Source organism: Perissodus microlepis, chromosome 4 (assembly GCF_051167445.1).
Source record: "Perissodus microlepis isolate ML-2025 ecotype Zambia chromosome 4, ASM5116744v1, whole genome shotgun sequence".
Taxonomy (NCBI): domain Eukaryota; kingdom Metazoa; phylum Chordata; class Actinopteri; order Cichliformes; family Cichlidae; genus Perissodus; species Perissodus microlepis.
The window spans coordinates 26,344,688-26,408,173 of NC_140464.1; the positions used below are offsets into that span (position 1 = coordinate 26,344,688).

At 39.9% G+C, this 63,486-nt stretch overlaps 2 protein-coding genes across 6 annotated transcripts; both read right to left on the reverse strand.

Moving 5' to 3' along the window:
- Nucleotides 1–21,355: 21,355 nt before the first annotated feature.
- On the reverse strand, nucleotides 21,356–30,348 carry LOC146389118 (uncharacterized). Of its 4 annotated transcripts, XM_084926805.1 has the most exons (5): nucleotides 30,234–30,322; nucleotides 28,758–28,820; nucleotides 25,890–28,338; nucleotides 24,152–24,237; nucleotides 21,361–23,792 (listed from the first exon to the last, which is right to left on the reverse strand). In XM_084926805.1, the coding sequence occupies exons 3-5, from the start codon at nucleotides 28,291–28,293 to the stop codon at nucleotides 23,691–23,693; spliced, it is 2,592 nt and encodes an 863-aa protein (XP_084782931.1). In that variant the 5' UTR covers nucleotides 28,294–28,338; nucleotides 28,758–28,820; nucleotides 30,234–30,322; the 3' UTR covers nucleotides 21,361–23,690. The 4 variants fall into 4 exon arrangements, with proteins under 4 accessions (XP_084782930.1, XP_084782929.1, XP_084782931.1 ...); XM_084926804.1 differs by lacking the exon at nucleotides 28,758–28,820 and having other exon boundaries at nucleotides 21,356–23,789; nucleotides 30,234–30,348; XM_084926803.1 differs by lacking the exon at nucleotides 28,758–28,820 and having other exon boundaries at nucleotides 21,360–23,792; nucleotides 30,234–30,348.
- Nucleotides 30,349–30,465: 117 nt separating this feature from the next.
- On the reverse strand, nucleotides 30,466–45,683 carry LOC146389119 (uncharacterized). Of its 2 annotated transcripts, XM_084926808.1 has the most exons (4): nucleotides 45,564–45,683; nucleotides 39,073–39,097; nucleotides 36,399–36,479; nucleotides 30,466–35,777 (listed from the first exon to the last, which is right to left on the reverse strand). In XM_084926808.1, exons 3-4 carry the CDS (start codon nucleotides 36,442–36,444, stop codon nucleotides 34,915–34,917), a joined length of 909 nt encoding a protein of 302 aa, XP_084782934.1. In that variant the 5' UTR covers nucleotides 36,445–36,479; nucleotides 39,073–39,097; nucleotides 45,564–45,683; the 3' UTR covers nucleotides 30,466–34,914. The 2 variants fall into 2 exon arrangements, with proteins under 2 accessions (XP_084782934.1, XP_084782933.1); XM_084926807.1 differs by lacking the exons at nucleotides 39,073–39,097; nucleotides 45,564–45,683 and having other exon boundaries at nucleotides 36,399–39,062.
- Between the last annotated feature and the right edge of the window lie 17,803 nt (nucleotides 45,684–63,486).

The window sequence follows — 63,486 nt, forward strand, 5'->3', positions numbered from 1 at the left end:
TGCATCCAACTTTTGGAAGTGGGTTTGCATGCAGGTGGTTAGCTTATCACAAAGCTAAAAAGGCAGGAAGGAGGAGAGCAGGCCTTTAAAAGTGACGGGCCCTTGAAAGTGGTCAAGTGAACTGAATAAACTTAAAAGTTACAGTGTCTAAAATCTTACCTGTAGACGTCAATAATTTGCATTCAGTTAAGTTTTGTTTTCTTACCCCTCTAAATGTATATTCGTAGCTACAGTGGCTCCTGTAGGACAAACAACTCTGACCGCTGTTCCCCAGTAGTGAGTGTTGGCTGTAGATCTGCTGTTTATCTCAGCTGCCAATATGTGTCCATGTCTATTTACTCTGCAGGAGGCTGTAAAACTTTGTGAATGGAGTCTTATGCGAGTCAATAAATCAGTGAAGTTCACTTCTGTCTGATGCCAGCGATACTGAGGTGAGTTGCTGAGGATATCCTAAAGTTTTCTGTCAGTAAGTGCTGTTATTAGCTGCTGGTAGCCGCTTTGAAATGGATCTAACACTGTTTGGATCTTTAGGACCTTTAGTAAACTCTCATACGATGTGAGAATTTAAACTGTTGATCAGCGAGAAAGTGTAATTTTTAGGAAACTCAAGCCCAACATTAGCTGGCATAATGTTAGCTTGTAGTGGGCCTGTTGTCAGCTGTCTGGAGACGGGAGGATGGTGTATCTAATCTGCTGACAATAAGTAATTGCGACAGTATTGGGAATGAAAAAAGCATGTTTATGCATCTTTTCTTGTGTTAGAGCCTTGACTTCAGTTCAGGAGATGAGACTTGAGGTGAGGAGGAAGAAGATGAGGTGGTAGAGGAGGAGGTAGACACAATGAAGAATAGATGATGAGAATATACATGTTTATAAGGCTTACTATGTATCCCTTACAAACATGTGGTCATTAGATAAAGAAAACACCATCAGGTGGAATGTCGATGTCCATCTTGGCCTCTGTATTTAAGACACCACAGTAACATGGTGGCTTCCATAAAGGCTTCTATATATTTGTAATGGTTTCATTCTAAGTTTATGAGAACGCATCAGTTTGTTGGAAGATGTAATTACACGCTATTCGGTGTATGTTTATGAGTAGAACATTTTTGGATTCTGATAAATAACCTAAAAAAAATTACCTACTGTACCTTTAAGGAACAATGACAGAGCAAGGTAACAAAGACAACATAGTGAACTAAGTGCTCAAACAAAACAAAACTATCCAAACAAACAGAGAACAAAGAGGAACCAGAGCCACATACAGGAAATCAAGTATCAGCAAATAACTATGCAAAAACAAGAGCAACAATGAGTCAAATCAAGTAAACATATATTCAACTATTAATTGAAGTGACAGCTATAATATGTCAGACACATAACACACTCTGGTTGGAACTATGATTACGTGGCCATCACACAGGAATGCACAGATACTATATCGGTGGTACACTGGTGTCAGCCTTTCAGCAAACACCAGTGTTGTGTCAGCACTGGTTTAACATGATGAAGAGTTAAAAGGCGTTACAGCAGTTTATGTGTTTATTTTTCAATATAATGAAACTTTCTAATGAAAAATGCAAAATAAGTAACCACATGAACCAACAGCATTACTGTGAGTTTAAACATCACATCAGTAACAGCATTGCTTGGTAGTAGGGGTTCAGTGTTGGCTCATCGTAGTGTTTTTTTTTTTTTTTAACTAAAACAAACAGCAAAGATACATTAAGTTCCTTAGATGTGTGATCTTACATTAAAGAATTGAGCAAGTAGCCCTGCTTAAGCATTAACCGGTCAGTTTGATCTCAGTTCAGTCAGAGTAAAGCTTTTTTTTGTTCTGGTTTTTCGTGTGACATCAGTTTGGGTAAACAACATAGATCATCGCCACTTATGGTTAACAACAGTGCGTTCATGCAATGGCAGCTTAGAAACATGACTGAGTGTAACACTAGCCTGATTCTGCTTTTACAATATGCATTGTGGATACTTTGCAACAGTGTTGCTTACTCCTTAAACTTTATAAAATTGCACAATAGTTGGCACAAGCAAGAAAAAAACACCGTGTTCATGGCTGTGTTTATTGGAGCACGCCATTTAGGTACATTTGGAAATAATTGACAGGGGAAATTACAGTAGCAGCGAGCAGGCTTTATGAGCTGCTAACACCCGTGGGTCTCATAATTCAGAGTGTCGGGAAGGTTCTTAGGTAGAAAAAGTCAATTATAAAGGCAGGTGATGCAGGTTATGATTATTATTCAACTTGAATGTCAAAAAAGTCTGTAAGTGCATAAATGGAGCCTTTGGTCAGAAGGCCGTCCTACATTTAACGTATAAACTGGAAATGATCTTTCACCAGTGACTTTGTCGTAGCCATTTTTTAAAAAGATCATTATTTTAAATGATCGGTTTGCACACAGTTTGAAATATTTAGAATCGTTGGAGAGATTTAATTCAGTTTTATTTTTTTATTTAAAAATAGCACTAATTCAATAAAAGGTCATTCTCACATTCGTGTTTGATCTGTGCAACAGGAAGTGAGTTGTGCCATGCACAGTTCACAGTTAAGCTTTTGAAATATGTCAACACATTTTCTCGAGAAGGTTGTCTGCTTTAGGTTTCTGTGGAAGTGAACAAAAAAAAGAAACAAAAAAACACGTAACCACAGTGTGACCCCTAGCAACAGCAAATTTGACAAAAATATGTTACAAAATGACTTCCCCATGATAATTCATTTGGTAAGCTGTTCGCACAAGATGCAAGACATTTTATACAAACAGTTGACTGTTTTAATTATCTTTCATTTCCTCAAAATGATCCGACTGGCAAGTCAGAACCCTTGCAGTCGGTGTTGAAAGAAAACAATGTTAAGAGAGGTGGAGGCACATGAGTTCAACCAGTTCGTGCTGAATTCTTAACATGCTATTAAAGGCTCTTATGGAACAGCTCACCTTGTAGCTTTGACCTGCAGGGGAAAGAGGGCAGATAACTGTGCAAACAGAGCATGCTGTCTCAACTGGAAAACATCTCATGTCTCGGGGGGAACGTGAATATTTCCAGGGCTTTATTTGACGGAGTGAAAATTATGTGCCGTATTATAAGAATAGAAGAAAAATAACGAGAGCTTAATTCTAATCCCAGATTGCACAGAGGAAGGACAAGAATAATAAATGTGAAGTTTAGAAATTACTAAAGTTTCTCCAGGTTGTGTTTTTATATAAACTCAGTGGCCACTCTGTTAGGTGCACCTTGATAATAGTGGTTTGGACCCCGTTTTGCTTTCATTATTGCTTTATTTATTTGTAGCATGGACTCAACAAAATGCTGGAAACATTCCTCAGATATTTTGCTCCTTAACGACAAAATAGCATCAAATAGTTGCTGCAGATGATCTTTCTTCTCCATGTTGATGGATGCTTGGTTTGAATTTCAGAAGGTCATCTTGACCATATATACATGCCTAAGCTCACTAGCATGCTGCTCCTGACTGATTAGATAACAAGCAGCTGAACTTTACAAAGTGACTGGTGTGTGTAAATATCATATGGTGATGAGATGCGTAGCAGCTGGCACTGATAACTGACAGCTTCTGAAAAATCCCAGTCAAAACGTTCTTTCTCGGTTTTAATTAGCATGCTTCTCATTTAACAGTCACACTCTTCAAACTTACAGTGAAGCATCCAAGTAACTGATGAGTAATGCAGTCGGTGTATTGTATTAATGTAGCTTCTCTGTTTATAATAAGACCTTTCTGGAAAACCAACAGTGATAGATAAGCAACAGTAACTAAGCTGTGCTGTGTTGCCAGATGTAAGACATTTTTACAATAATTATTGCATTCGTATGATTATTTTTATCTTAATTTTATCTTAATTTAGCCTTCTTAGATATTTATGATCATTAGCATCAAATAATAAAACTCCATATTGCACAGCAATTTGAGCATTTTGTAACCTTTAGCATCACTTATCTCCCAATGCTATCTGCTGCGTTTTAAGATTGTAATATGTGCATATGTGATTACGTGTTTCACTTTTAGTGTGACATCTTTACAGCCCTCATAGCAGGAGGCTGAAGTGCTCTGTTATTCCTCCATTACAATGCTTCGTTAGCTTGTCAACATGTGGAAACATGCTGAGAAGCTAACATGTGTGCTCAACATCTGTTCCTGTGTGTACCTGTGGTTTTAAGAAGAGCAAAAAGAATTAAATTCTCATTGTTTCAAAGTTACAAAGAATCTCTAATTATAGTTATTATTTATACTGCATGGACAAAATGTGGAAAAACAATTGCACTATATGGACAAGAGTACTGGGTCACCTACACATTACACCGAGAGGAGTTGCTCTGGAAACTCATACCATCTGAACAGTCTTTTTACTGGTACAGCAGGTCGGTGGAACGTGCATAAACGTGAACTTTTTCTACAGACCAGCAAGTTTGCATTAATAAATCTTTATAGTGCAATTTCTTGATTGCGTTTGGCAGTCAGTTTCCATTTTTCCACGCATAAACACTTGTTATGATTGTCAGTTGTTATTGGATATCTTTGAGTTTTAAACAATGTGTGTGACAAAAACAAGACACTTTTCTGAGAAATATTCACACTTTTATGACTTTTTTACTTAGTGGCTCGATAGATACACGAAAAAAGTAGCATCTAGTTGAACTTTTTTTGTGTGATTTTCTGCCTCTTTGGAGCTAAAAGAGGCCACCCAGGCACATGAGATATCACTGGGAAGGCCAGGACGTCCTCTATTTAGCACATCAGGACTTAGTAGGGTAGCTCAAATAATTCAAAAGATATAGACCAAAACCAAATGTCCATTACAGAGGATGAGGTCTCAGGAGAATATTGTAAATACAGATTATTTGCAACTCTTCTTGAAAATGTACTTCAGTTTAAATTTATCTCCGACATTCAAGTCAAGTCATCCATGAGTTTATTTCACAGAAATTTTTCTTGAATAAAGGAACTGCTTTCACCCTCTGTTTCCCCTGTATTTAGTGTGACAAAAAGCCCCTCACAGTGTGTAATTATTAAGAAATTACGCAACACGTACAGTAGCAGAACATTGCTAAGTGTTAACAGCAGAACAAAAGTTTGAAGAAGAAGCTGGTAGACAAAACACAAACTCTGAAACTGTGTTTGAGTCATATTTCACTGGATTTCCTCATAATTCGCTCGCTCTGGGTTGGAATCTATCTGCAGCGGTGGGAAGCAGGAAGGACATAAATATCTGTTCCCTGTTCTTTCAAAGTGGGTGGCACAGATGAGACTCACAGCAAGGTTGTTTACACCAGCTGACCGGCTTCACAAAAACAGCCACTGGGAGTCAGACAGATGAGCCGGGAGGCGATAGTCAAAGATGACGGCTGAAGGCTGAGGGTTATGTAAGGTGCACTGCTGGAAGTGCTCGGGACGAGCTTTAAATACACTCTGCATGTAACCTCGGGGATAGTCCAGCGAGGAGGACAGGAATGGGAGGAGGCCGTCACTCCGCTGGCACACTTAGCTGTTACAGCGAGAAGGTCATTTTGAAAGCCATCTCGCCGCTGACCACGTTCAGCGAGCGTCACCTGTCAGAGGCCCTTTATCTGATCCCTTCTCCTGTTTAGCATGCTCATTTTGTCCCCACACACATCTTCTGTTTCCGTGTCCTCTCTGATCTTTAAGAACAACCTTTGTTCATGTTTGCTTTATTATGGCTTTGCACAACATCGCTTTGCAGCGCCACAGTATCACCTGATGACACGAACTTGGCTTCATTTCACCTGCTGTATAATGTTATCTAATGTGACACACAGTGTGCTTGTCACTTGGTATTATGAAAGATAAAAACAGCCTACATTGCTGTAATATTGAATATTAACAAATATGCCTGCTGCTTAAATGGAGTTTTATAATCGACTTCCAGCTTTGCTGATTCCCCTCTCTCGTTTTCTCACTAACTTTAGGCTCTTCCTAGAATTGCACACACACTGTTATATACTTGCTCCTCTTCTGACACATCCTGTGCCTCCTTTTACGATGACTGCCAAACCGAAAGTGTCTGGAACACTGCCCTCAGAGAAATTACTCTTTGAGAAAAATGTGAAGCAGGATAAGATTGGTAGCAAGCAGCAGCCAGTTATCTTAGACTGGAGGAATTCTGAGCAAATTAAACAAACATGAATATTTGTGGATATTTGTACTAGCAAACAGTACAAGAAGTCTGCACTCCGGTGTTTTTGGCAAGTGAAATTCTCATGATATATGTATTATAATACATATAATACAGACCACGGACTGAGCCGCGAGAGTTGAGGCTTGGGTGTGAAATGTATGGTTTTCAGTGGTTTTATTGTTATTTTTTTTAATCGTTTTTATCATTAACTCGGTTTCTCTGGGTCTTTTCCCGTGTGTTATGAAAAGATCTTCGTCTTTTTGGTACCAGTACTGGTTTTATTTTGTTGTATTTATCCGCAACACCTTAAAGGCCAGTCCGTGAAAATATTGTCAGACATAAACCGGTCCGTGGCGCCAAAAATGTTGGGGACCGCTGTAATAAGTAATTATTTATTTATATGTTTCCAAATCTGTGTCTGCAGATGCACCTTGTTAAGACCTTAGTGATACAGGTCTAGAGACCAGTCAGAAACCCCTGGCAACATCTGGTTGTTAATTAGAGATGTATATTTCCTGTCTAGCAACCTGGTTGCTGGAGATTGCTGCATATAGTTTGCTGGCAAGTTGTGTCTATTGTGCAAACCACTGGGAGCCTACTAATGATCAAATCAATGCAGGGAGGTTTTCGGCACACTCCTGTATACTTCCTTTGGACCAATTTCATGCTAGTGATTGCCAGGAAACACTCACAACTGGTCGGGCAAAACACATTCCTCTCTCATTGCCAGTCGTTGTCAGATGGTCGCAGGTCTCTAGGCCAGTGCGACTGAGGCCTAACAAAGGTAACTAGGCTTAGCCGAGTGTGATGCACTCCACTCTCTTCCAAATGTAGTCACTTGCTGATAAAAACAGAAAGAAAAAACAAAAACAAAAAACCCTGAGGTGTCAATAGTAGTCCACAAACAAAAGAGTGAAGTCACAGAGCCCACACCCATCTTTTATATACAGTTTGTGCTTCATTAATATCAGTATGAATATGTTAGTTTGGTTCTCAAAATGTTCGGTTTTTGCTGAAAGAACATTTTCTTCAGCTTTATATAAAGACGAGTGAGTAAAACAATTCCTACATTCTACCTCCAAATTTAGCCTTGCTGGTAATTATTTATGGTTCGGCTGATGACTAAGAAAAATGCAGTTAAAACGAGAGCCATGTTCATGTTGTGAATCATCAATCCCTCGAGACATGTATGCAGAAACATGTTTATGTAACAGCTTGTCTATACCACGACACGTAGCCTCCATCCAAGGCTCATACACATGAGAGATGTATCGCAGCGGCTATAAATAGGCTGTGACTCATTTTGTTTGACTTGGGGGGCTGTTTCATAACAAGCAGAGCGTGTGCCCATGCGGGTATATGTTTATTGATAAGTTGTTGTCAGTGCCTCTGTTTGTATGCTGCCCATCCAAATGCTTCAGTCGGATTACTGCATCAATCGATGACCTTAGTGTACTCAACCAGCCAGGTGGGGTGTTTATTTGTTTTTTTCTCACCAGGGAAACCACCAGCAGGTAACCTCACCAACGACGGTGTCGGCACAGAACTTCCCGTAATCACACAAAAATGTCAGCATCATTTAAATGTTGGCCTTTGACACAAATTAGAGGGAAACATTTGGAATGGCATTCAGACTTATTGTGAGGCTGGAGCCAAGAGCCTCAGACCTGCTTTCCTCCTCATGTTTCTATTCTTGGGCTCTTAAATACGTCACGCTGTTACCAAAGCAACCACTTCTGACCGTTTGGGGAGGGGTAGGGGAGTGGGGGGTTAGGACTTGGGGAGAAGTGGGGGTGGAGACTTATGAAATGCTCATAAAACAAATTACATTTATTAGCGGGGACATGTCTTGGGAGAATGTGAGGGGATTAATCAAAAAGGCAGCTGCAGAAGTAATGACAAACCGAGCCAGCGTTTATTTTTAAAAGGATGTTTCGAAATGTAATCAAGCAAACAGAACAGTTACCAGAAGGCCTCTTTCCTATGACCTGCCATCGACCAAAGCGATGCAGGGAGAGTGCAAAAATGTCCTCCCAGATCTGAGTGTTGAGCCGTAGTGCCAAAGAGGTGTGAAGAGTCAGACTCCATGTGATAGAATAATGACAAATGACTGCTTTCCTTGATTGACCCACCATCCAGAGGAGCCACTGCACTGTATAAACCAGTGCTCTCCCATTTTCACTGAAATACAAACAAGCAACAGGACCAGAGTCTTTTCCCAGATAGCATCCTCCCCCAACATCCTCCACCAAGTCATTCTGAAATAAAAAGGGTGGTAAGTAAACAGCAATTAATGACAGTCACGGTGTTTAGCTGCCGACGGATTGCTGTGAGATCTGTTAGCAGGCAAATCAATAACACGATGCTTATTTGGAGACATTTAGACACAGCTTTCAAAGAGAGTTGTTGGGTCTGTGTTTCCACAAGCCCCGCTAGTTTAGAAACTTATTCTCGTTAACAACATAAACAAGACGAACATCTTTTACTTGCTAGCAAGGGAAGTCTTTGGTCAAGAACCAGCTCTTGGAGCTCCTAACCTGTCTCCAACCCAAAGTCATAAAAGCAGGAAGCAACATCACAAGAAACAAATCTTTCAGATAGGATGTTTCTGCAATAAAACCTCCCCCAGCACAGAGTGGCTGGAGAGGTGCTCAGGATCAAAGGAATGTCTTGATCCTACTGCTTGAACCAAGACTGTGCAAATTTAAGAACATAATGACAACATTCAACAATTAGACTTAACAAGAGTTCTTAGCTGAATAGCTAGCTTTGTGATGCAACTGCATGACCTTTAAGCACAATTTTTTAAACATTAAACCTTAAATGGCAGAAATGAATCTGGCAAGAGAAAAAGAGAAGGACGTAAACGTTCAGCAATATGAATCATCCAAAACTTTCATCCCCTCCCCTTGTTTGATCCTCTTTTGTTCCCCTGGAGTGTGGACGGAGCGGTAAAACTTTTTTAAAACGTTTGCACACAGTATTACGGAGAGATTTGGAGAGTCACATGGTGTTTTTACCAGACATTTGCTTTTCCATGTAATTGTAAATGAATTGTAAGTGTCCTTTTCTCTCAGCTACCCATCTGCATCACAGTCGCAACGTGGCTGAAAGTTAATGTGGTTGAAGGAAATAGGTGTTAGAAGTGAATGACATATTTGTTTAGATGTCACGGGGGCAGGTGACTTGGGTGAATAATTATTCCTTTTCGGGAGCAAAGACTATATGAGTGCTATAACCAGTTATGTAAAGCATGCTGTGCGGTTGCATAATCTCTTCATAATCAGAGGGTAGTCCAGATATAGATGGCCCAGTTTCCACCTAGCTCATTGCAGAATGACAGTGGCACAGTGTCCTTAGTGCTCAGGTTCACTCAAGGCTGCCTTGGCAAAGCTTTGGTATTCTTGAACTTCAGTCATCAAAACAACCCTCGATAGCCCCATCCAAATGAATGCTGCCTGTATTAACCGCATGTATATGAGCAGATGGCAGATGAAGCTGTTTGTGGTGAGTCACTATTTGTTAATTTGCTAACCTTTCCACCCTCCAAAAACTCTTCTCAATGACATTACATGCTAGAAATAATAGAATCTAAACCCTTTAAGCCACATGACAAATGGGTGTTGATTTCACAGATTAGAAGCCAAGTAGACATGCAACACAGTGTTGCAACATCTGTTTATACTGGCCAGGCTCTCATGTATCTGCCCAGTGTTTGTTTTTAATCACTCCTTATGATTGGAATTAGATTACGCAATATTTAAATCTGTACCTTCATAGATATTTTCAGTTATTAAACGATAATTTTGTGCTTTGATTGGAACCATTAAAGTGGCATTTTTACTTTTTACCTATTATTTGCATTTGCATTTGTTCTAAGTCTTAATTCATCAATAGTAGTCCCACACAGTGTGCCAGTCACTTACCTCTGTGTAATCTGGAAATGTAGAGTCAGTGATGAGGTTATTCAAAAGAACAGAAAAAAATAGTGTGTAATTACATCTTCAAACAAACTGATCCATTCTCGTAAACTTATAATTAGTGCGTTAAATTCACACAGGAGTAGGTTTTCGGTTTGTGGAAGCCGCCATGTTGCCCCACCATATTTAAATATAGTGGCTGGGATGGAGCTCTCCCTTCCAAGTAATTGCGTTTTACATATGTACATATGTATCTCTGGAATGCCAGGACTGCCAAAATGAATTAATTAAATACACCATTAAATAATTAATTAAATGTGTCAATAATTAATTAAAATGTGAAATAAATAAATAATGAATTAAATGTGTCAATAATTAATCAATTAAATATGTATTTAATTAATTAATTCCAATTCGATAAAATGTCATCGTCTTCCTTCTTGCCGCAAGCCTCATCTCCCGAACTGAAGTCAGGGCTTTAACACATAAAAATGCTTATTTATTCCCAATATTGTTGCAATTACTTAGTGTCAGCAGACTTGACATGTGACCCTCATGTCTCTGGACAGCTGACAAGAGCCAGCTAAACAATAGGAGCTGGTTATAAACCATATTACCATAATACATAACATCAGCTAACAGTGGCAAAAAGAGCAGCACTACTGACAGTTCTGATTATCTTCAACAACTTACCTCTGTGTGGCTGTAGCATTAGAGCTTTAATTTAGCAGAGAAGTGAGCTTCTCTGACTCATTGACTCGTATCAAACTCCCTTCACAGAGTTTTGCAGTCTCTTCAGGAGTAAGTAAAGCTGGACGCTTCTCACCCAACATTGGCAGCAGAGGTAAACAGTAGACTGACAGCCTGCCACATATAGGACAAAAACTCTGGGGCAGATTCTGATCAAACAGTAGTAGAAACATGCCGGCCGGCCGCAGTTATTATGGGATAACTGTTTGTCGTACAGTAGCCACTATAGCTAGGATTATGGAGTTGAATTGGGAGCGGTAATAAAACAAAACTCAATTAACTGCAGTGGGCAGTTAATTGACTTTTCACCACTAGTGACACCTAGTGGCGAAAAGTTTTTAGGTTAACCCTCTGAGGTCTAAGTCATCACTGGTGATGACCCAAACCCTGGCTCCTGTCGCTAACCCGAACTCTGGTTTGGAAAGAAGAACATTTAGATTTAGGTTTAAATCATTTTATTTGCCAAGAATTTGGAGAATCATCTAAATAATTAGAGAAATGACACATTCTCACAGTGTTAGGATTAAGGTCATCACAGATGATGGTTAGGGTTGACTTAGATCTAAGAGGAGTAATTAAACTTTAGAACTGCTCTTCTCTGGTTCTCATATTTTGACTTTTTAAAAAACTTTTATTTATAGGACAAGGCTCATTCAAAGTCTGATGTAAAAACATACTTTTAGAATGATGTCATTTTCTAAGGACCTTTGAAAAGGAGCTGTTATCTGTCTCCCAAGAGTTTGCAAGAGTCCGTGTTCATAGATTTGTGTACAAATGAAGGGAAGAGACTGTTACCCTCCCCAGATGTGGCTGACCAACAAATATCCAATAGCAAGAGTTGTTACAGTCATACAAAGATCCCACGGTAACTTCTAAGCAGCTAAGGCCTCTCCAAACCGGTTCCAGCTGATGAGCCAAGGACTTGAGGTGAGTAGTTCATGTAAGAAAACCTAAACATCCAAACCTCCAAATCAAGTCATTCTTAGCATGATAAATCAGGGCCAATGATAGTCAGTTTTATTGCAGCAGATCACATTTAATGCAGGAGATCAAATCAGTAACGACTTTTATTGATTCTTTACCTCACAAATGTGTATTATTCAGTCTTTTTCCTGGATAAAACAACAACCAAAGAGATTTTTTTTTGTTTTATTACTTTAATTGGACTTTTAAGAAATCCCCCCCCAAATAGATGAGTATAGAGACAGACCAGAGAATAGGCAGTAAACAGCCTCAGGGTAGATTTGAACCTCTGCTCTGTGTTAGTTGTGTGGGTTGCCTGCTCAACCCAGTGAACTAAACCAGCTCCACAACAAGTTTTTAGATCATTTTTATGAAGAAATATAGACACAGACTTTTCCAGTAACTCTAGGTGAACTGATTGTTCAGTGCATCATTATGCCATCAGTAACCTCAAGCACTGCTGTGAAAAAAACTCTTTCACATCAAATAAACAGCTCATCTACATCAAACCTTATACTGAGCTGGATGTTGGGTGCTTTATTTAATCAAATGATTACATCAGGCAGACTGTAGCATATCTAGACTGAAAGTGTACATTAAACGGTTACTTATTACATGGAAAAGGATTGTAGGACTAACTGATATGTTCTGCAAACAAATTGCTATCTAGGGTAGCTTTGAAATTGCTGGAGTGCAAACCTTGTTAGCCCAGCCTAACCTGATAGTTTCACAAAGCACAAAAAAAAGAAAAAAGGTTCGGCACATTCAGAAATGAATGATTTTTAATGTCAAACATGACAACTGGTCATTTTTTACTCTTTTCAGGTAAGCACGCTATGATACGGAAGCTTTGACCACATTAAGACAAGAGGAGTTTTCGAGCCTTCGTCCTGATTGCTTTAACCTCTGATATTGTTTTAAAGAAGAAACAGAATACATTACATGAGAAAATCATTACCTTTCATAACAAGAAGTGGATCTTGCACAGTCTCATCCTCCTGTAACCAACCAAGGCTATGTTTTGTGAAATCCCTTTTGCGCCACTCTTATATCTCATTTTCAGTGCTTGTAAATATTACAGTGTGACACACAAAAAAGAAGCCGTGGTTTTCAGCTGAAAACAGGTGCCCAGCTCGGGGAGGGTGTTGGTGACAAGTGATGGGAACTGGGCAGGAGAAAGACGGGTGAATTGGCACAGTGTTTGCAGTGCTATACACATCGGGAGGAAAAAGGTCTGGGAAGTTCCTACTTCCACAACTTCCACAACCTGGACCTTGACAAGCAGTAGAAAATGGATGGATCCTTATACTTGAAATATGCTGGATACACTTTATAAATTAATATAATTTAACAGGTTATTAATTTGTTTATTAAATAATGAGGTTTATGTATGTGAAAGTAATCAACAGATGTCATTAAAACAAACTAAATACAGGCACTCACTAACTATCTATGTCTACATCTATCTATATATCTATTTATATATGTATTGACACACATCCGTCCTTTCCAACTATAACTACCGTGACGTACACTTATTAGTGAGTGCCCCTATTTTGTTTGTTTTCTAATTTGTCAAGACTAAACCCCTGATACATGTTTAACATTTGGAGTTGAGTGCACTGCTGCTTTCTATTACACTTGCTGTAAATAATCAGAGTAAATTGTTTTTCTTGGATCTGTTTGAAGTGAGACGAGATCATTAATTTGGGCATCTCCAGCACACAGCGCTGGCTGGGAGCACAGCCGCCCCTCCCGCCTGCTCTTCAAACCTTCTGTTTACGAGCAGCTTGGCTTGTTTTAGACAGAGGGGGGATGTTTTTTTTTCATTCATTTTTAAGAGGCAAAGGAGGGAATTTGTTAAAAATCTTTTTGCAGGCTGCATGTGTCTGACTTCTATTCAGTTTACAAATCCTGTTGAACTCGGAAAGTATTTTTGTTATGATCCTAGTATCCACAACAGCCTGTACCACAGTACTATTGTTGTCTCACGGGAGGACCCCTTTTTGGGTTTAACATTGACCAAGGATGTAATCTTCACTTTTATGTAATACAGACCGAATCCTAATCCCATACAGGGGGTGGATTTTCTTGATAGTCGAACGAGAGGATCGGGATTTCTATAAATACTAAAATGGAATAGGAGGCAGTTCAGCAGGAGAAGCGGCTAGTCAGGCAAACCGTGCAAAAAGGGCTTTGAACAGTTGGCTGAAAAGGCTTAACCCAGACTCAATTGCTCCCTTGATGCTCAAAGCCAACAAACCCAGGCAGCGGCTCAGAGATGGAAGGAATAGTTCAAAGATGAAAACCTAGCTGTGTGAAAGGATTTGCTTCCCAGTAATTGCTGAAATCTCTGCAGCCTTAGGGAGGCTGTCCATTTACTTATGAACACTCACAGTAAAGAACGTGTGTCTTTCTCACACTAAGCCACGCTCATTGCACAAGCAGCCATATAATTACATGTAATAATTGTCCTTGTCACTGGTCGAACACTTTCTGAAACCATCAATTATACTTTCATCTAAAAGGATAAGTGCTGTGTGCAAAGGCTACCTTCAAATGGAAAGTTACAGAGGAGCTATTGTAAAATGTTGCCTAATGTTACTTATCTAGTTTATGATGCTTTAAGAAGTAATTGGCATTAGTTTATGGCAGCTGAATGGGACAAAGATTAACCGGTAGTTACTTCAAATACTGTTTTCCTAATGATAACAATGAAAAATTGCACAATGCACTTGTAGAATTCAGAATAAAGTCTCTGTAACTGTTTGTTTCTAAAAAAGGAAATGTTCATTCACTTTAAAATATATTATACTGATTTATTTTTACTGTTTTGCAGTTAACCCACAACTAAACAAACAGAACATCCATCCATCCATCCATCTTCATCCGCTTTATCCGAGGCCGGGTCGCGGGGGCAGCAGCCTAAGCAAAGAGGCCCAGACCTCCCTCTCCCCAGCCACCTCCTCCAGCTTATCCGGGGGAACACCAAGGCGTTCCCAGGCCAGCCGAGAGATATAATCTCTCCAGCGTGTCCTGGGTCTGCCCCGGGGCCTCCTCCCGGTGGACATGCCTGGAACACCGCACCCAGGAGGCGCCCAGGGGGCATCCTTGTCAGATGCCCGAACCACCTCAGCTGGCTCCTTTCGATGTGGAGCAGCAGCGGCTCTACTCTGAGCCCCTCCCGGATGGCCGAACTTCTCACCCTATCTCTAAGGGAGAGGCCAGCCACCCTTCGGAGGAAGCTCATTTCTGCCGCTTGTATCCGCGATCTCGTTCTTTCGGTCACTACCCACAGCTCGTGGCCATAGGTGAGGGTAGGGACGTAGATCGACCGGTAAATTGAGAGCTTCGCTTTTACACTCAGCTCCCTCTTCACCACGACGGACCGGTGCAGCATCCGCATTACTGCAGCTGCAGCCCCAATCCGTCTGTCGATCTCCGGCTCCCTTCTCCCATCACTTGTGAACAAGACCCCGAGATACTTGAACTCCTCCACTTGGGGCAGGAACTCATCCCCGACCCGGAGTGGGCACTCCACCCTTTTCCGGCTGAGAACCATGGCCTCAGATTTGGAGGTGCTGATCCTCATTCCCGCTGCTTCACACTCGGCTGCGAACCGTTCCAGTGAGAGCTGGAGGCCCTCACCCAATGAAGCCAACAGAACCACATCATCCGCAAAAATCAGAGATGAGATTCTGAGGCCACCGAAGCGAAAGCCCTCCGCCACTTGGCTGCGCCTAGAAATCCTGTCCATAAAAATTATGAACAGAACCGGAGACAAAGGGCAGCCCTGGCGGAGCCCATCACCCGCCGGGAACGAGTCCGACTTATTGCCGGCAATGCGAACCAAGCTCTTGCAACGGTTGTATAGGGATCGAATGGCCCGTAGCAATGGGCCAGACACCCCATACTCCCGCAACACCTCCCACAGGACACCCCGAGGGACACGGTCGAATGCCTTCTCCAAGTCCACAAAACACATGTAGACTGGTTGGGCAAACTCCCATGCACCCTCAAGTATCCTCGAGAGGATAAAGAGCTGGTCCAGTGTTCCGCGACCAGGACGAAAACCGCATTGTTCCTCCTGTATACGAGGTTCGACTAGCGGACGAACTCTCCTTTCCAGCACCCTGGCATAGACAAACAGAACAGATAAGTGCAAATTATACACACAAACACTTGATTTGCTTACTTAAATATGCCAAAGAATGGCATATTTCTGCTTTTCAGAAAAGCAAATGTTTCTCCAAGCAGACAGACAAGTACAATGCAATACAAGAGTAACTGACGCCTTTAACAAACACACTCATCGTCTCATGGTGCATCACTTCGTTATATTATTGTTGACTGTTGTAATGTGGGATAATGGAATCAGACAGTTGAGTTGTTATTGTGCAAACAGAAAGAGCGAGGGCAAGGAGGAGGGGGAAAGTGAAACCGAATAGAGGGGTTTGTTGAGGACAATGGCTCGACTGAGCAGGGCCATCTGAGGTCTGTTTATTCTGTCCTTACCTCATGATCCCTGCCACCCAGTGTTTATTCATTCATTTCACGTCAGTAATTCAAGAAGACGTCAAATAGCCCGAACATGTTTCTTAGTGGAAAGAGAAGACGTGATGAAATATGCATACTTTACATAAGCGCACAATGGGCAGTTGCTTCTATACATCACTCTCATACATAATCCCACAGATGAAGTCAAGCAGTCTTCATCCCCTGAACTCATGTTCCACATGTATTGTATTTGATGTGCCATTTCAAATGGGTTTGGTAAACATGTAACGTCATCATGTGTTTAAGTCTCACTAGGAAAGAAGCTGTGAACACTACAGGTCTTTAAAATTTTGGCATTGGCTTGTGAGTTATGCAATATGGCTCCAAGTAGTAAGGACTTGCCATTACTTGAAAAAGAAACCAGTGGGACTTCATATGAGAGGAAGCACTAACACAGCCATACTACCAACAGAAGGAACAGTGGCCGTCCTGAAAAATAACACCCACACGGTTTGCTGTTTATGTAACCTTGCAACAAAACAGTAAGTGCTTCTGACTTGGCCCAAGGATTGCATGTGGAAACTGACTGCTCAGACAGTCACTTTACATGAAGTCAACCTCAGCAGATGCTCTCCAAGAAGAAAACCAGTGCTCACAAAACTGCTGAGAGGAGACTTTGCCAAAGAACAAGAACAGCCCAGTGAATATTACAAGGCATTACTTGGTAATAGTTTGAATCAGGGATGGTGAGGATCTGGTCACGACTAATTAAGTGACTACATATAGCGCTGACCATGTAGCATGGAGGGGGCAGTGTGCTGATATGGAGCTACACGAGCGCGGAAGCTGTGGGGGAGATGACATTTATAGATGGCACCATGAAAACAAGTTTGTGTACCCATGTACTGAATGAAAAGATGACTAAGAAGTTTTGGCAGGAGAGAATTGATCCAAAACAGACTTTTTAAAGAAGGAAAAAGTTTAAAGTGTGACCATGCTAACTATATGCCATCGCCATAACTCCATTTGATGAACAAATGTGTCATAGAAACTAAGTCTGGTGCACATATAGTTAAAAATATCAGCACATTTATGAAAGGTGTGTTCAGTTGTTGCATCACTTGTTGGTTCATACAATACAGTACAGTGCAAGTCCTGAGCCACACCTTATTTCTTCATATTTTTCTAGGAAAATGGGAAATAAGTGCAGTGATTTATTGAAACATGTGCAAACAAACATGGAAATACAATATGTAAGGCAAAATATTTTGTTGAACGACCTTTGTTCTTCAACATAGCCTGAGCTCTCTTAGGCAGCTTTCTTGTTAAGTAAATGGCCTGTATTTGTATAGCGCTTTACTAGTGCCTAAGGACCCCAAAGCGCTTTACACATTCAGTCATCCACCCATTCACACACTGGTGATGGCAAGCTACGTTGTAGCCACAGCCACCATGGGGCGCACTGACAGAGGCGAGGCTGCCGATCACTGGCGCCACCAGGCCTCTGACCACCACCAGTAGGCAACGGGTGAAGTGTCTTGCTCAAGGACACAACAACTGAGACTGTCCAAGCCGAGGCTCGAACCAGCAACCTTCCGATTACAAGGCGAACTCCCAACTCTTGAGCCACGATCGCCCTGTAAGTAGTCTTCAGGAATAGTTCTCTAGGCTTCTTCAAAGCTCGTCTTCGGCTATTTTCATCCTTTTGTTAAGTTCACTGTAAAAAGAAGACCAATTAGATGCTTTCCAGATGGTACTGTATGGTGAATCTAAATTTTCTGCGTTTATAATTCCATCAATTTTGACAAGATCTCCAACACCACTGGCTAAAATGTCGCCCCAAATCATGACAGAGCCTCCACCGTGTTTTAAAGATGACTGTACACACTCTCTGCTGTAGCTCTCTCCTGACCTCCTTGCTCTATTCACAATAATTTGAAGCCAAAATTTCAACTTTGGATTCACAACTTCATATGACCTGTCATACTGATTTTCAGTCCAGTTCTTATATAATCTGAAATACCCCACCCTTTTCATCCTGTTTCCTTCCTTCCTTACAAATGATGTCTTGGCAGCCTTGCTTCCACTGAGAGCATTTCTGATGAGGCTTCAGTGAACAGCCAGATTCATCTCTCAGGTCCTGTGTCAGGTCTTTACTGGATTTCTTCCTGTTTCTTAAGAACACAACTTTCAGATACCGTTCATCTGCTGTAGATGTTCTGTTTTTGTTAAGCCTGTCACTTCTTCTTTTGTCCTCCACTTGTTTTTTGATGTACACTGCACACCATGCAGATATGCCAAGGTTTTGACTAATAGCTCTTTGGGAATCAAAGAGCTTTTAGTCAAATAGCTCTTTGATTTATACTAAACTGTGTTATCTTTGCCATTTTTCATAGATTCAGCTAATGAAACAGGTACACTTATGTGTTTTTTCAAGTCTTTTTTGCGACAAAGCGTTTAAAGATGCAAATTCAAAACTGGTTCTTTGCTAATGTATCTGTTATATGTAGTCATAACACTAAATTGGGAGGGTTTTTTTTTGCTTGAATGATTCATAGGTCAGTGTGAAGTGGCTTAACTAACAAAAAACATTGCTTAAACCAATGTTTAGGTGTAAGGACGGGACTAAGAATCAGTGTAAATTCAGCAAATAAGTGTAAATGCCTGGAGACCTATTGCTGAAGACCAATTAAAAATTACAATAATGTCTGGCTAATTGGAAGAAAATATAAAGAAATAAGACTTTTTTTTGTCTAAAAACAAATTAACTGTCAGAGCTTTTCTATATCTAATGAAAACTTGAAAAAATAAACAAAAGCAATCACAATATTAGTCACCATCATCTATGACTGTGTTCGTTTTTTGTTAAATTCATTGAATACAAAAGGGTATGAAGGTCGTGAGAGAGACTGTAACCATAACTGTACAACAAGAACGGTTTTACTCATTCACCTGTTATTTCTAGTTTTCTTTTCCACGAATTCTCCATTACATTTAAACATCATATTCAAGAAACAAATTCAATCATTTCAGCTTCACTTTTGGCTACCTTTAACAGACTGTTTATTGCCCTTTTACAGAGCACTTTTTATGTATACCCACTTTCAAATGTGTTAGGATGTCTTAAGAGCTGACTCATTGCATGCATTTGTTTTTAAAAAACCTTATTTATATCTCCATCATCTGGGGAATAAAATGCGGTAACTTTCTTTCTTACTTGAACATCACAACTACTTGTCTATCCTTCCCCTCGGGGCGACCAGATCACCGTGTGGAGCCCGGTGAGAGTTTCTTGACGGCTGGAAGTGGTGTGGGTGGCGGAGAATGAGTCATCCATCATCTGTCCATCGCCTTAGGTTGCTGCTGCTGGTGCAGAGCCGAGTCGAGCCCCGTCTCACAGCGCTGAAGGAGCAGTGATGTCACAGTCGTCACTGTTCTCCTCTATCAGAGCTCTTGGCATTCGTGCACTCCAGCTAGACTGGGATACAATAATAGAATCGAGTGTGTTCATTTAGGCCCCCCCGTCTCTCTGTATGGCATTTCTTCTTAAACTGCCAACTTTTTTTTTCTTTTTTTTAATCTGCTTCCTGGCAGAGGTTTGTGGAGTTACACAGATACACTGAAAGAAGCAATGAAAATTCTGTTGTGGTTCCCAAGAGATGTGGGAACGTCATGTGTCAGCCTCAACAGATTAGTTTCCCTCTTAAATCTTCCTTTTCAGGGAAAGTTTATTCCACTGCCGCAGTGTTTCTTAAACAGAAAGATTTAGGTGTTCTTCAGAAACATAACATTACAGGGAGATTAATCGTCTGACGTGTTGTTTTTCACGGGGTGCAGAGTTTGTTTCTTTTTTAGAACAGCGTGCCCCGACTGCGTTCTGAACATGACAGCCCTCATGAATGACTCACAGTGTTAGCCAAACATCTGAAGAAATTACCACCCACATGCTTTTGCAAAAGAAAAAAAAATGACGCAGATGTTCCATTAAGCAACTTTTTATTCAACGTACTGTAGATAAATTTGATACTGCATGCAAGCTGGTGGCTCTAGTTCTGTCAAGCAAGTGACTCATCATTGGATAAATTGCCGAGGTTACATAACAACTGTACTTTCTCAGCATATGCCTTCCATTGAAGTGACTTCATCCCCTGTATAAGAAACGAACTGAAACAAACCGGAGACGTCAGCCTGGAGGCATCTTACTGGTTTTGGGTCAGGGATGAGGGTCTTACTGTGTCACTAGAGACAAGTCAAAGTTTTTGTTGTTTCATTGTTATTCTAAGTACAGGGAAATAACCACGTTAACACTTGATTTGAGTCATTACTTACACTGTAGGCTAAAGTTCTGACATGTAAGGTTATTTCAGTTAGATGGCTTGAAATACAGCCTAATATTATTAAGGTTTTACTGCCCTCTTCAGGTTTTTGTAATAATGCATATTTACATCCACATTGGGTGTAAATTAATTAATGTCCAGTGTGAGCATGTGACTGCCTTTTAATATAAAACAATAAAATAATAAGTGTATTTTTACATCTCCACACGGAAAACTCACCCAAATACTAAAGAAAATACTCAAATATTCACTCTCCGGCCACTTTATGAGGTACACCTTGCTATTAGAGCTGCCTTAATTCTTCATGGCATAGATTCAACAAGGTGCTGGAAACATTCCTCAGAGAGTCTGGTCCACATTGACATGACAGCATCATAAAGTTGCTGCAGATTTGTCAGCAGCGCATCCATGATGCGCATCACCACATCCCAAACATGCTCTGCTGGATTGAGATGTGACTGAACACCATTTAAGTATCATGAACTCACTGTCTTGTACAAGAAACCAGTTTGAGGTGTTATCCTGCTGGAAGCAGCGACCAACATATGGATACACAGTGATCATAAAGCAATGGACATAGTCAGCAACAGTACTCGTGTAGGCTGTGGTTCAGTTGGTAATTAAGGGCTGATAAGCTGATAAGAAAATATACCCACCAGCAGCTGTGGAACTGTTGATATGAGACAGGATGGATCCATGCTCTCATGTTGTCTACACCAAATTCTGACCCTACCGTCTGAATGTTATGCAGAAATGGAGCCTCATGAGATCAGGCAATGTTTTTTGAATCTTATATTTTCCAATTTTGGTAAGCTCGTATGAATTGTAGCCTCAGTTTCATGTTCTTACCTGACAGGATTTCGTTTGGTCTTTTGCTGCTGTAGCCCATCTGCTTCAAGGTTTGATGTGTCGTGCATTCATGATGTTCTTCTCCATATCTTTGTTGCAGTGCATGGTTATTTGAGATACTGTTGCCTTCCAGCTTCTCCTCTGTTTCTCCTCTGATCTCTGGTATCTACAAGGTATTTTCACCCAGAAATCTGTTTTTTTAACCATCCTCTGTAAAAACTGATTGTGTGGGAAAATCTAAATAAATCAGAAGTTTCTAAACACTCACATCAGCCCATCTGGCACCAACAGCCATGCTGTTTAAAGTTACTTAAATCACTTTTTTTCTTCCCCATTTAGATGCTCATATTGAAATTTATCTTCACTATCCCTAAGTGCATGGAGTTTCTGTCATGTGTTTGGCTGATTATATATTTGTGTTAACAAGCTGTAAAATAGGTACCTAATGGATTGGCAGATGAGTGTTTTTTTTTTTTTTTTACATTAGACATCACGTCTAACATAAGCTCAAAAACAGACTAACAACTCAAAATGTCCCCATATTTCCATACATCACACCCAAACATTGTAATTTATTACCAGGACATGCACTACATGTGAGCACACCTAGAGGTCTTGGAAAAGGAAAATCTGTAATTACTAATAAGTAAATTTAAATACTGCATAAAGCAAAAGGTTTCAGTTTGAGAAGTGTCCTAAATATTTGTGTCAAATGGTGCCATTGACAGACAAGTACAGCCACTCGCTCTTACAGATCCAGACCCAACCAGATAAAGCCGGGCTTCATGCATGTGTAAAGACTTTCAAAGGCCAACATTTTTGGATGTTATAGATGTTTAGTGCATCTATGTTAAAATGCAAACCACTGATACCTTGGCCTTGGCACCGCTTACTGCTCATAGGATGATGACAGTGGTAGCCAATTAACACTGGGATATCCAAGCCAGGAAGGGCAGAGTGAAAGTCTTTCCTCTTTTGGCAGACTCAGTGGGGTGGCAGATGGTACTTAGACAGGCTAAGCTGTGTACTTCTGTCTGTGTAGAGATTAGAAACCAGGTGCTCCCTTGTAAACGTGACTGCAGGCCAATCAATAAAGCCTTTGTCAAGTTTATCTTCTTTGATTCTATTCTCTTTAATTCTATTTAACCAGCTTGAATTTGGAATCAACTCCAAGATGAAACAACCTCTAGAGGGCATCAAAAACATTCCAGTTCAATGGATTAAGTGGTGTAAATTTATTTTGAATAATCATTATTCTCCATTTAGGATTTTCTGGTCTTTGGATGATCTTTAGGCTTGTTAGAAAATATGCAACAAAACCCACAAATGATACATCAAGCTATACAGAAAAAAGCAGCTGTGATCAGTGTAATCTCTGTGTGGCCTCAGAGTAAATCCAAGAGTAAGAGTGGCTTAGTAAACAGTCCCTTCAGACATTGTACAGTGACTGGAGCAGCCAGAACCAGTGCATCCAACCTATGAAACCTGCTTAGGGGCATTTTGGAAATAGACTTTCATAAACCAAGAGACTCACCAAAGCTAAAAAAGTGTGAAGCAGCTTGTTCCTTTATTAATATTGTGCTCAAGAATATCCCATACATCCCATAATTTAATTCTTATTCATATTGCTTGTTCTTGCTAAGTTAACCCTTGAAGATTTAGGCATGCTACATTCACAAAGGACATTTTGCGAGTTTTTTTTCCATACAAGTAGGCTAGCTTAAATAGTTTCATAGTGTTGTCTACATAACTGACAGTTGTGTTTATGGTACAATATTTATTTTTTAAAAAAAGTATAAACCATGTTGTTCCATAAGATTGGACCCCTCTTTTGTTGAACTGTCAACTGAAAGTGTAAACCTTTCTAAATCTGACAGAGCAGGAAGCTGCTGCTAATGCTAGCCAGCGTTCTCAGGAAGTTGCTGCTAATGCTAGCCAGCATTCTAGCAAAGTCATTTCCTGGACCAGCTGGAACTGTGACTGTTTTGGTCCAAGAGCTTTTCCTAACATAATCTATGGACTGGTATTGTTATTTTTTTTAAATAATAATAAAGATACAAAAAAGCATATTTGTCACAGATACAAAGCAGAGTTAAAAGAGCGAGGAAGTATTGAAGCTGGGACTAGCATAACAATTTGGGTTGTTTTGACCATTAGTCTAGCGCTGCTGATATTCTGTTTGTAGTGTTGAAGAACCAGGACATATAACATCACTTCTTTTCTTTTGACGGCTTCCCGTTGATCAGGCCGGACTCCCAGCGTTGCCAGAGAGAAGCTTTCTGTCCTCCTGCTCGGTGAACTTTTGGCTCCTGCTGTGAGATAAGATGAAGAAAAACAAAAACAACCTGGATTTAGAGTGAGAGATTTGCTCCTGCTTTCTCAATTCACAATCAATTATACTTATCCAAGCATTTGTACAACAAAGAGGATACTTTAAACTTAATGTTTTTCTTTTTTTTGTTTAGTATTTGTTTAGTATTACAAAATTTGAAAATCTGAGCTCTGTAGCAACACTTTTCAATGCTTCTGTATGGAATTCAGTGCAATACACAAAACAGAACCTTTTTATAATCCTCTGTTCTTGCCAGTGTTTAGCAATACATCCTATAGTTTTACAGAACAATGAAGAAAACAGTAAATGTAGAATTAAGACTTGGTGCAGGTGAATCACCTCTATCTGCTCCAGTTTTGTCTGGTCCTTTTTAGAAGGAGGTGGCCAAACCCGCTCCAGTTTCCCCCGTGACTGTTTCCTGATGTCTGTAGGACAGAAAGAGAAAAAGAACAACTAAGAAGCTAAGTTACTATATTTGGTAAGATTAGCAGCTCTCTACTGCTTTGACTGATTTTAGAAGTTTTAGGGTAGTTCTGAGAATCTACACAGTTCCATTGTAATGACAGTAGGTAATTGAGCTTCTTTATTTCCATGCCTTCTAAATGGCTCAGCAAATAGTAAAGATGCCAATGCTTTCCCAGACACACGCAACTTCGGTGTCATTCATTTAGCATACTATATGTGTAGCAATCACAAAGTCAGCTGGACGCTTGTACATTGCAATGATACCACTTACATATCTAGGAGGGAAGTGAGCACTTTAGAACGACCAATTCTTTCAAAAATGTTTCACAAACCTTTGTTTTTGATATGCACGTAAAGGATTCTAGGCTTATTTTGTATTATTTTTCATATCACGTTAATATTTTCAGCGTGAAATCTTTTGTCTTGTCGGGCTTTATCAGTGTATCTGGGTTAAACAAGTACAAAGTTTCCTGTTGTAAATGTTTAGGATAACACAAAACAGCTTATTTGACCTTAGGAATGACTCTTTCTTGCTTCCACATATTACTGTCATTTGTAGCTTTGTCGGCATGACCTGGAATCAACTCAATCTTCAACAACAGCTGCTGATGACTAAATTCTAACATGGTGATACTTATTGACACACTCCCTTGATTTCTGAGTTCTCATGCAACAGGAGAAAAAAATGCACACAAGCTACACTTCACATAGTTCTTTCAAATAGGTATTTTAGCGGGCTGAACTGATTTTTATTTGCACCAGGCTATAACCAAACTAGAATTTTCCAGGTAGTGCCATTCATGTTCTCCCTCAGCCAACATTTAGATCAGACAGCTGACAGCATGATGTGCCCTTAACCATCAGTGACAGGGGTGACAGTGAGTTGTTGATAACATGTCTGGGATAAAACTGTGTGATGCTAATGTTGAGAAGCATTCATTAAAGTGTTCAGACTAAGTGTCAAAAGGCATGTGGGATGAATAAAGACCTAAATGGCTCTTGTTTTCCCTTGATGGGGTTTTAGAGATCTTATGCTTCACATTGTCAGCAATGTTTAGCTAAATGAGCAAATTAGGTTAGAGCTCATGCAATTGCTTATCACTGATGGAAGGCACTCACATGTCAAATAGTTGTAGTCAAGTAAAAAGTATATTTTTCTGTGAAAACTTTGGAGTACTCTTTAGTCGAGTAAAAGTCAAATCATGCCAAAATGATATTATATAGTAATGTTCCTCAGTAAATAGTATAAAAAGCTGTCCTTAACCTCCTAGGACCTGGCGTCCACATATGTAGACATCACATTTTGGGCTGTCTAGACTAAAATACAAAATTTTGCTCTACAAGGGCCTGATATCCACTTACGAGGACATTATACTGCCACTGTTCTATCGAAATTTAAAACGAATGTCCTCATATGTGGATATAATTTTTCTCAGAAACAAAAATCAGGTAAAACAAAATATGGTAATTCTTTGTTTTTACAATTATCAGGTCCCAATCAGCCCAAATAGCATAAAGAAATTAAAAATGCATGCCATGAAAGTTCAGGTCTTAGGAGGTTAAGGACTTTGCTAAGTAGTATAAAACTGATGTTAAACAGGTGCATACTAACCTGTTGGGAGTGTTTGTGACTTTTGTTCATCTTCACTATTCTGTCTCTTCTCTCCATACAGAGTGCGTCTCTGCTTGCGCAGCTCCTCTTCTCTTTCTTTGGCTTCTCGGATGTCCTTCTCTACCTCTGGTTGTAGAGCCAGGGCTGGACGCAATTTGAAGAATGGGTTCTGCTTGAGGATTGAAGACTCTTTGTTTGCATTTGCTGCCTTTGCTTTACCCTCCACAGCTAACGTAGAGACGTCATTGCTTATAGAGTCCATGCTTCTGTACAGGCGAATGTGTTTGTCTTGTTTTGGGTAAGGGGATAAGCGAGTTTTGTCTCGTGAACCTCCAGTTGGGCTCTTTGATCTGATGCTGTCAGGACTTTTTTCCTTCTCAAGATTTGCAGATTGGTACAGCCTGAGGGAATGTGCTCTGGAAACAGGACAAGTTTTGAGGGAAAACATCTCAAGGCTACGTGTGCGCTCTAGCACTGTAGGGTAAATGTGATCTTTCCTCAGAGTTGTGGGGGATTTACGGTGTCTTGTTGGACCCTCCGGATTGTCCTGCTGGAAGGCTTCAAACAGCAGTTTTGTCTCTTTTAACTGGCGGATCTCTCCTTTGCTGTACCCCCCTGGGATTTTACCTTGATTGACCAGCACTAGTTCTCTCTGAATATCCTGACTTATCTCTTTGAGCATCTTCTGTTCAGAGAATTGCCACTCGTTGCATTGGCTTGTACCTACCTTGGTAGTGAGTGACTCAAGAGAGATATCTGTTTTAAAGGGAATCTCCAGCACATCTGGATTTTCTGCAAGATTGAAAACACCTCCAGCTCTCTGCAGCTTCTGCTTCCCCTGGGCTGCCTCATGGAGCTGCCTCTCTATGTAGGTTTCAGCAGCTGAAAATCGGTGTCCAGTGGAAAGAAATGGAATTTCATTAGAAGTTTCATGAGGATTACTGGGAGACAAACCTGTAGGCTCCCAGCTATCACTCTGATTGTCATTAGAGTCACTCGGATCTATTCTGACAATCCTCTGGTCTTCTTCTGACTCTCCTGGAATTGTGGATGAAGATGTCCTTGCTCTTGTTTGAATGTCTTTGTCCTCATTATTTTCCTTTTCCATCAGGCTCACCTTTTCTTCATCGTCCTTAAGAGTTTCAAATCTGCCTTCTTCCCTCTCTTCTTCACTAGGTATATTCTCTGTTTCAGTCCCAAACATGCCCTTTTTTTCATCCATCATGACAGCCTGCTGTTGGGTATCAGCGCTCTCTGACATTTTCACATCATGTCGTAGCTGTACCAGCTGCAGACGATGAAGCAGTTGCTCACCTTGTTGGATATCAGTAGATATTTTCCTGCTTCCATCCTCTTGCTCCCCCATTGTCTCTCTTTCTTCAGAACCTTTGGAGCTGGATAGCACTTGCATTTCTGTGCTGCCGCTTTCTTTCCTCACACAGTCATACTTTATGAGGTTATAGTCCAAAGATGTACGGTCATCATGCTCTTCATTGTCTTTGTCCATATCTGCTTGGAAGTCAGCAGCCTGTGCCTGACCGGTTGCTGTATCGGTCCTGTTTTGGTTGCATTTACAGAGCTTGAAATCATCATCGGAATTTGCCTCCACACTCTCGATAGCTATACTTTCTCTTAATAGTTTTGAGTCTGTTTCATCAAAATCACCAGTGTCCTTGCGTTTTATTTTGTCTCCGTCTTTGTCTAAATGGATCTGATTCTCAGAGTCTTCTCTGTGGTTTGAATGTGTTTGTTTTGGGTAATTGTCTTCCTCCGTTTTGGCTTCCCAGCAGTTTCCCTGTTCTTCACTTATAATCACAATGTCCTCAGGTTTGTCATTCTCTGTTGCGTTATTCCCGTAAGGTCTTCGATCTGTATCATAACCAGTTTCCATCAGACAACCAGTCACATCCATGGATTGTTGTTCTTGATAAGTTGGTGGAGTGGAGTCTTGTTCATTGGATATGTTGGCCATAGACAACTGCACTGCACTTGCAGTCACCTCTTCATCCAGCTCGTTTCGTGCTACCATTAACTGCTCCTCACTATGAGACAAGTCTAAGCCTCTTGGATTAGCTTCAGCCTCTGTTGCGTCAACTGAAAGGGTCACACCAGACTTACTTGCTGTTGCACCTGTGCTTTTCTCTGCTGGCAGCGATGTAGCCGTGCGAGGTGGAGGAGGTGGTTGAGGGATGAAGACATCATCTGCACCTTCATCATCCATCACACTGTAGTACCTCATTATAGCAGTGGGAGCAGCAGAGATCATTGTGATTTCGTCTTCAGAGGTCGCTGAAATATTCTCTGTGTGGTTGCTCACATGGTTTGAATCCATCTTCATCCACAGACCACTGTCATCATCAGAAAGTAGAATTTGAGGGCTGCGTCTAGGACCTCTTGCTCCCATGTTGAAACGTCTTTGAAGCAGTTTGTGGTGTTCTGTCTGCGTTGCCTTTTAATAAAATTTAAATAAGAGACATGAGTGTCATTGAGGCTGATAAGTGCCAGTGCTAGCAATTGTTATTATTATTATTACTGCTGTTAGAAACTATAAGAAAGAAAGAAACTAAGAAAAGGCTAAGAAAATGCCTTTTTAGTTAACATATCTGCAACATTTGGCAATGATACGGTATTATTGTACAATGCATTGTCGAATTTTACTATTTACAGAAACCTCTAGTGCATTATCTGTTAAAAACAGTGTACTAGCAGAAAATTACCAGTGTGCGATGTGATCTTTGTGCAGTTTTTCTTTCTTTCTTTCTTTTTTACAGTGCAGTATAGCATTTCTTTTTGTCTAGTAACAGTACAGTAACTGAACCTTAAAGTTCTTAAATTAGATTTTGATACAAGGAACCTGATAATACAGACCTCAGGATCAAGCTATACATTAGGACTCATCCACACAAGTGCCCTGTGTTGCCATCTTGTCTGCTGTTGTGCACCAATAATTGCAAAAAACAAAACAGAACAAAAGAAAAAACACAAAAATTTTAAGATGTGTAGCAACAAAGGCAGTGAAAAGTGCAAGTTTGGCTTTGACAATAATGAGTAAAGAATGACTGAGTTTCACACACTGAAAATGAAACCCTTTTTATTTTATATAAAAGGACTATGGGGTACTATTAAAGGCCTTTTCAAGTAAGCACTACTTAGGTGGTGGATGTTCATAACAAATTCCTGGTGAAATTAACTAAACTGTGTCTTCTTAGTTTTGATATATGACCAAAAATCTCAAAATGTAGGATTTGTTTAGCTGCTGATCTGGTCGGGCTCACAACAACAGCAGGCTTAAAATGGACCAAAAATAGAAATAAGTTTATCTGTCCATCCATTCATTTATACGTCCTGTTTTTTTCTGTTTTTGTTTTTAAATTACTTTGTGTTTTGGTAGCTTTTCTCTCCTATTCAGGTCAAGTACAGATGTTTCTTCTGACAAAGGAAAAAAAGTAATGTCATCATAATGCAAGTCTGCCTTAAATTCTGATTTATCTTCATTCTGCCTGAACTCATCAAGCTAATTTCTGACAAGTACTGTGAGATGTTTGCAAATAGAAACTCAACAGCTATTTAAACACGTATTGTACATTTACTCTGAACATCACACAATAATTTGTATAATTATTTAATAATTCTTTCAAGACATGCTTAGATATGGAAATGTATGTCCTGGCATAATCTGGTTTATTGAGCTGCAGGTTTTAAATCTAAGAGTCTATATATACACCTGTATTCAGGGGCTTAATGCCAGCCACACTGCAGTTAAGGATTATCAACAGCAGTAACACCACGCTGTTTATAAAGCTCAAGCAACAGGACATATTAATGCACCTTAATGAGCTTAACCTATTTATTCCACCGTGCTTTAAAGGAACACTTTCCTTTCTATCGTTGCTGTGAAGAGTTTTGGAAATCTTTTAAATATTATAATAGTCTGAATATTGTAGTTTTTTGTAGTTCTTTAAAATACCTCCTTCTCCTTAAGTGACTGTGTAACATTATATGGAATTTTGTAATTCCATTATCCACTATATGATTGGTAGTTATTCCTGTAGTATGGATACACTCACACACAGTCAGCTGTTCTTACTCATATTTGTGCTGTGATAATATGACTTCAGCTTTACTTATCTATCTATCTATCTATCTATCTATCTATCTATCTATCTATCTATCTATCTATCTATCTATCTATCTATCTATCTATCTATCTATCTATCTATCTATCTATCTATCTATCTATTGAAACCTGTCACTTCATCAAAGAAAGAAATTGAGACAGATAATCAAACCGAACAAGTACAAAGATTTTTGCATCACACAGGCATTTTAAAAGAAGAGACTCACCTGATTGCAGTGCTGTGGTCTTCCCCTGTGCGTGATAGCACTAACCTCAATGGAAATATGAATGATCCAGCTCATCTTCTTAGCTCATGTGCCCTTCTCTACTCTATGTCATGTGAACAAACAAAATCCGCATCTTTAAGCAGCAGTACACAGTTCAAAGTAACCCCCCCCCCCCCCCCCAATGTATGTAATCTAACAGAATGCTTCATGTGATTTTTACAGAATTTCCCTGTTATTTTGAAATACATGAATTAACATCAAAAAAGTCATTTTTTTAACAGAAACATTTTTCTTCTTACATTTTTTTTCCAACAAACTAAAAATACTGTAGATAACTTATGATTAGTTCACAGATATGCAGTTTTTATTTAGTTGCTAAAGTCTACTTTAATGCTGTAAATACAAGAATTAGATTAAAGCAGTGCTTTCCCCAAATGTCATTATGTAGTGAATGTAGCTTGGCTATAGCAACAGCATTTTTCTTTTTTTTTTTGTTTAACACATTTTTATATGAAGGCTGCTATAACATGAACCAGCGCTAGCAAGATGTGGCTGATAGATGGATGTGGCTGATAGATGGATGTGGCTGATAGATGGATGTGGCTGATAGATGGATGTGGCTGATAGATGGATGTGGCTGATGGATGGATGTGGCTGATAGATGGAGGATGATAGTAAAAGTTTGAACTAATATTTGATCAAAGCTACCCAAACTATAACCCAACAGAATTATTCAAGCTGGGGAGTTGATTAAAGAACCCGACACATCGCCAACTCATCTCAAACTTTTTGATCTCCATTTCTTTGTGCTCATTTTCCAGTTGCATCTTTTCTTTGAATATTTCAACATTTCCTCCAGTTTTCCAGATTTTTCTTGCAATCATCCTCTATTTCAATGATCATGTGTGCATCTTTTAACTTTGTTTCCAGTTCTGATACTTCCAGATGGATCTTTTTCTCCATTATTTGGTGTTCGAACTCCAGCTGTTTATTTTTTTTCCTCCAGCTGTGCATACTGACTTTTTATGTTCTCCGGCTCTTAAGGCTGCATACATTTCTCCTGGAGCTGATGTTTTTTCTGCAGAAGTTTATCCTTCTCCTCCAGATCTTTGTATTTCTGCTCCAGTTCTTATCTCCTCCAGATGTTTCTTACTCTGAAATTCCTTCTGCTCCTTGAGTACTTCAGCTTGGATGTGTGCATCGTTAACTTTAGTCACATCTGCCTTCTGTTGCTTCAATACTTTCGTTTTCGTACTCCAGCTCTTTGTTTTTTTTTTCCTCAGGTCGCTTGCATTTGCCCTCCATTTCTTTAATAAAATCAGAAAAGGTGTCTACGTGAATGAAATTTCTTCTTTCATTCAGGAACCCATTAAGGTGACCCCATATTATTTACGATCTGTCCCGGTGGTTGTTACTCCATGGCTGAACACATGAAGGAATTTCCCCCATTCCAGTATAAATTGCTGGTAAAGCTAAGCTAAGCTAACACAGCCGTTTTTGGTTCTCTGAGTTGAAGCGCATGCATCAGATTAGGGGGCCTCATAAATTGAATCTTTGTAATGTCAGACTTGGAGTCCCAGTTTTTCCTGACTGAGCTGTTTACAGGTTTTTTTTTTTTTTTTAAGATAACCATTTATTTACAGACCACTTCTACTAGATTACTTGATGTTAAAGAAAATGTAAAATTCTTATGATTCTCCAGCAAGTTCTGTATTGGCCTTTTCCCTCTGATTTCCCAGCGCATTATGGGACAGGAATGAGGACTTTCTATCAGCAGTGTCATATTTATCTCAATTTGAGTTCATGCATGATACAGTTTTTGGTTTCTTGTTGTTGAACAAGCAGGGATATCAAGGTCCACAGGGGATATGAAGGTTGGCATTCAACATTGAAATACAGTCAGACCCACTGACCCTACAGTCTGTGGCTAACAGTTAATGATTCCCTGTCTTACTGATGTGTAGTGAAGTTCTTCTTTGGCAGCAGAGTACTTCATATTATCTGTGGGTCAGACCATTGGGTATGGTCACATCACCATCTTCTGGTGGTGTTGTGTTGATGTTTGCGTCCTATACTGACTGAACATCTGCCAGTTTTGGAGGGTGCAGTTTATGCTGGTGTTTCATTGTCGTACAAAGAAAGGATGGGTCCTTGCATGAAATTTATGCACTCTTTCACATGTGCTTACAGGCTGTAGGTTGGTTGATTATGTAGACATTTGCAAAAGAGTTTTTATCACCATTCAAACTGTCATTCATTAAAAAACAGGGCTACCAGGTTATTGACATCTAAGCATACCAATGACTATGGATTCATACAAATTTATGTGTTGTTTTTTTTCAATTCACCCTCATATCAATATGTAGCAACAGGCTCCAAATGCAAATGTATTATCATAAACACACTCTTTGCAGATTTCTACTGTTCTTCAACTGTTCATCAGTTCCTTCCAACCTCGTCTGTATTTGAACGAGATCTGATTCATGAGACTGAAACATTCATCTGATTCATCACGATAGTTTATGAGTGTACAAGTAGGTCTTTTTTGTATGTGTGTGATTTTTGCACCAGGTTCCTAATGGTTTGATGATGGCATTGTAAAGCAAACTCATCATTTCATGATTCGTCATTTGACCACAATGCTGCAGGCAAAATACTGTTACTCTGATAACCTTATTAAAATAAAGGTTTAATGCGGGTTTTTTTTAATGTGATCTTTAATTAACAGCATATTTTTAAAATGTCCATCCATTAATTTCATGTGGTAAGAAACATATTACATGTGACAGCAGCTTGTTTTAAGTATAATAATAATATCAAAATCAAGGTTAACCATTTTAAAATTGATTTTTCCAAGTTAAATCCAGCAATGTAATTAGTGCACACTTTTTTTTTACAGTAAACTTCTGTGAAATATTTCATATTTGAATGTGAAGTTATTTATAAAGAATCATATTAAACTTACTATGATCATAAATTAACATTATATTACAATGGGGAATTATATTTTATTATTTATTTTAAATAAAGATAAATCCAATCATTTCATATGTGGGCTTACCTTCTTTAAATGTGAAGATCTGTTGTTTATTCAAGATTTTGATGTAAAGTTACATTTAACAGCTTATGTAACATAATAGTCTCAAATTAACTGGATATTTTCATAATGATAAACCCATTTGCTAGTTTATAAACTGGATTTTGACATTTTTTGAACATATAAATCAAAGTATGCTGCCATATTTTATCCTGTTAAATATGCATCAAATGTACGAGATTTTTACATTAAATTACACAATAATCAAACTAATTAAAGCATTTTTCTGCAACTTTACACCTGGTTAATTGTACTACAGCAGTGGTCAGTATTTTGTGTTGGTGTAATTACTGTTTTTACACACGTATCCACCATAAATAAAGGAAATTTTAGAAATACAAAGATGTCAAGTGAATTTAAATTCACAATTTAAAGTCGTGATTTTAAAAGCCACAAAACTGTGCTGGAAAATCTCCATTTTAAAAAAATGCATTTTGGTGTATGATACAGAAGCAAATATGGGAGGTCTGCATGTTTACTGCTTTAGTGTGAAATTGTGAGTACATCTCAAATCTAATTGTAAAACTCAATCACTACACCAACTGGAATCTGTCATATTACAACATATCCTGTTTAACATCCACTGCTATAAATCAGTGTTATAGCTAAATTCAGTGAGAAAAAAAATCACACAAAGGTCAGAAAAAGACAGTGATTTCCAGATTTTCTACAGTGAATTGCCAATGTGGTTTTAAAGTGTTTCAAACAATTCTAGAAGTATTTTTTAATGTATATATCAGTTCTAAAATAGTGAAGGCATAGTTCAAGACGGTGGGCGGTGTACTATTTACTTTCTTTCCCCAAGAATTAGATGAGACGATCAGTGCCTCTGAAAAATATTAAACAAATTCTATAAACCAATTTTCTTAACTTGGCATGAACGTGAAACCAACAAGCCCAACTGCCAGGAAGTCTAAAAAAAAATCTGCCAGCCAGAACTTCTAATTAACACCTAATCAGTGTTTGCCTAATCAGTACAGAAACTAAGAGATAAAAATGTCTTGTTGCCATGTCAGCGAGGTTATCTATAGTAACTGCACAGACATTAGAAAAGTGTAATGTTTCTCATGTAACTCTGAGCAAGAATGAGATAATTTCTCAAAATGTTAATGTTTGGATTTTTACACAGAAATGGTGAATCTGAATCCGTCTTAAGAAACTCAACGTGTAAAGGTGATGCATCAAAACACAGAAACACTCAAAATCTCAGCCCTCAGTTGCAGAGTATTTTTCATACCAGAAACAGTGAGGGACGCCATAAGCATTAAGATGTGCATGCTAAAGGATGGCGTAATTTTTCCCCCCATTTCTACAGGAACCATGGCTAAACATTTAGTGTGGAATTTTTCTCTTGGATAAGCTTGCTTGCTTGAAGTTCTTATTTCTGTCCAGTAGGGGGTGGAAGTGGACTTTAGTTCTCAGCTTTGTAGAAGCTGCACAAATATGTAAATGCCCCTTTTATTATCAAGGGGAGGTGAAATGGTGGGTGATGGTTTAGTATGCTATTAAACCCACTCATATAAAGCAACATATAAAGGAAGCAGTGTATACATGGTATACAGGGAGTCTTTCTTCAACCATTTCTTACATGACAGAGCAACACCGGCAGCTCCTGTGCTTAGAACTGCCTTTTCCCTCTGTTATGCCTGGTGGAGATGTATTATGTGACTCTTTATCACCTTCCTCTGCCTGCACATTGATTCCAGCTCCGTTTCCACCCGAGGGAATATCCTGAACTGCTTCATCTTTGGACTCTTTCCCGGTGCCTTGCTCTGCTACCTGGTCTAATGGTGAATAAAGTGGAGGAGGCATTTCAGGTCCTAAGACATGCTCTTCTCCATCCTCCGTGATTATCACTCGTTCCACAGTGATCATGCCTTCCTGCTCCTCTTGGCTCTGACTCTGGTCTGTTGTAGCATCAGCGTATCCCAAGAACACAAGTGTGACAGGACTTTCCTCCAACATCTGATTCTCCACAATATCTACTTTTTCCAAAGTATCTCTCACTGCCATCGTGTTTTTATCATCTGTGTTTCCCACACTTACAACACACTTCTCACTGCTCAGCTCAGCTTCTAAATCATCGCTTCTAGAGCCGCCGAATGGCCTGTAGTCTTCCTTTGATGTGCTGGGATGGGTATAAAGCGACAGGCCTTTTTTCTCTGAGCCTCTGCTAGCTACTGTCTCTGTCTTGGTTGGTGTGACTGTGACTTCATTCAGCAGCACTTTCATCCCGACCCCATCAATGACACTCAAGATCTGCCCGAGCTCTTTAGACGACGGTTGATCTGCTGACCCACTGATAGTGTGGATGCTCCTCCTGCCGTCGTCAAAGACAGTGGTAGCCTTTGGAGCACCAGCTGGTGTGGACACAGGAGCCACTGACCTAACAATGGTGGCACCTGTCTTGGGGTCCCGCTCTACCTGCACCTCCAACATTCCCAGGACTGCAGTCACAAAAGACAAAGTAAAATGCTTACAGTGACGCAAATCAAAAGGCCCAGTTATGATTAAATATTCATATTGATCTAATTTCAAGTCATTCACAGACCATGTGAGACCTTTATTTTTCCTAACAAAACTGCTTTTAAATGTTTCATAGGCCTGGGTGTTAACAAAAAGTGAGAAAGTACTAAGGTCAATGCCAGGTCAGGAGCAGAGCTTTTGTGTTACTAATGTGAGCCGGCACAACAGAAATTATAGGGGCACAATGAGCAAAATGTAGCACGCTTATTCTCTACACACAGCCCTCCAGTGGGCATTAAAAATTAACCAACAGAAATAACAAGAAGGCTAAATATAACATTGTTCCCAGGCCTTTCACTGCAGTCCCTTCATTAAGTCGTGTCCTGGGGGCTGAACTTGGACGGAGCAACATTAAATAAAGAGGTCATCATTTCCGAGGGAAGGACGAAGAGGCAAATACAAATAACTGAGGATAGCCTCTTGCCAAAATTTAGGTTTATCAACTTGTACAGTTGGCATTTTCACTGGTAAACATTTTTGTCATGCACACTTCATTAGCATTCACAAAATTCCATCATCGATAGTCCATTCCTGTGTCTCACCTGATCGGCCATCTTGCCCACCTTCATTCAACATCCTTTGCGCCATTAGTACAGAAAAGGGACCCACAGGCAGTTTGTTCCCTGAGAAAGAAAACGTAGACATGGAAATAACTGTATTTTCAGTGCAGTGTACGCTCAGTGTTTTTACTTGTGTTTCTATTTGATGTTAATGAACACAAACCACCTACAATACTGAATTGACTGACAATGGCTACGTTCACACTGCAGGCGAAAGCGCATCAAATCCGATTTTTTTTGACCCTATGCGACCCATATCCGATCATGGTATGACAGTGTGAACGGCACAAATCCGATATTTTCAAATCTGATCTGGGTCACTTTCGTATGTGGTACTGAATCCGATACATATCCGATGTTTCAGAAAGCGACTGCTGTTTGAACGGTCAAGTCGCATTAAATCCGTCTTTTACGTCACTGACACAAGACAGATGCCAATTATCAGCGCCGGAGAAGCGCCCGATAAGACATCGCGAATGCTTCCTGGCCATCCGGTGAAACTGTTGGGAAGACAACGTTGGAGAAACGTTAACGTTTTATTTGTACTGCATAATATGCAGATTCCGACAAAAATCTGCAACTATCCTTTGAAGCACCACTCCTCTCTAAAACAGCAATAAGGATAATTATTAGGTTTTCTACATTATTATGTAAATAACAAAATAACTTAAAACAAAAATTGGGAAACGTGAAGTCCGAAGTCTTTATATTAAGGGCCATCAGTCAAACAATATTGTTTGCTCTGGGTCTAAACAGCGCGTTGTGTGTGACATCTTCTTTTGCGCATGCGGGCCGCTTTGAGCGTTCACACTAGAGCGCGTTTGCTGTCGCATTTTATTTGTAGTTTGAACGAGCAGACAAAAAAATCGGATTTGAGCATTAAGACCTGCAGTGTGAACGTAGCCAAAGTCTTCATTAAGGATGTCATTTGTGCACTATCTATATTAATAGGCACAGTTATTACCGAGACAAAGTGATATAATGAACATGTGCCCAACACTGCTAACAGTTTTCCATTTATCATTACACTGCTCACTCACAAGATTAGACGCGCATAAAAAGAGTGTGGAGGTTTCAGGATGACGTGCGCAGACGAGTTTTGACAGTTCACAAATTTGCTCTCACCACAACTGAAGGAGCGATAGCTAATGTGACCTAACAACACCCCTTTTCATAATATAATAATAATAATAAGAAGAAGAACAAGGAGAAGAAATACTTTATTTATTCCAATGGTTGGGATAAATAAAGTATTGTTACATGAAAAACAACTTAGCTCAACCATAGTATCTTGTAGTTCTTAAATGAGTTTACTAAGGGATGAGCTCAGTTAAATAGAGAATTGAGGTACTTTGACTGCGCCCTTCCCAAGGGGTCATCACAGCAGATGGATCTGCACAGATTTTCCTTCCTCCTACTCTGGAACAGAACTTCCCGTTCATCTAAGCCAGGGACGTCAAATTATTTTACACTGTGGGCCACTGGTTCAGCCCAGTGAAAGTCCGCTTTCAGTCAGTGTAAAGAACAACTACACATTTATTATTTTCGATTTTTTTTAAATAAAAAAGAACAACATTTCAACAATACAGCTCAGTTTCTGCACACGATAAAGATGGGCTTAAATTATAAGAAATAAATGTTTAAAATTATAGGAATATTTCTCTGCCCTGTAATTATAACCCCATAATCCACAGATAAATCATACATTTCTTCAGTAGATAGTGTAGATTTTAGATAGTGAAAAAACAGGAACTTTCTGTTATTTTATTGTTTTAGTGTACTTGCTTATTTATACCTATTTAGTGTCCTATGAATACCATAGAAGAGGAGTTTATCAGTGGGAAAAGCTGTAAAACTTAAGAAAAGCTGTCCAATGGGCCTGATTGGAGCCAAAGATTCTGGCCCCTGGCCCTTATGTTTGACACCACTGGTCTAGGTATACATTAGCTTGTAATACTCTAAGGGTATTGTGTCTCCTCCCAGTGATGGAGCAAGACCTCTGCATAGTGCTGAGTATAAATACAGGCTATATCTTATCTAGAAAATATACAAGAAACAAAAACAGAGATTAAAAAAAGCCTTTAAAATCGTTGATTTCTTTTCTCTTTTCTCTTTATAATTTATTTATTTCCCTGGAAACAACATGGGAGTAAATAACAGGAAGTTCCAATTTTATCCTTTAACATTATTAGGGTTGATTTTTTGTATGCGTCTGTCTGTTTATTTATATCTCAAACACTAACATCACTCACATATTTCACTTAGTGTCAGATGTTCACTGCTTCATATCAGGGCTGGATGTGCTTTTATAATGTATACACTCTTTTTACTTCTGTGTCCCTCCCAGCTCCTCAGAAACTTTGTTCACAATGTGGAGATTGGCCAAAAAGTGCTGTGATAATGGTCTTCTTGTAGCACACAGAGTCAGAAGGAATTTAAGTAATGTTGTTACGCTCAAAGTAGAGCTCTTTCTCAGCCACGGCTCCATTCTGTCACACAGACTTAGATTATTATTCTTCAGGCAAAGACTTTGTTATGGCAAATTATCATCTGCCAAGAAAGAATGGTTTCTAGGCAGGCATAGTGATGAAAAGTGACAAAATATGATAGCAGCTGATGGTAAGCTAATGGCGGCTACGTGCAGCTGACTTCTTACCTTGCACGTCCTTGTCAGTGCCAGCCTGTGGGTAAAGGGAAGAGACAATTTTAAGTACTCCCCATGGTCAGACACTCAAAAGCAGATACTGAGTCTGCAACTTTAAACTCATGCCCCTGCCCCTCGTTTTCCCGAGCCCTCCCCAGTTCGTACCCTGCCGTAAATATTTCACCACCATCATCAGAGAAGTGTTGAATCAAGTTTAGTTCCATCAAGTTAAAAGAAGCTGAGACTGTCTTGCCCAACAACCATTTCATGCCTGATACTGGCTGTCAGCATGAGACAGAGCTAAATGTGGGCTGGACCGCACAGTGGAACATTTGGCGGAGGCCAGAGGTCAATAAATACGACACATTTTTTGATAGAAGAAGAAAAAATATACATGCTAAAATGTATACATGATGCTAAGGCATTACATTAGTACAGCTTAGCTTTGAAAAACAAGCAGGATGTTGTCAGTATTTACCTAATTTCAGGTAACGTTCTTGTTGCTCCTGTAAATATATTTAATTACTAGCGAAAACCTATCCTATGGATATTTTATTGCTAGGCCTACAGCGCTTGTCCACTTTGCTCATGTATGAAAACTCAGACATGTATGTTAATGTTATCATGTTATTATTTTTATGTTCATTAAATCCCAAAGTGCCACTGCACTAAAAACTGTTTTATTTACAAAAAACAGCATATACATAATGTGAACAATATACACATACATGTAACGTACACGTATTGTGAACAGTGTACATGTATGTTTTGAGATCAGCTAATTAGGATATGAGTGTTCTAAAAATAATTCCCATAAGCTTTAACGATGTGTATTATCCTGGTACCCCAGGCAGTTTATATAATGTACTTCCTCCAGATTAATTAATGTGTCTAGGAGGAGTTAGGTAAGAGATATAGATATAGATGTACAGACAATTTAATATTTTGTATCAGGAAAAGAAAATTGTCAAATTAAAATTAGTGGTGTCAGCGTTAATCTCGTGGAGATTTGCCACGTTAATGTGGTTATGGCGTTAACGTCATTTTAACGAGATTAACGCTGACAGCACAAATTAAAATATGAAGTTACTGTTGTTGTTGTTGTATATATGTAAATGCTTACTCAACCTAGGGCACATCTTCCTATTATACCTGAGAGCAGCTCGGTCATCTGGCTGAAGCCGTGCAGTCACTAGAGTCTGTGTTTTTTTCTTAAGAGACCTCTTTTCTGGCAACCGCTGCCCCCTCTGTCTCATCCTCAGGCTTCTTTTGACTTTTAGTTTGTTCCCTGACACACATGCACACACGCACACATTGTCGTAGACATCATATGTGTCAACATAAAACGACACACATTAGAGCTCATAATATAAATGATTCAGAGCAGTGGACACTGTGTCTGTGTTTATGTCGTACGCTCTAGGCTTTAATCCATCACGTCAACTGTCACATGACTGCCTTCTATTTGAACTCATCGTGGCTAGCAGAGCAGTGGGTCTGTGACAGAATACTGTATGCTTCATGGCAAACATTCACATCTTTAGAAAACGATGAGTGTGAGCCAGTAAAATGTAGATTATGTTGACTCGTTAACCTTGACACAGTCAAATCAGTGATTCGATCAACTGCATCTGAATGAAACTGTTTAAATGTGGCTGTGTGTTCAGCAGCTTAGCACAGGACTGAGCTGAAAGCTGTAAATTGCATGAAGGACAGGAGGTGGAGTTGTTTCACTGAGCCGCTGGCCTCTTGTGAACTTCCTCTGAAGAAGGATGTCAAAAGAAGAGTCAAGGAAAGTTTAAACTCAGAAAATCAAGAAAACGAAGCAGAAGGACAGAGCTGGAGGAGAGGCGGCAAGGATGGGTCAGATAGGAGACTAGATTAATTGTTGGGCGATCATGGCTCAAGAGTTGGGAGTTCGCCTTGTAATCGGAAGGTTGCCGGTTCGAGCCCCGGCTTGGACAGTCTCGGTCGTTGTGTCCTTGGGCAAGACACTTCACCCGTTGCCTACTGGTGGTGGTCAGAGGGCCCGGTGGCGCCAGTGTCCGGCAGCCTCGCCTCTGTCAGTGCGCCCCATGGTGGCTGTGGCTACAATGTAGCTGCCATCACCAGTGTGTGAATGGGTGGATGACTGGATATGTAAAGTGCTTTGGGGTCCTTAGGGACTAGTAAAGCGCTATATAAATACAGGCCATTTACCATTTATCTGCAATAATCATGAACGGATTTTTCAGCAGATAAAATTTTTTAAATAATAATAATAATAATAATATATTTTAATTTTAATTAAAAGGCACCTTTGAGGACACCCAAGGACACTCTACAATAAAATAATAATAGAGATGACAAAATGAAGAACAATAGAAACAAAGTGCAAGATAAAATTAACAAACAGTGTTTTCACAGTGAATATGCAGATTTGAACAGATGGGGTTTGAGTTACATTTAAGCTGGAGGAGAGAACCAATGTTTCTTATATCTGGGGGTAGAGAGTTCCACAGTCTGGGAGCAGAGCAACTGAAAGCAAGAATGGATGTAGACTGGGTGGAAAGAGGAGGACGTAATCTGTTAATGCTGCATAGATGGAAATAGGCAGTGAGATTATTGATTATTTATAGGATAGTGAACTGTCTAGGTAGGATGACACCTAGGCTCTTAACCTGAAGTGAAGGGAAAACTGTGGAGTTATCAATAGTGAGTGAGAAAAGATTTGCCTTCAAAAGTTTGCGTTTAGTGCCAATAAGGATATTTCAGTTTTATCCTCATTGAGCTTAAGAAAATTAGAGCTGAACCAGGATTTTAATTCAGATAGGCAACTTCTTCCCTTCTGTAAGGGAAGAAGTTGGGAGGGAAAAATCAGGCCTGCAGGAGAGATATAACCGGGTGTCATCAGCAAAACAGTGAAAGTGAAGATCCAATTTGCAGAAAATGGTACCAAGAGGGAGGATGTAAATTATGAAGAGAAGAGGGCCTAAGACTGAATCTTGGGGTACACCAGAAGTGACTGAGAATAGACAAGAGCAAAATGATTTAAGTTGAATAAAGTGGGAGCGGTCATGGAGATATGATTGGCACCAAGCTAGGGGTGTGTCAGAGATGCCAAGAGAGGAAAGTCTGCTTAGACACAGCTTATATATAAGCAGCTCAAAATAATTAAAGGAGCACTATGAGAAAAATCAGAGGTCAGTGAATAAAAAAAGTCCTGGTCAAGCAGGTTTTCTATCAATTGGAAGGTCAGTAGTTTGATCCCTGGATATTCCAGTCTTCAGTTTTAACGTATCCTTAGAGAGAATACTGAACCTGCTTCATCTATTAGATATATTTGAAATAAACCCTTAAATATTAAAATAACACCTTTAAACCACTTAAATGTTTCGTCTAGATTAGAGTTGTCCTGATCAGTGATGGTAAAGTTGATTGTTGAGATTTGTAGCTCAGTTCCCCATTCACAAATTAAATTAATATCATTATATGATTCCCTTTAATCAACTGAATCTGCCTTGCTATGTTTTACATTTACATACAATCTCCACATATAGAGACAAAGTCCCCAGTCTGCAACCCACAGAACCTCTTATTGCTAGACACCACAGGGCAGCCCCAGATATCCCATGTCCATGGCCTAACAGGTCAGAGATGATTTGGTGAGCTGATGGGCACCTGCGCAATGTTAATGTGTGGCAGTCTGAACATAATGTGTAGCCTATATATGACCAAAACCATCTGCCAGTGTTAACAGACCAGAAGGGCCCATTCAAGGGATCAAGACAAACAGCCAGCTGCCTGGCAGTGGTCCTCTTACTCGTTCTGCAGTCCTGGCAGAAAGACTGAGGATTGTATTGCTGCCATTTTGGATCTTACTGAGTATGAGTCAGGCCAGCAGCCTGCTGTTGTCTGAGAGTGACAGAGAAAAGATGTTACAGCTCAGCACCACAGCCCAGAGACCCAGACATCTTGCTCAATGCGATCTGTCACTCATTGTCGGGAGTGACATCCTGAAACCTGACAATTGGATGTCTTAACAGTTTAGGCCAAAAACTAGCAGTGCTGTAAGTTACCTGCTTTGGTAGTAGAGCGTCTTTCGAAATACATGATCTTTTTTATTTACAATGAGTTTGATGTGAAACATCATTGAAAGACATAATGTTATTGGTCAAAAGTGGTTGCTTATATACACATTAAATGAGAATTTTCCAGTTTTTCCTTGTTTATCAGAACACAGTATCCATGATGGAGGAACACTAAAAATATACTGGAGAATATCATCATGTATTTCTTCCCAGAGAAGGGGAAAACAAATACTACTTCACATTTACTGCCACAAAGAAGAAAGGAGGTATTGTTGTATCTTTAGGCTCGACTGCAGTGCGGATGGTCTGCTCCTGCCGTTAGCAGTGCACATGCCTGAGGCTGCGGGTGTTTGGAGAACGCAGAAATGTGCTGCACAGTGTGTGGGAGGCTTTTGCAGCATGCATGATGCAGCACACGGCTACTGGCTGCATAGACAATTTAGGCTGTTATGTCTTGTTTACTTTCAAAAGCTTATATCCTTCCTTCAGGGAACAGTTTAGCAGTCAATGGTATGCATAGTGGCTTGCAGCAAACAGTGCCCATCCAATATCAAATAAAGGTCCTTTTCTGACGTCATCAATGCAGGAGGAGACGCTTGCATTTTCTCTCAGTTTTCAACACAAAAACAACCAGTTTTATGTAAATGCATTTTCTTCTGTGCACCACTTGGTTGTGGTGAGAGGTATCTGTAAGATTTCTGCCATTGAAACACAACATGTAACTGAAAACAGCTTGCACATGTGTGGATTGGAGCAAATCAGACATAATAAAGTCCAAGTGACCCAACCCAAAACATCTGACTACACGTCAGCTAGCAAATATCTCACTCTGGCAGCCACAAGATATGGCCTGATATAAGGGTGGGGCCTACCAGCGGTCAGTTTTTAACACAGCTAAAAAGAGAGCAACAACTCCAGATCCCTGCCTCAGTTTACACTGCAGTCACAGTTTAGCTGAAGGTCCAGTGAGACCGTCCTGTGTCTAAATGGCAAGTATGAGGCCACTGAAAGCTTTATGAAATCATAGGTGCAAATAATAAATAAAGAGAAATGAAGCGGCAAAAAGGAAACTGGGGAGAGCAAATTGGGCGTGTGTTGTGAAAGTCTCTTGAGTATGACATAATTTTCCATTTCAGCGTCCCATTTTCCATAAAGGAAAAAAGGCACAATTCACTGTCAAAAACACTACATTTTTTTCAGTGTAGCCGTTCTCTCAGGTGTTTACAGCGAAGCATAAACAGACTGGCTGTTATTTAGCACTTTTCTAATGTATTTGAGCACTCAAAGAAACTCAGGGTTTCTTTGAGTGCACTCAAAGGGTGTTTCTCACCCAAGGCTTTTTTGACATGTAGACTGTAGCAGCCTGGGATCAAACAACCAATCTTTCAATGAGCAGTGGATCTGCTCCACCTTCTGAGATACTAATGTCTCCTCTGTGGTTACCCAAACACTGTACACTGCTTCCATGAAACAAGGATTTAGGACTAGTTAGCTAGCCTGTTGGCATGTAAAGATAGTATGGTGAGGTAGTTCTTAAAAAGTAACAAATAAACAGCACTTAAAGACTAAATTCTGAATACCAGTAAGACTTTGGACCTAGCAGCTATTGCTGGTTACTAACAATAGCTAGTAGCTAGGTATTTTCAGGGTAATATGAACACAACAGGACAGAAAATGTATTTTGAAAATGCTAAAGGTGAAGTGTGAAGATCCTATAAAAAAAAACTGGATTCAGGCAGGCCTACAGATCACTCAGTGACTTCTTGGTAACCACCAATCTCGGTGGAAATTGTGTATTCCGCGACCAGCCGGAAAGTGTTTGTGGGCAGCTGCTAGAACAGTGCTGCACAAAAAAACTCCTTGTGTTAACTTTGGCCACTAGCATACTCCTGCAATCGCCAGTAGCTTGTGCTGACTTGTGTTCCGACTCATCTGCAAACATTTCAGACACTTCAGATATTATTTAAATTACACTTTTGGGTTGACTTTGAGACAATCAGCTATCAGCACAAGAAAGATGCAAACCTTTTTTTTTTACCCCAGTCTAACTCCTGAGTTTCTCCTCTTTTTACAGTATGGATACCTCTCCTGGTGACGCAAGGAGAACTCAGGTCAGTGACAGGAAAAAAGTTTGAAATAAAAGCATTTGAAGTTGTCACCAAAGGGAGGATAATAGTACATTTAAAACATGTTTAGTGGCCAAACTCTGGATGCCCATGTGTGGATACAGTAAGATAAAGAAAGCTTGTACAGTTTCACACTCCTTCACATTGTTCAGGATTCATACAAACTTTGACCACATACTTCTTCTAATTATTTTCTAACACTGAATGTTTTTGAAAGCATTGAACTGTCTGTACTGACTTCAGAAACATATTATCATGAGAGGATTTGCTTTCAAGTAAGTTTCTCATTTTTTAAGTCAGTACTTACCCCTCGTCCACCCTTTGTAAGTTACCTTCTAAGAGCCAAATTGCCTAAAAAAAAAAGCAGGTTACTGCAAGATGAAGCAGCAGAGATGGCTGTTTTTCCTCCTGCTTAAACCAGAGAGAACTGAGAACACGGTTCATATCGCTGTGGGTTACACCCGCTTCTAATAGAATTCTTTGGTAACACCCCTTTACTGCCGTGTTCCCTAAAGACAAGGACTTGTTCTGTGTAAAAGGAGTCTGCTGAGAAACACAGACAGTGAGAAGGAGTAGAGGGGGGATATTTTTAGGAGATGTGACCGACATATTAAAGCATCGGCAGAGTTCAGGGATACCGAAAGAAATACTTCAGTGACACAGCACATTGCATACATGCTGATGCTGTATGCGTACTGTTAATGTAAGCTATAAATATGCTGAGGTCTGATTCAGGCCTTCTCTACGCCCAGCGAAGTGGGTCACTCATGTTTGGGCTGATGGCACGTCTGAGTGCGGGCAGGCAGGCTCAACTCAGGCCCCTCGAGCCATTCATTTCACAGACCAATAGTTAGTGGCCAGAAAGTTAACTGTGGAATGGTTTCTGGACAGGCAGTGCATATCAAGTGAGACCATTCCACTGAAATGACAGGAGACAATGGCGGTGCAGTAAGATTATGTTGACGTGAGGTGAAAGTTCAAGATGGTAAAAGGCTGACCAAAGTGGACAGTAAAAGGGAAAAACTACCGAGTGAATGACTTTCAACTCAGTAGCTCGAAGCCTATGTTGGTGCTTTTCTTGGAAGTGTTTAAATGATTCTGCTGAAGGAAATATGCAGTAGCAGTTTTTTGGCTTCTGTCTGATGGATAAAGCTTACAGTATGAATTATGATACAGTATTTAATAAGAGTGCAGGATGTACCCAACTATTTCTTTTATTATTATATTAAGATTTGATTTTATGATTCTTGAATGACTTGGACCTTATTAAAGCTGCATGTACGGTACGCTGTGGAATTGCAGGCTGTCCCACATGAAAAATGACCGTTGTGAAAGAGAGATACAAAGCCGACTGCTGTAATGGTCTTACGACCAGTGATAGCCTGGAATAAAACTCTCACAGACTCCTGAGTGGCAGCGACACAGCTGGGATCTGAAACCCATTATTTTCAATGGCTTGAGCTGTGCACGAACAGTTTGCCAATATGTTGAAGAAGCATGGTGTGTGGGAAGCGGACTGTGCCATACATTTGTACGGCCAATAAAAACAAAGAATGGGCGCGAGCTGGTGCACATAGTACATGTAACATGCAAAAAATGCTAGTGCAACACATATCTTGTTCTAACATGTGTCTAAGGCGACCAGATCACAAGTGGACAAACTTTAACCACACATGTAAACAAGCATCAGTATACAGGGTGTATCAAAAAGAATAGTCCAGTTTTCAGCATGCTTTAATTCCACAGCTGTTCACCATTAACAATCGAAACACGTACTGTTAGAAACAGTGGATTTGTGATTTTTTACATGTTTCCAGAAGGTAGCATAACAACAGCAGTGGGTACAGTGGCTCCAGACATCCATCCACTGACTATCATATCTTGTTAACATTGTAAGTTTTGTTTGCAAAGCTTTATATTTAACAATGTATTTTAAAATAAACCTCAAGTTTCAATGTCTATTGCTTTAAAATATATAGCCTTTTGAAATCAGATGATTTTTTAATGGAAGCTGTGCACAGTTATTGGGTCACTCTAAATGTAAAGGGTGCTAAACACACTCTGCTGATTCAATGATGACACCTATTAGACCTCAGTGGAAGGAAAACAAACCGCAATCACAAACTTTGCATTCCATGTTAATGAGAAGGCAGATTCAAAGAATTATTGATTGCTAAAGAGCAGACTTGCTCTGAAAGAAACTAAGGGGAAGGGAAGTGATAAAGAGACTGTGCTGTACTACATAGATATTGATTAGCTCGCACCCCGACTCATAAATCAAACATTTAAGCCCTTGCTAGGACCAGGCTCAGCTAAGACAGGTGGAGTGGGAGCAGGTCCACATGCGTTGTGAAGCTGTATAAAAAATTGGTGCTTCTTGCTGTCAGGTTAGATCAAACCTTTGCACTGCAAAGGACCTTTGAAGTCAGTCTGCTTAAAAATCCTTGCAAACGTAACATAATTTACCGCCACTTACTCACTGCTTGTTGAACTGAGAGATCGTCCCCAGAGAGCTGCCTCATGAGTCAACGAACCACTTATCTGAAGAGGAATGACTTCAGATTGCCATTACAGTGCGATATGTCCTGAGGTCCTGAGGGAAATTTCTTGAAATTTGGAAATTATTCAAGATTGAACTATTCAGAATTTGGCAATTAAAGGTCCCTGTTAAAGCGGCAGGTTTTGCTTGTCCTTTACACTGAGATGTCCAGTGGAAAAGGCCACGAATCAGGTGTAGAAGTCTTGCTCAACAGGGGTTCATGATGCAACACAGTCCACTAGGATATAGATTAAGTCACAGTACTGTGTTGTCTCAATGTTTGACTGTGTCATATTGCGGAGTTTTCAAGCTAATGGAATAAATATCTATATGAGAGTTTTTCTGTAGTAGTTACTGTTGTACATGTCAGGGTCCTGGGTCTGAGCGACCCAGGGTCCCTGAGCAGTTATGGACTTATCTTTTATTTTATGTATTTTTGGTAGTGCTGTCCCTCTTCTCCCTATTTGCAGATATGTGTGTGTGTGTGTGTGTGTGTGTATGGATGCAGGTGTTTCTGCGAACACCTGTTTACAGGCGCCTTCAGGCCTGGTGGCTAGGGGACTGGCCGCAGATCGTGTGTGCCTGCGGGGGTCAGTGTTTAACGGCTGCTTCTATTGTTTTCCTGCAGGAGGAACGTGGAGAGGAAGGACAGCTTGTGTTAACTGGGAAACACACACGGGAGTCTTGGGGAGCAATGGGGATAAATTGTGCATCTATTGTTAACCACACTGTAAATAAACGCACTGTTTGAATCGCAGAGTCCTACATCTTGGGTCCTCCTTCCCACATCCCCACGGTTTGCCCTGGCAAACCCTGACAGTACATGTGTGTTACTTTACAGACTCGCTATCAGAACTTTGTCACTCTGAGTCAAACGATTTGATACAAAGAACAAAGCGCAGCAGAGATCACAGCAATTGCTAAGATCAAGACAAATTAGATCTGTGACACAGAACAATATCCGTCTAGGCCACCGGTGGAAGAGTGCTGTCTTTGTGACATGTGAAGCACGAATAATGAAGAGTTGTGCCCATTCGTGAATGAGATGGCACCGCTGGGAGATATTGCTGTGTTTCAATATGACAAAGAAGCTCACTGAGAGGCACAAGGTCACTGACAACCCCTGGGGGAACTGCTATCTCCTCATGACGGCAGCTGCAGTGCTATGCATGCACAAACACAACACACAAACACACTGCGTTGGAGTGAGGGAGTATGAATATGATACCTTATGTGTTATGCTTGAAGGTTAATGAGATGAGAAATGGTTGACAAAGGGTGGATGACTTTTTGTTGGCTGTCTAGCTAATGTTTCACAAGCAGGAAGCAGGCTTATGTGATGGTTGTTAAACATTTGAGAGCACACATGCTACTTCCTGTGGACACAGAGAAACGGTGAGACGATGCAGTAACATGTAACAGTTAAACATCCCAAAGACATAAAGATCAGGTACTAAAGTACAAGGATGAAGAGGTTTCAAGCATAAAAATGAAGAAGGGGCGAACAGATGTGGATTGAATTCCATGGAGGTTTATGACCCAGGAGAAATCCCTACAGTGAAAGGAACAGAACAGAAAGTCTCTTTGAATCATGCACATGACTCATATTTAGAGCTGCAGCCGCTCGGTGGGCTGAGACAATATTTCTATGCAATAATATCACTTGAGTATTATAAGAAAAAGACTAGATTAATTACAGTATTTCATTGAGGAACTGTGTGGTTTTTAAAAAAAAAAAATAAAACAACACTGGCTATTGTCAGTATGTATCTTTTGTGTTTGTTGAGCATGCATTACCAACTTGAATATATTTTGTCCACAGTGACAAGACCTCCTACTCCTCTCTGCATTAGTATTCTCCCTGGGAAATAACGTTTTTTGGGGGGCTCCAGCTGCCAGTGTTAGTACTGCGTTACTATACTTAATGACAGACAACATTAGTCATCATTAAGTCATTAAGTCCCTGAATCATTTTACTTTTAACATCTATGCAGGCAGTGGTGTATAAGACTGTGTCAAAGGGGATGCAGTGGCAGACCTTATATTTCTTTTAACAGACCCAAATGCAGACACACAAGACAGGGCAGGGTTTAAACAAAAATCGAGCTGTTTATTAGGCTGGAGTAAATAACAAGCAAGAGCAGGTAGATGCAAAGGCAAAACTTAACTAGAGCTACACTGGGAAAAACTAAATACTAAACTCAAGGGACAAAGAACATCAAAAGAAGATAATAAAAACCTGAAGATGGATTACAGAACATGGAAACCAGGAAACATGGAAGCTAGGGAACTCAACGTGAAGACAATGACAACGAATGACAGAAAACTCACACACTAAATACACAGAGAGGAGATGAAGGGAGTGGCAACACCTGAGGAACACAGCTGAAACAAACGAATGTGATGCCACAGGGGAAGCAACACAGAACGTGGACATGAGACAGTCAAAATAAAACAGGAAACACCGTGAAACGTGGACTTGTACATGAAATTGACACAGGAGGAAAGGCAGACGAGAGAGGGAACACAAGAGAGCATACATGAAAGCACAACACACAGCACAACACTACAGCGACGCGACGGGAAGCTGTGAAATGTGTGTTTCTGTTTTATTCTGTTAGTATATTGTCTGTCTTGCGCTTTTATTTGTTTCCCTTTTTGTTTCCAAATTATTATTCCTAGTTTCTGGTCCCTTAGTACCCAGTTATATGAATTTCAGTTTAATATTACCCAGCTCCCACTGTTGAGACAAGACTGTGGTTATCAGGAAAATTTACTTTGATAATTAAGTGGGAACCAATGAAATGGTAATAACATGATACTTGTTTAACCTGATACCCCAATATTACAACATTATAAGCTGTAATAGCAAACGTGAATACTGTTGCACACAGATAAGTATGAATTCAATCTCAATGTGTTTGCTCAAACAATCTTTAATGGTAAAATTAAAAAGTAAAATAAAAATAATAAATAATGGATTTTTTTGTTGTTGTAGAATTTAAAATCCCTCGCTAGATATTCTACTGTCCATCCATAATGCATCGGACTTTCTGTTGCATATGAAAGCCATTTTTTTAGCAGGGGAAAGAAAAGAAGGAAAGAAAGGCGGGCACAAGAATTTCACATCTGTATCGCTTACAAGATGGTTGGCGTTTTATGTTTTTCTGCCTTATCTTCTCCTCGGGGGCTCAAAATGGCCTTTTACTGCTGTCACTTTCTTTTCTCACAGTTGAGGTCTGGCGTGAAGTGACAGCACAGTTGTGCAAGTGGTGGGAAGGAGTGGGTGTGAAGACTTTGCACATCAGTGGTACACAAGAGATGAGACACAGTATGCTCCTGATTTTCAAAGTAACAAAATAGCAAAACTGCTTTCTGATTTTTATCATGATCATTAGAGGGGCACACACACACACACACACACACACACACTCCTCGTGCCTATGGTACGACAACTTTTCTCCGTGCCCCTGGTACACTGCATAGAAGCACTTTGCCACCCACCCACCCACCCACACACACACACACACACACACACACACACACACACACAGTTTAGGAGGCAGAAATAAATCATGTTTCAGCAGGATCACTCATATCACACACTTTTTTTCAGTATAGCTTTTGTACTCCTTCTTGACAAAGTGAGAACAAATTTGTTCGCCCAGCTGAGCCAGGTCAGTTAGGAAATCAGGGGCAACGCCCCCATCTTACTGTGGCTTTAATTACCATCTGTGACAGCTAGACTGGTGTTGTTTTTTACTGTGTCTATTTTATTCTCAGTTTGTGGGAAACACAGATTTCTTGAGTGTCATAACATCTTAACTGAACAACACAGTTACAAAACTACAGACCAGGAATGAGGACAGGTGAGCAGACATGGGTACACAAACAGACGACCTGACAATGAACAAAGGAAGATAGAGGACTCAATTTCACTTAAAGGCAATGAGGGAAGTGGAAACACATGGGAAACACAGCTGACACAAATGAACATGACGCAAAACTAAACACACCGAACATGAAACACAAAACTATCAAAATAAAGCAGGAAGCACTGAGATGTAGACTGACACATGAGCTTGACACAGGAGGAAAGACAAATGAGAGAGTGGAGGAGATAGAGACATGATGGTCTGTTGAAACATGGAATTACACACAGGAAAGGGAGTTAAGACATCTCGACAAGACAACATGGAAATGGAAATGTTTCCTCATAGCTGGCTATTTTTAGAGGAATGTATTATTTTGTTTGTTTGTACCACTTAACACTGAACTATGAATCAAAAAAATCTATTTTAAATCATATATTTAGGCACTTTATACTAGAAGCCTGTCTCAAACATGTAATTTGTTCCCATTTCTTCTGTTGAAACTATTTAAAATGTCAAACATAACACATTTAGACAAGGATAAAATGATTTTTTTACACCAGTAAAATCGTGGCATATCTCAGTATGATGTGCAGTGTGTCCTTAAAAATTTCACGTGTTTGGACAAGTGGAGGACAAAAGAAGAAGTGTCAGGTCTAAAAAAAACATCTAAAGCAGGTGAATAATTTCTGAAAGTAATAAATGCCCTTAAACACTAGCAAGGATCTGACACAAAACTTAAGAGATGCATCTCGCTCTTCAGTTGATGCATTTACTGTTCACTGAAGCCTCATCAGAAATGGTCTCAGTGGAAGGATGGCTGTGAAGAAGCAGTTCTTAAGGAAGTGAAACAGGAAGAAAGGGCTAAGGTATACCAAATTTAAACAAGAAGAGGACTGAAAATTCAGTGGCAACAGGTCTTATAGATGGATCCAAATTTGGTTCTGTTTTTAATAAGGTCAGCAAAGAAGTATTACAGTGAGTATCTATAAAACATCATAAAGCGTTACTATCAGCAAACATACTCTCAAAAGCGCCAGTTTGTTGCAATCCGGTTTTGAGTGCGCATCCCACGTAGATTACTTTTTTTTTTTTTAGTGGTGGAAATGGGCTTCCATAATGGAGCTGCATTTCAGCCAGTGATTAAGATATTATTAAAACTGATGAAACTATGAACACAGAAAAATATCCTCCGAGTTTGAGCTACCATGCACCTCCATCTGGAAAGTATCTGATTGGCAACAGCTTAATTTTTCAGCATGACAATGATCCCAAACACACTGTCAATGGAGTGAAAGCATACCTAGATTGGAAAACATGCAATGACCTCCCCAGAGCTCAGGCCTCAGTATTACTAAAGCAGTATGGGATCATTTGACAGAGAACAGACGAAAAGGCAGCCAACATCTAAAGAAGAGAAAAACATCCTTCAAGAAGTCTGGAGAAGTATTCCTGAAGACTACTTAAAGAAATGATAAGAAAGCTGCTTAAGAGAGGTCAGGCTGTGCTGAAGAATAAAAGTGGTCATACCAAATACTGACAGTGAAGCTTGTTATTGTACAAACACAGTTTTTACCTCATACACTGCATTTCCATATATGTTTGCACTTGTTTCAATAAATTGCTGGACCTATTTCCTATTTTCTAACAAAGCATAAGAGGATAGGCTCAAGATGTTTGCACATTCCTCTGTGTGCTTTGCAAATTAAACCATGCTTGTGGTTTGTGCTATGACACCAAAAAGAAGACATCATAGTGGATCTGTCAGAGCGCAAAGATTAACTTTGAAATGTAACAAAAGAGCAACTGATCTCTTCCTGTATGACACAGATTGTTATGTTTGGCACAAAAATCAACACAACAGTTTTTTTGTAGAGAAAGTAATGTTTGAGTGTTTACAAGTAATGGCAGATCATCGTGTCCACAGTGGATGGAATTTGTCAGACAGGGGGAGACTGCATAACTGGAAGCCTCCTGCCAGCTGACACCAGAGACCCTTGGGGTGAGGGGCCTGATTCAGATCAATATGCTCTATGTTACAAACTTGCCTGAGGCAGACTCCAACCCGACACATGTATGACACATCGCGGTACATCTTCCTTCTCATTCAGGTATTTGCGCTCACACAGCTTTTCAAGTGATCGCTCTGTTTTTATCTCAGCCTTCGAGTCTCTTCTGCAGTGTTAGATGGTTTTTTTTTTTTATTTCTGTGGAGTCGTCATCTTGCAGCACAGATTGTTAGCCATCGTGCGCGGCTCCCTTCAAAGGCCTGCGTGCAGCCTGATGTCAGTGTGACTTACTTCATCATTGGCTCAAATCAGCATCAAAGCCCCATCAAACACAAGGCTGTTGCAGATGGCGGCTGTGTGCTCCGTTGCCTTGTTTGTTTGAGTGGCTCTGTCAAGTACTTGTTAATTAGGAAGAAGGGAAACCCGTGCTTCCCAGCAGGCTGAATGCTGCCCTCAACAGCTTTCAATGATTAACCCCTTCCATCTCTCCAAATAACAGATCAGTAAAAGATGATGTTGCTCACTGTTGCACACTATGTGCTGAGCACATTTCTCTCTGTGTGTTTTCATTTGATCCCCTGTGCGCACTCAGACTTTCTCAAAGTACTCCTCAGTGCACATGCTGCCATGCTCGGATGCACTCTCTGTTTGGCTAGAAAGGAAAATGATGTACTGTCTAGAGTTGTCTCAGTTCCTACTATAGTCTGTGCTGAGCTGGGGAGCATCTGTGGGACTAGTAAAGAATGAAAGATATCTGAACAAACATGAACACACTAGTATCAGCATGGCAAACAAAGAGTTAGTTACTTAGCCATTAACGATTTGAAGCGAGCAGTCGCTGAGTTAAACTGATGTTAACTTTGAGCCAAATGGTTTTGGCGATAACCACTGGGAATGAAAAATACTTTTAACTGACATATGACAAAGACGGTTACGTACACAAACGGTGCCATTGGTAACTTTATTCCTTGCATCGTCGTCTGAATCATGTAGATGTCAAGTTACCCACGTTACACACACTCTGTGAAAAACTTTACAATCTACTGACCCAACGTAGTCCCTAAACAAACAAGCCCTGTTTTTTTTTGTTGTTTTTTTGGGACAATCAATGAAGCGGAAACAAGGGTCCTGAGTGACCAAAGGCTGTCGTGTGAGATTTAGTTCCACCCAAGATCTATCCTAACTAAAACTGCTGAAAATGCAGTGCCTTGCAGCTTTGTTTCTGTACAGCATTCCCATGGAGACACCTGTCCACCAACTACCAAAAGCACCTACAATGGGTACACCAGCAACAGAACTGGACAGTGGATGGGTGGCCTGGTTTTCTTTTTACATCATGTGTCACTGAGGAGGAGATAACAGCAGGTAGAGAACAAGCTTGTGGAGGCAGTTTGACGCTCTGGCTGATGTTCTGGGAAAGCTTTGACAACTTAGCTCCTATCTAGAGATTGTTGCAGATTTCCATATTAATGGTACTCTCTGATGGCACTGTAGTCTGTGCTGGGGAATGTGGATGGGGGAAATTACAACTTGAACGCTTTTAATGGCTTAATATTAATCAAATTACTATATATCTATATCTACTATAGCCTTTATAGTGACTTTATCTAGTTTGTTAAGGACTATGTGACAACATTACTTCAAGTAGATTTTGCAGTTTTTGAATGTTTTGTTCTACCTCTAGTGAGGTTATCTTGAAAATTAAAACACTTTTGGGGGTTCTCCCTCTAGCCTAACCTAACACTTTAAAAACATGAAACTCATTCTGATTAAGTATCTGTGGGATGGGCTGCAAAAAACAGTCAGGTCCATGGAGGCTTACACTTACATGATCTGGTGCTAATTGAGCTACCCAAGTCATTTTAATGTTTCAATGCCACATTCTAAGCTTACCTTAGCTTAGGAAACATGAGAAAGAAAAAGGTTGATTTATCTGAAAGTGTTGCAGTATGCTCATTTTTAATAGTTGTTGCACAGTTTAAACACGTAAACATGATAGTTAAAGCGCTGTAGATGGTAGATGAATTTCATAACTCCTTTATATATTAACTAAGCACAGAAACGGTTCCGTCCTTTGTGCAAGTTTAAGTGCAACTGTTTAAATTTGTGTTTACAGCACAAATGCTTCCCTCTTCCCATTAAACTCTTAGCAAGAAAGCAAAAAAGCTTATTTCCCAAAATGCTGAGCTTGTGATGACGATTGTGTACAATATCAGTGCTGTGACCAGCCACAGCTGTGGGTGCATGTCCTCTTGGAGAACTTCAAGGGCCTGAAATTACATGGCTCGAGTAAATGTGTCTGCAGAAATCTTTGATTTCAAATGAGTTGATGTTTCAGCTTCAGCTACTGTGCAGCCCCGTTTTGTGTGTGTGGTCTGAGAGTTCTCACACTTAACATGCTCTGGCAGTAAGTAAAAGTGGTGGTGTCAAAACATATGCAGAAATTGCAGCGTTTATTCTCCATGGATTACCTCAGGCAGGCCATTATTTAAATGTTGCCATTGTTGCATTTTTCACTTGCACCTCAACTGCTGTGACACGCCACAGCAACTTCAGCTTAGTCCCATTTGTGAAACGCCCTGATGATAAGACGCATATGTATAAAGTATAAAGACTTGGATTCAGTGCGTTGCGATGATCTCATGAAGCTCATGAACCCAATTTTTTTTATAAAAGTAAGTCTGCTAAGAGTTGCCCTGTATTTATAGAAAAGAAAACTACAAGATTATGAGACCTACATAGTGAGCAACGAGATGAATAGAAAATGTCCTGTTTGGAAAGCACTTCCTCTGTTAGACAAACGTGTATTTTCTGGGGGAAAATGGAGTAAACTTTCTGGTAAATCAATTTGCATCTTTGGTGAAAAAAAATGACATCAGTTTGATTTGTGGGAACATATTTTTTTCTGCCTCCACGTTTCCTAAAATAACCACAGTTTTGCTTTGGTCATGAGAAGCTGACCTCAGCAGCACTGCACAAATCTCATATACTAGCCCTTCGCTCACAATCCTCCTAATCCTTTTTCCCCACACTGCTCCTGCTTTTGCTGGATTTGGCTAAAAACCTCCTATGAACTGCAGCTCGGAGACTTTACTGTCATATTACTAACTGCTAGATACACTTTTAACTTTCTTAAAATCGACTTAGAAAAAAAATAAGCTATGCAATGGAGCAATATTGATAAGCCAATCAGTAGTGAGCATACAGGGAGTGCAGAATTATTAGGCAAGTTGTATTTTTGAGGAATAATTTTATTATTGAACAACAACCATGTTCTCAATGAACCCAAAAAACTCATTAATATCAAAGCTGAATGTTTTTGGAAGTAGTTTTTAGTTTGTTTTTAGTTTTAGCTATTTTAGGGGGATATCTGTGTGTGCAGGTGACTATTACTGGGCATAATTATTAGGCAACTTAACAAAAAACAAATATATACCCATTTCAATTATTTATTTTTACCAGTAAAACCAATATAACATCTCCACATTCACAAATATACATTTCTGACATTCAAAAACAAAACAAAAACAAATCAGCGACCAATATAGCCACCTTTCTTTGCAAGGACACTCAAAAGCCTGCCATCCATGGATTCTGTCAGTGTTTTGATCTGTTCACCATCAACATTGCGTGCAGCAGCAACCACAGCCTCCCAGACACTGTTCAGAGAGGTGTACTGTTTTCCCTCCTTGTAAATCTCACATTTGATGATAGACCACAGGTTCTCAATGGGGTTCAGATCAGGTGAACAAGGAGGCCATGTCATTAGTTTTTCTTCTTTTATACCCTTTCTTGCCAGCCACGCTGTGGAGTCCTTGGACGCGTGTGATGGAGCATTGTCCTGCATGAAAATCATGCTTTTCCTGAAGGATGCAGACTTCTTCCTGTACCACTGCTTGAAGAAGGTGTCTTCCAGAAACTGGCAGTAGGACTGGGAGTTGAGCTTGACTCCATCCTCAACCCGAAAAGGCCCCACAAGCTCATCTTTGATGATACCAGCCCAAACCAGTACTCCACCTCCACCTTGCTGGCGTCTGAGTCGGACTGGAGCTCTCTGCCCTTTACCAATCCAGCCACGGGCCCATCCATCTGGCCCATCAAGACTCACTCTCATTTCATCAGTCCATAAAACCTTAGAAAAATCAGTCTTGAGATATTTCTTGGCCCAGTCTTGACGTTTCAGCTTGTGTGTCTTGTTCAGTGGTGGTCGTCTTTCAGCCTTTCTTACCTTGGCCATGTCTCTGAGTATTGCACACCTTGTGCTTTTGGGCACTCCAGTGATGTTGCAGCTCTGAAATATGGCCAAACTGGTGACAAGTGGCATCTTGGCAGCTGCACGCTTGACTTTTCTCAGTTCATGGGCAGTTATTTTGCGCCTTGGTTTTTCCACACGCTTCTTGCGACCCTGTTGACTATTTTGAATGAAACGCTTGATTGTTCGATGATCACGCTTCAGAAGCTTTGCAATTTTGAGACTGCTGCATCCCTCTGCAAGATATCTCACTATTTTTGACTTTTCTGAGCCTGTCAAGTCCTTCTTTTGACCCATTTTGCCAAAGGAAAGGACGTTGCCTAATAATTATGCACACCTGATATAGGGTGTTGATGTCATTAGACCACACCCCTTCTCATTACAGAGATGCACATCACCTAATATGCTTAATTGGTAGTAGGCTTTCGAGCCTATACAGCTTGGAGTAAGACAACATGCATGAAGAGGATGAAGTGGACAAAATACTCATTTGCCTAATAATTCTGCACTCCCTGTATTGATTGGCTCCAATTAACTTCCATTTAATATAAAGTGCGTTTATGAAAGTACAGGTAGTTAAAAGCAGTGTTAAAGATAAAAGTTACGTTTTTATTGTTGTTGTTTTTTTAACTGCACTTTAAAAAGCTGCCTTGCCTACGTGACTCAGTGTTCAGAGGAAAAATTGTGCACCTAGTTAGCTCAACAGCCCTTTCTCACTTTCCACAGGACCCTCTCATCTTGCTCACAGCTGTTTCCCAGGCTGTAATCTACTCTGACAAATTACTTTCAATTAAAACATACAAAGACAACAAAGTCTGATTAAAGCAGATTTAATAAGACATCTGCTGCTTGTTTGTGTGAACATGTTTGTAACATATGCGCAGTCACACTGTGGAGACCTCCTTCTAGCTCTTTGGCCTTTTGCTGACTTCTGCTCTGCACTCTGACCCTCTTTTTTTTTTTAATGAATGTTTCAAATCCAAGATAAAAAGAACTGGAGTATTTACCACGGGCAAAATCAAACCAACGATTACACTACAAATGAAAAGTGTTTTTTCTGTTCTCACAGCCAGTTAAAATTTTAAAGCCAGACACCCTCAAAACACTTCTATTTACTGCGTCCTAAAATGGTTACAGAATCCATAAATATGCACAAATGTGTCTTTGGTGTACACAGCTACACTTTCCCCCCCCCCAATAATTTGCTTTTGTGGAGGTTACCTTAACTTGGCTCTCTTTTTTGTTAATATATAAAACTTCTGAATTTAAGACACTTATAAAAGTGTTTATTATTATACCTGTAAAGCCTGAACCTTGAAATAATTGACAGGAAATACACTTTTTTTTTTAACTGAAGTGTTTATTGGACCTTTTGGAAAACTTTCAAACAAAAATTGAGTTATAATTTTCCATATATATATGTTTTAATTGTTATCAGTCTTTCCACAACTGGGATTTGTGCAATTTATTGGGTGGAAAAATATTAATCAAATATGATATACTTGACATTACAGCATTATGTTCATTCTTCTCCATCATGTCCAAATCAGCCTGATAAAGTTCCTTAATACATGTGTTATGTATGGCCCAAAATGGCCTCCATACAAGAACGTAGTAAGCTCTAATGTTGACCAACAGGAAACCACCACGCTCACAATGCAATGTGAGCAGTGTGAGCGTTTTTTCCCTCCAAGTCAGACTTCTGGCTGAAGACACAACTCCGGCCTGGAATCCAAGAGGTCAGGGTTGTTAGCCTTATCAGGCCTGGCGTTGTTAGAGGGTGGGTCTCCACACCAGATCCCGGGGCTTCCACTCTCAAGCTCAAACTTCTCCAAATCTTGACCAATTTCCTTTCCTTGGGCACAGAGGGTCTCCAATCCAGTCTTTTTTATCCCAGCAGATCCACATGAATCCTACTTAAAACGATTCCTCCCTCCAGCATCATCAGATTACCTTAAAAGCAAAACCGGGCCAGGTTAAAAATCTTTTCCTTTAAAATGTGCACTTTTCATCCTGGAGTCTCCAAGGTCAACTGGCTTCCTTACTTAGAGAGCAGTTTGCTAACTGTAGCATGGTAGATGGGTAATCTCGTAGGTTGTCTTGCATTGAAATCTGCTGCAATGACCCGGTTACTGCGTTCACCAGATATCAACACAATTTCGATCCGCTCCTCACGTGTTAACCTCTTCGATATGTCAATGGCTGTGAACAAAGAGCAACTTGTAAATAACTTATGGAAGAATAAAGTTACGTTGAAACCAAGCACACCATTGTTTTTCTTGTGACATTACCAATAAGTTTGATGTGTCACATGGCCCTCTTCCTATTGAAAAAACAAAAGTTGTATCCAAGATGGCCAACTTCGAAATGGCCACCGTGGTCACCACCCATCTTGAGGAGTTTGCCCCCTCACATATACTAATGTGCCACAAACAGGACTTTAATATCACCAACCATTCCCATGTTATTACGGTGTATCCATATAAATGGCCCACCCTGTAGAACAAGAATAGACCTCAGCTGCGTAGTTCAGTAATAACAACCGAACACATCATGCTTCCTCTATCGAAGAGTAAGTATAACAGAGAAAAACAGCTGTTTGTTTAATTTTAATATAAATGAAACAAACATTTTTCCATTTTTAAAAGAAAATCTGATGGCAATGGAAAAGCTAAATTCTGAAGTAGACAGATGTGTAAGGTGTCGTGTCTAGGTTTGCCCAGGAATTACTGAATTGCTATATCCACCCCTGCAAAGAACACACGGAAACGGCATCTCTGTATTATCGTATGCCAAGCGTCATCTGTTGGGTTGAACTGGAGCATTCAAAGGCATGTCTTCTTTAATCAGGCATCTTCCATTTTCTCGCTACCGAATAAAGCTAATCTTTTGAGCTAAGACGTTGTAAGCTTACAGTTACTCTCCATGGGATCTTTCCCCCCTGCTGAAACAAATCAAAGAACTGCTGCAACCTACACATTAAGAGCGGATGCTCAGCAGCACCCACATCCTCAGAAAGAACTGTATGATTTCAGCTAGTTTGCACACATTCATCTGCCCACAAAATAGCCAGAAGGACATCGCATGCTGACACTTTAACCAGCTCAGAGCAAGACCTTGCAGCATGCATATAAGTTTATATGCATGACACAGATAAGAAGCAATTATGCAACATTGCCTCTCTGTCCTCCCTCTCGGACTGCAGCTCTGTCTTATGCTGTCTGGCAGCATTGCATATTTCTTGTTTAGCCATCATGGGACATGAAGCGCTGGGGGCACACACGCAGATTTTTTTCTACTGTAGCCCATAACAGTCCCTTCTGACTGTCTCTGATCTATGTCCACATAGCTACAGCAGGATGACCAAAACGACAACATATTTAAGGTTAAAACACTTTTCTTATTTACTTTCTGCCTATTATCAAGGATGCAATCCTTCTGTCCTTCTGACTTTCACAGAGTCCCTGGAGAGTGTATGAAAAGAGGGGAGTAAAGGATCAGCGATAGCAGATATATGGGGTCACAATACATGAAAAAGGATTAGCATTCAAGCTCATATGCGGTGCAACTCACAGTACAAAACATATTTTTCCTTAGCAACTGGTGGAAACACATGTAATGTGATGTAATGTGACATAATTTAAGAAAGCTCAAAATAATTTGTGATGACAAACATCATGTGGTGATCAAAGTCATTTTAGTCATTTTGATATCGAGGTTGCATCTTAACCCCATACATTACTCTGTGTTTCAGTCAGGTATTGTCATCCTGCAGGAGCATGCTGTCTGCCTGGAATAATAAAATGTCTGACTAAACACAAGTTTTAATCCAATATTTTGACTGCTGTGACAGACAAGGGCAGTGCAGCTTGAGGACAAAATTGGATTTAAATGTAGGTTTTTGCCCAGGCTTCTTCGCTAGTCCCACAACACTAAAACATTCTTTATATAGTATAAAATCTTGCAACAGTTTTGTGGTTCTAAGGCCCACACATGATATATCGGCTGCTTACTAAAAAAAATCTCTAGAAAAGCCAATCCTTAATCTATTTTGCATTAACAGGCAATACGAGTTAGAAATAGGAGAGAGGAGGACTATTTTTGGCTGGAACAAAGCTATTTCTGGCCTCTGCTGAGGCACTTTCTCTAAATAGCCGTCTGCTTTTGTGAACCTCAAATCATTTCCTATTTCTGCTTCATTTACATTTCTGCCTTCATTCCTTTTTTAATCGTGAAGCTTAAATGATCCCACTACTTGGCCCTGAGATCAATAAAATATACAAATGGCTACATCCTTCTGAGTGTGACCCATTTTTTTTCTTTTAGACTCTTGCTTTAGAAAAGAAAAGATTCTACGAGGTTGCAGAGCTGATCGAGTTGAACAAAATGCAGGTAGGAAGCACACGCTATTTGGTCCTTTTTAGGATGGAGACCTTTAACCCAAAATGACACGCAGAGCTACAAACAAAATCCTATTTTATCTACTTAAAATCTCACAATGTATACAATTATTCAAACCGTCTTTCAAACAAATTCAATATGAGTTTAAATGTTGGTGTCTTTTCTATGTTGTACTTTGAATGAAATATGGGTTTATAAGTTTTGCAAATCTATTTTAATTATTATTTGCATTTTGCACAGGGTCCCAACTTTTTGAAATTGTGGCTATAATAATTTATAAATGTAAAATTCTAAAATTAAAACAATGAACATAAACAGATTGACAGCTGTAGTAGATTGCCACAGTTGCCTGTGAATAAGCGTAGCTCTTCAAGGTGACTTAAATCAAAGGTTTGTGTTCTGGTTATATTCTTATATAAAAGCAACACTGCTGAGCACCTATGTCCGTCTGCAGTATTAGTGACTATTTGTGGAGGAATTTCCCCAAAAAAGCTTTTAATTCTATGAGCTTCTGGCTGGACCCTGAATATAAGAAATTAATGTTAATTTTTTTTTGTTTACTCTAGTGCGACTGCAGTATAAACCACCTTAAAATGTATAAGGACCAAAACCAGTAGTGGTTCAAAAACTCTTGATATGTTGTCTTTACCTGGATCATGCCACACTGGTTATACAGCAATGTGTTATTCTACAATCAGTTAATTTCTACAGTTACAAAAATAAACTTTATGTGGTAGATTTATTGTTTCTTAAATGCTATCCACTATTGCACCAGCTTTTCTGGGCTCTGGTTGCACATTCAGCATCCTACCGACCGGGCAGCGTTCCAACGTGAAGATTTATGGTCTCCAGACTGATCATATCTGCGATGCAGGCTTTCCCCCCATAACTGGGTCACCTGATAAGACAGTAATGGGTCTGAGGGACAGAGCCCCTAATAAATTATGCAAAGGGAGAGATGAGACAAGACTGTTGTTACTATAGATGGTGGTTTTGAAAAGCAGCTTGAAAGGTGGTGGTGGTGGTGATGGGGGGATTAAGTGGAAGAGACATATATTTCATAGTGGTCTATGGTAAGTCAGAAAGGAGTTACCTGAAGAGTTACCCGTCTGTGTCCCTCCATCATGTTCACAAAGCTAACTCAAAGTAAGAAACTC

Bases quoted from the DNA above. Each gene is read 5' to 3' on its own strand.
- LOC146389118 (XM_084926803.1), bottom strand. From the start codon at position 30,308: ATGAGCTGGATCATTCATATTTCCATTGAGGTTAGTGCTATCACGCAC. The intron at 28,339-30,233 runs GTGAGTCTCTTC...TTTTATTAAAAG, and splicing joins GACCACAGCACTGCAATCAG to GCAACGCAGACAGAACACCA. The intron at 23,793-24,151 runs GTGATTCACCTG...CTTATCTCACAG, and splicing joins CAAAACTGGAGCAGATAGAG to CAGGAGCCAAAAGTTCACCG.
- LOC146389119 (XM_084926807.1), bottom strand. From the start codon at position 36,501: ATGTCTACGTTTTCTTTCTCAGGGAACAAACTGCCTGTGGGTCCCTTT. The intron at 35,778-36,398 runs GTGAGACACAGG...TTGTGACTGCAG, and splicing joins TGGGCAAGATGGCCGATCAG to TCCTGGGAATGTTGGAGGTG.